The 71,826-nt window shown below is 44.2% G+C and overlaps 5 protein-coding genes across 6 annotated transcripts; 2 read left to right on the top strand and 3 right to left on the bottom strand.

Moving 5' to 3' along the window:
• The first annotated feature begins 191 nt into the window (after positions 1-191).
• Positions 192-7,785, top strand: tespa1 (thymocyte expressed, positive selection associated 1). The gene is made up of 12 exons (XM_083669084.1): positions 192-494; positions 923-1,094; positions 1,584-1,626; positions 2,322-2,362; positions 2,469-2,522; positions 3,394-3,430; positions 3,630-3,686; positions 4,173-4,268; positions 4,510-4,718; positions 5,123-6,303; positions 6,683-6,770; positions 7,472-7,785. Exons 2-12 carry the CDS (start codon positions 947-949, stop codon positions 7,570-7,572), a joined length of 2,055 nt encoding a protein of 684 aa, XP_083525210.1. The 5' UTR covers positions 192-494; positions 923-946; the 3' UTR covers positions 7,573-7,785.
• A 42-nt stretch (positions 7,786-7,827) lies between these two features.
• tarbp2 (TAR (HIV) RNA binding protein 2) lies at positions 7,828-13,589 on the bottom strand. Of its 2 annotated transcripts, none has more exons than XM_083668031.1 (7): positions 13,393-13,589; positions 12,572-12,892; positions 12,161-12,230; positions 11,529-11,646; positions 11,163-11,290; positions 10,530-10,725; positions 7,828-10,159 (listed from the first exon to the last, which is right to left on the bottom strand). In XM_083668031.1, exons 1-7 carry the CDS (start codon positions 13,443-13,445, stop codon positions 10,002-10,004), a joined length of 1,044 nt encoding a protein of 347 aa, XP_083524157.1. In that variant the 5' UTR covers positions 13,446-13,589; the 3' UTR covers positions 7,828-10,001. The 2 variants fall into 2 exon arrangements, with proteins under 2 accessions (XP_083524157.1, XP_083524158.1); XM_083668032.1 differs by having other exon boundaries at positions 11,529-11,643.
• A 7,949-nt stretch (positions 13,590-21,538) lies between these two features.
• sp7 (Sp7 transcription factor) lies at positions 21,539-24,996 on the bottom strand (the record flags this gene model as incomplete). Its single annotated transcript, XM_083669299.1, has 2 exons — positions 21,539-22,864; positions 24,976-24,996. 2 exons carry the CDS (start codon positions 24,994-24,996, stop codon positions 21,539-21,541), a joined length of 1,347 nt encoding a protein of 448 aa, XP_083525425.1.
• Positions 24,997-43,134: 18,138 nt separating this feature from the next.
• Positions 43,135-51,591, top strand: igsf8 (immunoglobulin superfamily, member 8). Its single transcript, XM_083667663.1, has 7 exons — positions 43,135-43,266; positions 43,514-43,622; positions 45,007-45,387; positions 45,971-46,489; positions 47,464-47,895; positions 48,231-48,701; positions 48,927-51,591. The coding sequence occupies exons 2-7, from the start codon at positions 43,565-43,567 to the stop codon at positions 49,052-49,054; spliced, it is 1,989 nt and encodes a 662-aa protein (XP_083523789.1). The 5' UTR covers positions 43,135-43,266; positions 43,514-43,564; the 3' UTR covers positions 49,055-51,591.
• A 6,654-nt stretch (positions 51,592-58,245) lies between these two features.
• Positions 58,246-66,198, bottom strand: soat2 (sterol O-acyltransferase 2; the record flags this gene model as incomplete). Its single annotated transcript, XM_083667662.1, has 16 exons — positions 58,246-58,302; positions 59,096-59,241; positions 59,488-59,623; positions 60,258-60,356; positions 60,499-60,596; positions 61,142-61,271; positions 61,544-61,589; positions 61,910-61,994; positions 62,299-62,374; positions 63,383-63,665; positions 64,144-64,251; positions 64,492-64,545; positions 64,677-64,825; positions 64,964-65,010; positions 65,709-65,907; positions 66,178-66,198. The coding sequence occupies 16 exons, from the start codon at positions 66,196-66,198 to the stop codon at positions 58,246-58,248; spliced, it is 1,734 nt and encodes a 577-aa protein (XP_083523788.1).
• Positions 66,199-71,826: the final 5,628 nt, after the last annotated feature.

The raw sequence follows: 71,826 nt of genomic DNA, 5'->3' as shown, positions 1-71,826 counted from the left end.
GCACATATGTGCTGTTTTCACAAGAATGTGGTCTCTGATCTCCTTATATAACGAGGACCCGTTAAGGGCTGCGCGCACAGCTTGCTTCGATGTCGCGCACTTGCGCTCTCCAACTTATGCAGTCAGAGACGTCATTGACGATGACGAACGACCATATAGAGTTGAACTTGTTCTTTGCGTTGTGTGATAATTCAGGATGTGTTGCAATGGTTTCACACACTCTTTCGTGTCAGTTAAGCGATAATAGTCGACTTCCTATTTTGCCTTCCTTCCTACATTTGCGCGCGTCACTGGGGGCTATAGGCACTGATATAATAGAAGAGAAAATATTTTGTTCCAGGGATGAATAGCCTATTTTCATTTTATTATCTGAATGAAAGAGAAACCTCCAGTAGGCTTAGTAACAATAGGCTACAGTATTCTGATTGCAGGAAACGAGAACACTGCGTAGCCTATCTGGAGTTTAGTCCGAATTGAAACCTGCTTCGGTGAAGGTATGCATCGCATTGTCTTTCTCTTGCTTCTGTCTGGTTTCTCTTAATAAACATTTAGTAGGCAAATTGTTTACATGATGATCCATAACTAGGCTAAATATCATGTTTTAATTACAGTCATGTTTATCAATGAAAGGTTAAAAGCTCTGAATTCATCAGTTGTTGTGTAAATTTTGTTCACTTTCCTCCAGAACAATACAACATGAATATATGAATATAGTGTATGTTCATGACTATCCTGATTTTATTTGTATTTTAGTCATATACAATTAATTGACTCATATAATTTATTTTCAATTACCATGGCAACCATCTAATCCCAATTTCTTGATTAGTATTCAGTCTATATCATGTATTCTTGCCTGAAATGCCATTAATGTTGAATGAATAGACTAGATGGAAACCTATGAAGATGTCTTTTCTCTCAGCAAGTGGTCTCCCTGGCTGGTCTGATGGAGAGCCCTTCTTCAACCGTCAGGCGCCAGGCCTGGGTTCAGGGCAGCCGTCAGTGGCTCACCTTGGAGGAGTCAGAACCGCAAGGATGTACACTTCCCTCTACCCCCCATGGACCTGTTTTAGAAGATGATGTATTTTCAGATGGTCAGTTGAGTATTTTACTATTGAGTATTTTACATATATATGATAAAGTGGCTATATGTTTAGAATTGCAGTCAATAATTTAGGTTGAAGTAAACATTTTGCTTTCAAATCCTATTGATTTAATCTAGTTCTACATTAATTATTATAAGGGCCTGTTTTACTGGACCCTGATTAAGCCTCCTCCTGCTGGACTTGTTACAGAGCAATTTTAATGGAGATTCTCAGGGGTATGCATAATCTGCGTCCATTGACCATTCTAATAGTGTGTGTATCATTAATTAGAAAAAGGGTGAGGCTAAAGACACAAAACAATAATTATCTCTCTGACTCTGATGTATTTATATCTCATATGGGGGCAGTTACTGCATCACTTCTTTGTGAGAAGAAAAATATGACAGAAACAGTATATTATGTCTAGTTAATTCTGTAAATGTTCACACAGCCTGTGTATGTTTGTTTGTGTGGGTCTTGTGTCTATCGTTTCCACAGGATGTGTTGCAGGAAAGATTGAGAGCTGGCTGTTGGGTTGTGGGTGAGTGAGCGTGCAAAGCTGCATAGAATTGAAAAGATGACTTTCAAGAAACACTCAATAGGCAAAGTCGATGCGTCACTCAGTTGGAGGAAACCGGCATATATAAAAACACAACAACAAGTGAATGGAAAATCACCTATGGTTTGGTGGATTGTGACAGATGGGGGAACAGTCAGATGTGTCGTTATTTTGTGTGGGAAAATAGATTTCTAGGATAGGATATGGATGGATACAGGTCAACTGACCCCAAGTGATTCCTGCATCAATGTTCAAAACATCCTAGTTCACTTCCCACAATGAAAGAAACTGTTTTGTTCTATTTATAGGACATTTCTATTTTCAAACGTCCTTTTGTGTTTGTACTAGCCTACAGCTTGCGCCAGACATAGGAAATGAAACACAGTTTGTTCTTCCAGTGACCTGTTTTTGCTCAGTTGTGACTGAGTTGACAACTCAGTTTGTGAGCATTTCCATAGCAGGAAGTTGACAAATGACCATATATCATACTTATTACATACTGTCGCAAGGACTACTGTATATGACATGTGTAACTACACTGTAATTACACTGTAATTACACTGCACCCATTGTACCATGTAAAAACATGAATATTATTTTTCATGAAGTTACTTATTGTAAAGTGGGACCAAAAAATATATTATCATTCAAAGTGAAATGTGTGTATCTTTTATTAGGCCGGAGACAGGCTCAGAGAAGTCTGGTCGCCTGACTGTTGGTAAGTCTGATAACAAGTCAGGCACAGCAATCTGCTATCAGTGTGAAACAATTGTACAATTACCTATTGCCTGCCAGAACAGTGATTGGCTTATTTTCTCTTTCAGAGTCTTTATTGAAAGCAAGCAGTTTTGAAGATGATCTGAGTCTGGGTGCTGAGGGTGAGACAAGAGAGTACACACAATGCCATTGGAGCACGCATGCACACACACACACACACACACACACACACACACACACACACACACACACACACACACACACACACACACACACACACACACACACACATACACACACACACACACACACACTCACTTACTCATGCCATAGGAAACAATCAAAGCAGGAAATTACTTCGTAGGGAAATTAGGAGTGCATCATAGATGTTCTGGGAAGGTTTCTTTTTATCTTTGTTCCAGCCTTTGTTTATATTATTCGTGCTGCCGGGTGTGTGTGTGTTTTTGTTCTTGTGGTCTTGTGTGTGTGTCATACTTGTTTATTCTGCATGTCACACCTGTTTATTCTGCATGGTATACCAGCTTTCAATCTCCCTGTAGATCTGTAGAGCAAGCCTCTGCATGATAACCATCCACCCATCATGGCATAGGGCTGCTCCTCCACAGCTAAGCCAGGAATGTGTAATTACATTAACTACATTAAAACAATAGCCTCTTTGTGGCATCACATAGCCTTCACCTCTTCCTTTAGTGACATCCTGGTGCATGTCAGTCAGCTGCTGACACTCTCCCTAAGATTAGGCAGATGATATACAAAGCAAAGAGAAGGGTGAGAGGGAGTCATCTCTCTCACTGAAGGATCACTGATCACTGTCACTGAGGCAACCTAAAGAAACCCCACTGGAAACAGGCTCATATGCACCAAACTGGTACCCAAGCACACGCACCCACACAGACAACAAACCCGCACACACATGTGTGCATGCACACACGCACACACAGACACACAGTAAAGAAAGACAAAGAAATTAATAATGACACATAACTATTATGTATTCACTTCTTCTTACAGCTACTGAATTCCATGGGTTGGAAGGGTCAGAAGTGGGGTAAGGAAATTGGACATCAGTATTTACAATGGAGTGTATTGCCATTGATAAACTTCCCTCTGAATATCCCTCATATCAAGAGAATATAAGTTATTCTTTATGTGAGGTCACTCACAGTACTATGCAATATAGGTGGTTAACTAGCTTTTTTGTATGTATCTGAAGTGACTGTTTTCTTTCCCCTGTGTGATGACCAAAGGAGCTGCCCACGGCTACTGCCCCCTCCCAAAGCCCGTCATAAAGGACTCACCACAAGGTCAGTGTCCGTCCTCCTCTGCCTGGACTATAGATAGATACAGTAGATGTGGGCGTTGACAGTAGGTTAGACGCTATGCTTGTGGCACTTGCTCTAGAAAGTCTTTCTTGAGATGATTGTGATGTCTAGTACTTAAGGCGAATGCACTTATTGGAAGTTGCTCTGGATGAGAGCGTCTGCTAAAGGACCGACATTTTAAATGTAAAAGTGATGCTGTATTTATACAGTTTTCTTTATTCTACGACCCCTCGTTGTCTAATGTTCAAACTTGATTCAAGACTATAGCCAAATGAATCACTACGTATCAATTCCTATTCAATGAAAGTGTCCCAGCAGGAATCAAATCCACAACCTTAGCACTGCTAGCGCCATGCTCTACCAACTGAGCTAGACAGAACCACAAGTTTGTCTGTATGTTCATGTTGGTCTGTACAGCTGTTTGTCATTGACTCTCCCTCTCTCTCCTTCCGTGTGTGTTTGGTGCAGTACCCCCCGTCAGAAGCTCAGTGTGCCCCTACCTCACCTGGGCTACAGCATGGCCTCCAGTGGCTTCTCTTCCAGCACCAACAAGACTGCATCAAGGTGAAGCTTTAACACAGTGAGGATGTCATTATTGATACCAACCCAATGTGCATGTCTGAACTGAAAGATAACTTCCTCCATTTCTCTCTCTCTCTCTCTCTCTCTCTCTCTCTCTCTCTCTCCCTCTCTTTCTCTTTCTCTTTCTTGCTCTCTATTCCTCTATTCCTCTCTCTCTTTCTCTCTCTCTCTCTCTCTCTCTCTCTCTCTGTCTTGCTCACACACACCCACACACCCACAATAGTGTGTCAGAGATCCTGCAGCTCTGTTCAGAGGATGCGGAGGAGACTCTCTACCAGCTGGGGTTTGGTTGTGATGAACCACAGGTCACCGCTCGCATCCCGACCCGCTTCTTCAACTTCCCCTCGCATCTCCACGGCATCAACTTCCGCCTATTCCTCCAATCACAGCTTCAACGGCTACGCCAGGAGGACCCCAGCCTCTCCCTCGCCAGTAAGACCCTTTTACACGACAGAGCTGAAATCAAGCTGAGCTGTCCTGTTGTACTGCTGACCTGGTTATACATCCACCATAGAAAATATCTGAGCCAGCACAGTAAGGTTCGGGTTGGTTCTGTGGTGTGTAAAGGCCCGAATACCCCCACACTATTGGTGTCATACACCAGAACACCTACTGTACATATCACACTGTTAGTGCTAAACTCTTCATTACCTGAGAGATATTTCATACATTCGTCATTGGGCTATGTGTTGGTTGGACATTCTGTAATTAAATGGTATCTAATGAATGAATGACATTTAATACTGTTTTTTTTTTTAATACACTGTTAGTAGTGTATTATACTATTCTTTAGTTTTCTCTGGTGATTGCCCTAACAACCAGTGTCCTCTCTGCAGGTCGTTTCCGGCAGGTGGAGGTGCTGACCGCCATGGCCAACGCTTTCTACTCCCTCTACTCTCACGTGTCCCGGACCCCTGTCCAGAAGCTAGCCCCGCCCGAGTTCAGCTTCTCCTCTCCTACTGCCGACCGCAAGATCGGACGCTTTCTGAGCAGCGTCCGGAGCGAGCCGCGTTCTCCGGTGGAGCGTCTCAAGGACACGGTCTCCAAGATGTGCCTGTACACGGGCTCCCCCCGCGGTTCTGACTCTACCTCCCCGCACCCCTCTCCCCGGAAGAGAAGCAGTCTGCCCGACCTGGTGGTCAGGAGCCAGGATACCGAGGAGACTCCTGGAAAGACAGCTGTGAAGAGGAATATACTCAGGGACGGTGATGCGGTCTGTGACAAGGAAACGTGGCCTGGAGGCCAGTCAGATAGGGACGGGGCTGAGTGTGGAGCAGTTAGCCCTACAGACAAAGACCTGGCTCACAGCCCCAGGGCTTCACTATCAGGTGAAACAGAGCCCACAGGACAAGAGGACAATCAGTGCAGGTCAAATCAGGCAGAGTTGGACTCTTGTGACGCGGGAGAAAATACAAGGCCCATCACTGACTTGATACCAGTTGGAGTTGGCAAGGTTACCTATGATGTAATCTGCCACCAGATAGTTGAGTGTGTACACCAGGCACCCTTTTATGGTCAACAGATAAACAAGGTGACAGCATCGTCGTTGTCTCCTATCTCCTCTGAGGAAGACAAGAGGCCTGACAGATCTTCTCTTATGTCATCATCCAGACAGCCTAGCTCCAGGGACGAGTTAGCAGACGTAGCTACAAGGTCAGAGGTCATACCTGCCATTCCAGAGTCAGAGGGCCACTACCACCCAAGTACGGGACATGTCTGTTCACAGGAAGCTGCGCTGGTGGTGTCCCCGGCCCTGGCCCCGCCTCTTCCTGTCCCGCACCCCAGTGGCAGGATTTCCCCTTGTCTCATCACAGTGACTGGCTGGGAGGGAGATCATGTGATCTCTAGTTCTACACCAGACATGGCTCCTCCTACTCCCAGTGCTGCAGCTGACCAGAGGCCACGGCGCTCAGAGACACAGGGGAACAGGAGGTATCTGAGTCCTAGGAAACTACAAACCACCACTGGGGTAGACTCCAACAGTCTGCAGCAGGCCAACTCCTTCGAGCTGGAGGAGGTACTGTATGTGTGATGTTTAACAGTAGCCCTGTAGGTTCAACCCATGAGTCATAATACCCCTCACAGCAGTGGAGGCTTGTGGAGAGTAAACGTGTTTGATACCATTCCTCATTCCATTCCATGCATTACAATGAGCCTGTCCTCCGATTTCTATCTCCACCATACTGCCTCACAGTATGCCCAGATTGCCCATTATCGGTCCTCCACGTCATCGTTATAAAACACTGCCCACACATTGCACCACATATATAAATGAATTACAGTATGATTGAGCACTACATATAATATTTAAATGAATTACAGTATGATTGAGCACTACATACAGTATACAAATTAATTACAGTATGTTCAATGGTGTTGTTTCATATTTTCAACAGGTACACAGTGCAGGGGAGGAAGATTTTGGACAATCCGAAACTACGAGATCAATGAATACTTTATTATCTACAGTAAATCAATATAAAGGTGAGTTTAATAAACATTTTCTTCATTTGGTTTGATACATCATTGTCATATTCTGCGTTAGTTTAGATGCAATGGGTAGAACTGCTTGTAAAACTACAATGGTGTTCATAGTTGATATTTCTGGAGATAATCACTGGTGAGTTTAGCCTAATTTCACAGGAACACAATATATGTCACCGTTATTAATGCACACTGCTGTTGTCAAGCAACTGTTGTCAAGCAACTCCGCCTAGAACACTGGTCCTAATTAGTTCACTGGTTGAGTTGCTGAGTATGTGTGATGAGAAGAGTGTGGTCACCACTACTTTCACAAGCAACATGCAGTGGGTCAACTATCTCACACCTATTCACGCAAGTTGCAAGAGAATGTCTGTTGCTCGGAAATGTTGATGAATGAATAAGCAGACTTCTGTCTGACTCAGTACAACGGGCGCCACATTGCCGCAAGCAGTAACAGTATTGTTTCCTTGCACTCAAAGCTCACACGAGTCTCGAACCTGCGTCCTCTGTATGGCCAACGCGTGTAACTGTCACCAAAATACCTGATGTAAACCAGCCACGCCACCGAAATACCGATAGCAATTCTATGGTGCAGGTATTTCAACTGGAGGAGTGAGTTTCACCATCTCACTTCGTCACATCAGCATGTTTCATTCTGGGTGTACAGTTAACATTGTACTTCTGTGTGTGTGTGTGTGTAGGTCTGATGGTGCGGGGGGACAGTCTACAGTCAGACAGCAGTGGCTATGCTGATGAGGATGTGAACCCTTCCTACTCTTCGTCTGGGAGACAGGGAAGGTGACAGTGACACACAAGGCTGTTTGTCGTTCAAGCTATCTAGTGTCATTCAAGTCTCTCAGCGACTCCTCATAATCGTTTAATTGTGAAGGGATTTCAATCTCTCTATGGTGTTGATGTTCATAACATCACCAATTATTGCACATAAGATGTGAAATATGTTACCTTTTTGAAAGTGCTGTCATTATTTATTTAATAAAAGTATTATCTAAACTCATGAAGTGTATAGAATATATGGAACCACCTGCACCGAAATGGCAAAAATATTTTTATTCAAAAAGAAATCAAAAACATACAGTTCATAAAACCTGGAACATTATTATAGGCCATATCTCAGTTCAATTATTGTTCATTATTTGGGTAACATTTTCCTCAACATCAACTTTGGAATATGTCACCCTCAGCTCCAATTCTCTCCTACAGCTTCTGAAGCAACCACCCCTTCAGGCCTACTGTCCACTCAATAGGCACTGTAATTCACCAACAACGTACCAACCTAGCCAGCTACATATTCAGAACATAGCTCCTCATCTACCATCCAACATACAGTATGCAGAGTGAGGGTGAACTGTGTGTTTCTATTCATAAACATTTTTAAAAAACTGTAAAAACTGTAAAACACTGAAAACGAGGCCCAGAACACACCAAATGCATAATACAACAGAGGTAGATGAGGAAATCTTTAGTCAACAGGTCTGGATGATTACACTGTGCAAAACATAGTAACCAGCAAGCATGGACACTTGCGCTTATTTTGATTGCTGAGTGCATCATGACAGCGTACACACACACACACACACACACACGTCATGAGAACCTCTCCCATGAGAAACTAGACATAAGGGCTTGTCACACTGCATGTCCTTAGCCCAGGGCTAGGGGAGCTGTTATCCCTGGGCTAAGCACAGTGTGAAAGGCCCTATACACTATTGTACTGCCAACAGAGTACTGGAAAATCAGCTGATTCTCAACTTGGCTGGCTCTCCAACATCACACAGCAATCACCATGATCACAGCTACAGAACTGGGGCTGATCTACCGTTAATAGATAAGAGATAATGTATTCAAACAAATACATGTCAATGCAATCCAACCATGACAGTTGACACAGTTAAGTTGCATTTCATTTAAATGAGTGCTCTACTTAAAAAACAGTCTGAACAACACAACCATGTTTTTCAGTGTAAGGTAATTGTCAATAACGAACATGATAGATGCACTGTTGACATACGATAAGACATACAACACTACCATCTCATAGACACTGTTAAAGGGGAGGTTTGGAGATCCAGTATATCCTTCTGTCAGTATTGAGCAATGGCTGTCTGTGAACCCCGGCAAAGACGCCCATCAGTCTACTGCAGGAGTATGGAACGCAGATAGGCATGACCCCTGTGTGGCAGTGTATTTCATCAGCACTGTTCAGCCGACAGAGAACTTTCCCCGTGGCGTCCGTAAGAGATACCTAGTCAAAACACAGCACCTGACTCTGTTGCTTTTATGTACTGCATGTAATCCAGCTGGTCTGCAAAAAAAACTGTTGTGAATTATTTTAAAATTTTGACTTCAACCACAAATACCATCTACTGTACTCACAAACATGTCACTGAAATGCATGAGGTCTGAGTGGGAACAACATTGTGAGTACCCAACATAAACTTAAACCCAAATCTAAATATTATCATGGCCATATGAAATTACATTTTGCACTTCAGTTACTACTCACATTTTAAAACATGATTATACCTTCATAATGATTTGTGCAAATTACTACACACTTTTGTAAAATTCAACAAACAAGGTAAAAAAGATAAAGGTTTTTAGGTTTTTAGTTTTGCCAACTTTCAATTTGTTAAATAGCTATCACCTTTAAAACTAATTATTTTTCAATGACCAAATGAACAAAAACATTTCAAACAGTTATTCAGGTCACCATGGAAACAGGTTTTAGGTCAACAACTATGAAGAAATGAAAAGGCAAAAAAGGCCAATTTTTTTCAGTCAAATCATTGGAGGGCTTAACCAACGCTAAAACGGGGGTTCCTTTTAAAAATGTCAATTACAGCCAAGTGCCCATCGCTGTAGAGTCCATGTCTCTCAGCTTGTTACAACGGCAGGACAGGGGACTTGAACCATCCTTCCGTCTGGATAGGGCACCATAGCGAAGCACTTGGGGGGGCGGTTATCTCTCAATAGCATTTAGGAATGAAGAAGACCCACAGAGGGATTCCATGACGGGGAGGAATGAGGGGAAAACAACGTTAAATCTCTTCTGTGTAATTCCAGGGTAAAAACGGAGCATTGGTCACTTCCTTAATCAACAACTATCTGGAGTGCCTCCTCCACCATCAGTGGTGGCTTTCCTGTGTAGAGAGAGAGAGTTCAGGCCAGCAGGGCATGCTGGGAGATGCATCGCCAGCCCAGCACGCCGCATCACTTTCCTCCAGCCATGATTTTGAGGTACTGCAGTGCATTGTGGGCTGCGCTGGCACGGGCGGCGTCCTGGTTGGGGGCGAAGCCATGGCACACTGTGATTGGCTGAGTAGACAGCTCCACCAGACATTGGCACAGGCCACTCAGACTGCGTTCCTCTGTAACACAAACAGTTCCCCCCATGTTAAAGTTCCTAATTTAACCTCTGGGGGAGCTCTTGAGCTAGGTGGATCCAATAGACATAGTCAAGAAATTACCTGATTAGACAGCAGCAAACCTCCCCCCACCCATGAGCAAAAGCTTATTTTGCAAAAATCTATTGGTCTTAAACTAAGTACTGTCTGTGGTCTAATGCCATAAGAAATAGATTAACATAGTATATCAAGAACCATGCAGTCAACACTCGAGCCAAAATTGTATGTCAAAGATATATGGAGGATTGAATTCAGGAGACAATGGCAGACAGACAGACAGGCAGGCAGAGAGACAGACAGACAGGGGGTAGTGTTGAGTGGTACTGGTACTTACCTATGTCAAGGTAGCTGACGTCGAAGCGCTGTTCCTCAGAGAGGTCGTTGAGGAGAGAGCAGAAGTTGGAGTGGTTGGGCATGCCCAGCGGGTGGCTGCGCAGCTGCAGGATCTTCTCCCCAGCGGAGTTCCTCAGGGAGTCCCAGGTACAGCCGAAGCCTTTACACTTGCCTGCCTCCACCCTGCTGCCTATGTGCTGTGGAGGTGAGGGACGGAGTCAGATGCACGACAGACACCCCACCACCCCATTGAGATTACAGACAGTGGTCTTTCATTTGGGTGAGAGAAAAGGGCTCTACTACAAATACGAATTAGTATGACTTCAGAATGTTATTTTTTGGTATTTGGTTAGTATTTCATTATTAGTTTATATAGTGATTAATGTATACACAGAGAGAAGTCCCCTTTTGACCATATTCTAAGAACACCAGTGGAGGCAGAAATCGGAGGACAGGCTCATTGTAATACATGGAATGGAATCAAGCACACATGTTTGACACCGTTCCTCATTCTGTTCTTTGATACAGTACCATTCTATTCAATACAATGAGTCCATCCTCCGATTTCTACCTCCACCGGCCTCCTCTGAAGAACACATACAGCCTATTGCTTGGTGGCGTTGACGTTTCCCACCATGTTGAAGGTGTCCTCCTCAGTGTCAGGCTCGTGGCTGCTCCTCAGATCCACTGGCACATCGTGGATACGGGACAACATCTTAGCTGCCGCGTTCCGCTTGGCGAGCTTCTTAGATGTGCCACTTCCTAGGACAACAACAAGGGAAGATGGTAGGTCTATGAAACTAAATGCCTACAACAAGTTTTTTTTTTTAGGGATAGATTTGTCCCCAATATAGAAATATATTGTATCTACTAGTCACTTTATATTGGCTTTAAACCAATCATTTCACATGACAAATATACAATACTGGGATGTACCTATATGGGAAGAAATGTGTGTTCTTTTGAAATTGACCAAATTCCAAATGTACTATTGGCCTACCAATTTCCACAAATCTCTCCACTCGGCAGGTCATGGTGAACTCCTTGCGGTGGGCGGGGCCAGACTCCTGGGTAACAGTGTACTCTGGCAAGCGCCAGCCTTTCTGAACCACCAGCTCCTTCCAGAGAGAAACAGAGTGAATGAGGGGTATGGAGGGAGACTCAAATGCAACAGGTACGATCCTTCCGCCCAAGGGCGGCTGGAGTCCCTACCGTGTCAAACGATCACAATGTACTCATGAAGCAGCGTCATAATCATTACCCAACCAACACCTAGGCATTGGTTGGGGTGAGGGCGAAACTACTTCTAGGTCTCCGACGTCACTGCCCGATGCTAACCACAACCAACTGCTACTCAAACATGGACCTTAACCCTAACCCATCCACTACTCGAACCCTAAGTCTAACCCATTACTGGTCATGGTGTAATAATGGGTTGATCAAAACAATTCAGTGGGAAGATTCTGTTGACTACTATGTTGCTAAGACCGATCTTGTAATAAATTGTCAGACTGATATTGAAAAGGGCTATAACACTGAGAAAGAGGATGCAAAAAAAATAATACAAAGGTTCCCTCTCAGGTGAGTCACATTACATGCAGTCACAGGATGTCCCCTTGGCTTGCACCTCACCTGCAGAGCCCCCACAGGGTTACATTCAGATTGTTGAGAGGTGCTGGAAGTCTTCATCTCTGACGGAGAGCTAAGAAGGAACAGATCAGATATGTCAGAGTTATGACAAACGGTAACCATGGATAGCAGGCTGATAGTGTTGGAGAAAAGTCATCGATGGTCTATGCTCCATTATGACGGATGGGCCAGTTAGTGATGGCCAAAGCCCCAGAAAATGTCTTGTTGTGTATACCGGTAGTCATTAGGGACAGAGTAATTACAACCCTGGCAGTAGCCAAGAAACTAAGAAGGTACATATTAATGCCGGTAAATATCTTTAAATGTACTAAAACAGTGTAAATACTTACCCTGGCAGAGGATGATCAAATTGATTTCAACATGTACCGGTATTTAAGGAAGGCTTTCACTCACCTATCACCATCCACAGGCACTTCAACCCCGATAAACCCCTCTCCTCCTCCGACCACTCCTCCTCCAATGGGACCCCCTAGACCTGCTTTGAGCATCTTCAGGGCAGCCTCCGCTGCCTTGTGCTTGGCCGCCTTCTTGCTCGGCCCTTGGCCGGTGCAGCTGATCTCTCCGACGGAAACGCGGAACGTAAAGTTGGGCTGGTGGGCCTGGCCCTCGGCCTTCAGAAGGTCGTACACTGGGGTCTTGCCTATCCGCGTTCCATACTCCTGCAGTAGACTGATAGGCGTCTTGCCGGGGTTCACAGCCAGCATTTGCTCAATACTGACAGACAGAGAGAGAGAGAGCAGGAGAGAGTGGAGGAGGGAGATGTCAGTGTGTGTTAATGGTGCCAAGTATCAATGTGCTATGGAAAATATTAGAGTCAATTCTAGCCCAAGTCGCCTCTACAGGTTTTTGTTTCTGACGTGTACATCATGTCTATAGAGATATACAAAAGCCATTTAGGCTAAGATAATTCTAGCTAACTGACTGCCAAGCAGTAAACATAATGAACGGATCAGATGACAGCTACATAGCTAGCTAGCGAGCTAATCAGCTAACTGGCAAATTGGTCTGTACATCGGGTCGTTGAGTGCAATAGCGATGATATAACAAGTTCAAGTTTCAGTGGCTGATGCAATTAAATACACAATCGGCATATACATGTGTGCAAAGGGTAAATAGCTAGCTAGCTTCATCACTTGCAATTGCAGCTGAAGTGCTGGTCCAGTTAGCTAACCACGCTAGCCAAAGTGTGTGCGCTACTACGCATGCTTACCCACCTGGAGCACCCAGAGTTTATCTTGCAGCTGCCCGGTGTTTTCTCGTCGCTCATTCCCTATTGACAAAGATAAAGCTAATCGGTTCCGGATAGCAAACCCCCCCCCCAGCTGAAAGACACACTTGCTTACATTAGCTGATGTTTTCTAAGGTGGATGCAGCGACATGTCAAGAGAAGCTTCTCTCCCAGTCCCACCGAAATGCATCTGTTTGGAGAAGTTATGACGTTTTGAATGCGCACCATGACCTTTTCAAACTCGAGCGTTCATTCGTCCGCCAGAGGCGGCTAGCTTGTTTTGCAAGGCAGCGTGCTCCGTTTCTGTCCTCTGGGCTGTAATTGTTCGACGGCGAACTTGGATGGGTAGAGTCAAAGATATGTTGCTTTTTTCCCCTATGTCTCTGCGCTAAAGCATCGGCGGAGAGAGCAGGTATCTGCCATGTTTTCCGGGTCGGATGCATGGACAACTTTCATGTAGCTAGTTGTCCAGTTACATTTTTGGTAGCATATTTGGATGCTTCTGGTTCACGTTATGCTATGATTAAATTCACCTCAAGAGGGCAGCAGTCTGTTTGTAACGGTCTCGGACTCCACAGCTGCATACTGCAGCTACAGTACTTTTGAGGCCCCAGTCCTTCAGGGCCTCAGGGGCTCATGGTTTTCCTATGTTCCACTCCTAATTCCATAAATGGATGTCATAATCACTGAATCACTGAGTATTACATTCTCCTCAGACATTTCAACTGATATAATGACAACACTGAGATGTATCAGTGTATTCAAGCTGGAGGCTATATCTGTTTCATTATGACTGAACCTAATCTGCCATAATATGTTTGACAAGGTGGATGAAAGATGACACTATTTCAAATTATTTTCACGATGAGGTAATCTCTGGTAGGCTACATATGTATCTCACAAGTTGGCCTAACATGTTCACATGGGTTTGGCTGTGTGGCTGGAAATAGGCAGTAGACAGACTCTTTATGATGTCCTTTTGGTGCTGCAATCAAACACCACAAAGTCAATTTAGTCAGTGGTCTAGATAGCTAAGTTGTTTTCCAATTCCAAGTTCATATCCCCAACCGGCCACATCTAAATGTGCACACTGGGATAATTGTGTCATATGCCAATTGTAACATCGGACCTAAAGCTAATGACCTTGACAACAAATAGGAAACATACATCTCAAACCTACTATCACTGTATGATGATTTATCTTTGACAAGTCCTTTTCACTTCAACACTGGTGGAGATAGAAATTGGAGGACGGGTTCATTGTAATGCATGGAATGGAATTAAGAATGGTGTCAACACATCATTCGTCATACTTTCAGCACTAATTTGCCTTTTTTTTTCCAACCTTTCATTTTTGATCGTTTGGTTTTTAATTTATTAACATTTAATGTGATCATCTTATAGCTCTTATTGAACTATAGTGCTAAATTATGGACTGGGACCTCAAATGTGAAATGGATAGCTGTCTGGGCAATCGTATTTCAACCAAAATGTATACACACATTCACACACACCCTCCTTTTTTTCAGTTTGGCCCAACGCATTAGAATGTGCGGTTCCTTCTTTGCCAAAATCATCAGTAGATTCAAGATATCTTTTTATGCAACTAGTATAGAGTTATAGCGATGAAAATGTTTTCCCCTCCTTTCCCAATATGATGTGTTTCCTTTTTTGTGTGTGTTTTGATCCCTCTCTTGCGGCGAGGCTGCGCTGTGGTGAGGCGCGGGTTCGAGTGGCGCTCCAGTGTTATTTTTGGCGGCAGCAGTGGTTGGTGGCTCTTGAGGAGAGAGGAGAGACAGAGGGGATAGCATGGAGGCCAAAACCAAGGCTGTTTAAGGGATTTCTGTCTGAAGGAATTGCTCTGTAATGATCAGAGTCATTATGTGCACACACACACACACACAGGAGAAAACTTGCATATATATATATATGCATGCTTGCTTGCTCGCTCATTCATAGTGTTCACTCCATAAGCACTGGTTTATACATGGACCCACAGACTCATCACACACTCCAACCCTACTCTTCATCTTGGGCTCAGATTCCATTTCTAGAGTTCCACCTTAATGCTATTCAAAGCTGCATCTCCACATCTCAGTCACTTATGTTTCAAACAAACACACTCCATTAAGACAAATAGGCATCAGGTCGAAAGTACTTTCTGTTAGCTAACTTACATGTAACTGCAAGTGAAGACACATCAATGGTCCCTGGCCTCTGAAGGAGTCAGAGTCAGGCCGCCTTGTGCAGTGCCAGGCCGATCTCCTCATACTACGCTTCTGAAACATTATATAAAAAAAAAAAAGAGAGGTTTTCGCTCTATTCTTGGCCATACATCAAGAGAATATTATTATTCTATTTTATTTATTTTTATTCTGTGGTGGTGATTTGTGTTAGTGTGTGTGTGTGTGTGTGTGTGTGTGTGTGTGTGTGTGTGTGTGTGTGTGTGTGTTAACCCACAAAGATATTTCAATTTCTTGAGGATATTAAATAAACATGCAGCGGCAGCAGCTCCAGCAGCAAGGCGCTGCCTGCCAGTGGGTTTGGATTGGAGGGGGTTGTGAGGGAGGGGGAGGGAGGATGGGGGGGGTTTGTGGCCGTGGCTCTGGGGGGGTGAGGCAGCTCATGGTCAGGGCCCCCGCCGGACACGCTGGCGCCTCGCGCTGGAGGACTTCTGAACCACCACACTCCTCCACCAAAACCCTGCCAACCCAGGCTCCCTCTTCCAACCCAAATCACTCATTTCTTGACTCTTTCTCTTTCTCTCCTGAGCTTCTTCTTCTTCTTCTTCTTCTTCCTCTTCCTCTTCTTCTTCCTCTTCTTCTTTGTCTTCTTCCTCTTCTTCTTCTTCTTCTTCTTCTTCTTCTTCTTCTTCTTCTTTTTCTTCCTCTTCTTTTACATGAACTCCTTCCGAATGCAGATCCATCCGTGTGCTTTTTCCTCTCTTGCCCTCTTTGCCATGTTGTGCTCTTAAAGGGCAGGTTTTTGCTCATTGTGTCCCTTCCACCTTTTCCTGACAGATCCTCCACCAGCCCCCTCCTCTGTCTCACTTGAAATCCCTTCCCTTTAAATGTTCCAAGGAAGTATTTAGTGGCTTTCATTGAAAAAATAAAAACCAAGGATGGTTTGGGCTGTATGTCAGTCAGAATACCATCAGATATATAGTAAGCATTTTCAAAAGGAAAGAACAGTTTATGAGGGCTCCATATATTTGTAAGGATATTAGGCTGTAATGGGAACCGATTTTCTAAGTGTTTTTCCTACTGCTTCCAAACGCTATTTTCTCTGTGCCGAGATGCACTGTACAGTATATGCAGTTCTCCTTGTCTATGAATACTAATAATAATAATTCCAATAATATATGGATGAAGAAAACCAAAATAAACTAAATCAAATGAAATTCAAGACAGAAAATGTATCAAACCATGAGACAAAATCAGCATTTCAAAACGACAGCATGATCTACTCAAAACCAAGGCAAGGTGGCTCTGTGTGCATTCATAGGCCTATGACAGGTTAGCAGACTGCATAATTTCAATTAGTGTCTTTGGAGGGAAAATAATAGTCAGAGGTTGTGACTGTACTGATAATAGTGTGTATGCATAACCGAATTATGAATGTCAAAGACTTAAGTGGAGTGAATATGTCTTTTTAAGTGTCTCGTGTAATTATTTTCATAGCTTCGTTTCCCCCTGGAAGTAATTTGTCATCCGGAGGACATTAAATGGGAAGCATATTATCTTTTTAAAGGGGCACAGAGTCACCCACAACCTCCCCACAGTTCCTATAAACAAAATGGGCTCATTTAGTGGTGCATTTGGAGGATCTTACAGCCAGGGAGAACTCAGTTTAAGGACAGTGCTGTATAAATAGCCATGACGAGAGCCGGTGGAGTGGTCCTGTTGAGAGCAACAGTTGATTTAGAAAGATAGTCAAAAGTGGTTCTTGAGATTTTTCTTTTTCTTTTTCTTTTTTCTGTTCCCTCTGTTGACCTCTCAGTCATGTTGTGGGTCACAGAGGTCAATCTCCTATTCCCCTATCTCTCTGACCTCATCTTGTTTTACCTATTGCCTGGTTGATGAGCCTCTGGGCATGCTGACATTGTCCCCCTTCTCTCCCCTCTCTCCCCTCTCTCCTCCCACAGTGATAGAGTCCAGTCACACCTGTAGACACCTGTGCCTTTGTCCTGACTTTAATACCAGGCCCTCCTAGACCCAAGGGCTTGGGGAAGCCAGCACCTGAGCCTGGCTTTGTCAGTGGCCTCCATTGTCTTCATAGCTATTCACTAAGAACAAGATAATGGCAGGAAAGACAGATTCATTTGCATATGCTCCAACATTCTAAGGTTAGTTTTTCTTTGTTTTGTTTTGTGGAGGATAGTGCCAGAGGGTCGGTTGAAAACCCTGTGAGGTATTTTTAGCTGAAGAAATTCATTATTTTTTCTCTCCGATGTCTGAACTCTAAATATAAACATTCCTTGATTGTATGTTTGTCGGTCTGTGCATGGATTGGGTGGAAAATGGCGTTATGGGTTTAACAGGTTGTTTGGATTTCCCATCTAAGATCGAAAGTTTGTTTTGTATTCCTAGTTGCGTTGTCAAATCATTAAAGCAGTATACTACTGTTGGCTTTAGACCTATACATTAAAGTTTGTGTGTGTGTGTGTGTGTGTGTAAGAGAGAGAGAGAGAGAGAGAGAGAGAGAGAGAGAGAGAGAGAGAGAGAGAGAGAGAGAGACATGTGGAACAGTTTGACCAGATTCTCATTTTCGCCTATGTCACAGAATATATTTATCTTTTTATGACCTTATTTGAAGCCACTCTTAATTCTTCCAGGCTTTTGAAATAAAATAAAAAAAAGTCCAAAATAAATTTAAGGTTACCACGACCACCGCTGGGCCTGGGGTATAAAAGGAGCAAAATAGCAGTAGTACAAGTTAAAAGCCACTGACCCCCCATCCCTATTTGCCTGTCAGTGCCACACCCCACCCATTCCCCAGGCCCCTTTTATGTTGTGGACTCGACCGCGCACCCACTTCAGACCACCATAAACATGTCAGGCCCTGATGACAGAGTTCGGCCTTGGGACGTTTTATATAAATTGACCTCAACTACAACTCATTAGATCCCTTAAACTGGAACCATGCAGCCTGGGAAGTATACATGCAAGAGTTGGGGGGAGGGGGGGGTATTGTGCTGGAATGTCAGTGCATGATGATGTATGCCATAATGTATAAAATGGTCTCAAATGTGCCATCCAAAACCACTAGAAGAACATTGGACACATAGGATTTTCAACTCATTAATTCCTAACGGAGGAATTAATTGTAATTCCTCAAACTGTCACTCTTTGCATTCTGTCCAGATCAGTATTACTCCTCACTTCATTGAAAACAAAACAGCGTTCATGTTATTCAAGCTACTTATATATCAGGTGTTTCACATCATCACCCCTCTTAAATGTCCTCTTAAGACTATAAGTAGATTTCCTTTCCTAATTGTAAAACATGCCTTTGGGCATGCCCTTTCCCTCCATCCTCCACCCTCCACCCTCCTCCCTCCTCCCTCCTCCCTCCTCCCTCCTCCTCCTCCCTCCTCCCTCCTCCCTCCTCCCTCACCTCAGCATTAGCTGCTCCACTTCATGTCTTTCGTCCTGTGTATCTCGCCTTAATTGAAGTCTTTTGTTTGACCACCTCCCTCAATAAACAATGCAATTACTGACCCCCCCCCTCTCTCCCCCACTTTGTTGGAGCATCGCTAGGAGTAATTACCCCTCTCAGTCTGAGGACAGGAGTAATTGTCTTGAGTGTAACTACAGTGGCTATCTGAAAGGGGTCATTGTGCAGACCCAAGACTGCACCTCAGTGGACGGCTTTGTTTGCGCCGCAGAAGATAATGAAGGTATTTTGGTTGGCCATATGAGAGCACGGTAGAAATACAGTAAGATGTGGGTTAGAGAGTGGGGATTGAGGGGTGGAGATGAAGAACGAAAGAATGGAGAGAGCTGAGACTATAAAGACAGAGAACAGGAGAGAGAGGATGAATGTGTTAGATAGAACCATAGAATAAGAAGAACTTAAATGCACATTCATTAACCTCCTATTATCTCCAGCGCCATAGCAGTGACATCAGAGGGGGTCATTTCTCTCTCATCTTTGTTACTACATAATCTAGAAAAACACTGTTTTCACATACGATATGTAGACACTGGTATTCACATACGATATGTAGACACTGGTATTCACATACGATATGTAGACACTGGTATTTACATACGATATGTAGACACTGGTATTTACATACGATATGTAGACACTGGTATTTTGCTGGAAATAATGAATAGGTTAAAACAATTGTGAAGTGTCCCTTCAATGAATTCTATTCAGAACACACTTCAGCTTTTTGCATGTTCTAAGTGCTGAGGTCAAAAGGGCTTCTTTGATGGGATGTGGCAGAAGAGTCTCTGAGTCATTTGTTACCACAACAACCCTAACCCTAACCTCCGAGGGATTATGACGTGGCACACTGTAGGAATATGAGAATGAAAAATAACACCAATGACCAAGGTAAATTGAATTGTTTTTACTTAAAGCACCAACATATGATGAATTCCAAACCAACTCATACATACTCCTTTACCAAGCTCATGCTGAATAACTATAGACACCAATTCATAGGATCAGTCCACATCCTGCAAAAGTTGAAACTGCTCAAATAATCTTTGGGTTCAATCACATAAACAAATCACACAATGTGAAGCATACCGTACCACACCTCTACCCCTGTTAACGTTTAAGTGATGTTGTATTATTGTTATAATAGTCATTTTCATTCAAATTAGGTCCTAGTTGTTGAGAGTTGCAGGTTCATCAACAATCACAGAAAAGGTAGAAAAATATCATACCTGGCAAAACACCTGTAAAACCATCAAAACATAATATGTACAGTCAAGAGGGAGCCTGTATGAACTATCAGGTGTGACACTTCACTACTGAAAGGTTATACTGTGTAGAAATAGTAGTTTTCAGGTAAAACAAACTTCAAGATCTATAAATAAATCTCTGAACACAATAGCACCAAAATTACCTTATATTCAATAAATAAATTAAACAAAAGGTCTTAATTTACTAGATCATTAATGGCCAGCTTCAACTATCTTGACCATTTATTAGACAATATAGTAACACATTACACAAAGTTGTCCCTATACATGTGTAGTAATGTTGTAATTACTAGAGTAATGTTGTTACAGTACAGGTTGGTAATTACAGTGTCGTATTGTATCTGGAGTTGAGCGACGTGTGCTATTATTTAAGTAGAAGAAGAAACAGTGTAATAAGAAACAGTCCTTATTCCACTTGTGTAATGACACAAACTGCTCAACCACATTACTATGCAATTACACAACAGTTTCATATGTAATGTACTGTACTGTCATGTTAATACAATATGTTTTTGAGTTACTACACAAGAAAGGGCAACGTAATGTAAAAAGTGACCGGCAATAAATTGCCTGCATAATGCAGATAATCTCTAATTCTTATAATTTAAGACATAAATTAGATTATTTGTGTAAATATGAAATTAAATAAGACATCGGAGGAAGCATACAAATTTGAAACATAAGAACATTTACATCAAATTCCATTTGGCAACAAAACGTATGCAGTATCAGATTGACCACTGTTTGTCGGTTTCTTACAAAAGTAATGGATATGTATGGTCGTTTTCCCCAAGCAACGCTCCATAAACTCCTTCATACTAACAATGTTCCCTTTTCTGGCTTCCTAGTCCTTTCCCTCTGCTTCTGCAGATTCAGTTTCACCAGTGGTTTGTCTTATTAAAAATGAAGAAAGTGTATGTGTGTGTGTGAGTGTGTGTATGTGTACGTGTACATGTGTACGTGTGCGCGCATGCATGCGTATGTCTGTGGTCCACAGAATGGGTATTTGCGACCTATCCTGCTCGGGTTATCATGAAAGTCATTGCAAACAATGTCACATGCATCTTTAACTTGTGAGCATGTACTGATGTCATAACAAATGTTGTTTGTTTCTTTTATCTAGTGAACTTGGCCCCCACAAGAGTTGATAACCCAATCATGCCTCATATGCCAATGCATAGAATGAAGTCATCAAATCTCCAATAGACCACTGCTTGTCTCCACCCCGTTAGCTGTGCCAGTCTTGTCCTCTCCATTGGTGTTAGGGTCAGGGTTACTGGACACAGCGCTGGTGGGGTCTACAGTCTCCTCGTTCCTGGGGTCAGTGGCCTCTCCCTCCCCAGCCACACCCTTCCCCTGCAGGGCTGACTCTGCGTGGGTCTTCTGGTGCTTGGAGAGGTGGTCGCTACGGGTGAAGCGCTTGTTACACAGCAGACAGGTGAACTTCTTCTCCCGTGTGTGAGTGCGGACGTGCCTCTCCAGCTCGTCCGAGCGGGTGAAGCGCTTCCCGCAGAACAGCCAGTTGCAGACGAAGGGCCGCTCGCCCGTGTGCCAGCGCAGGTGGGCCTTCAGGTGAGAGGCCTTGCCGTACACCTTGCCACACCCGGGGATGTGGCAGCTGTGAACGGGCTTCTTCCGCAGCGACGCGGCCGACGCCCCCAGGCGCTCCAGCTCCTGACAGTTAGGACAGTCACAGGTGGATCTCCCCGTGGTGCTGCCCCCTCCGTAGCCCCCCGACCCGCGCGCTGGCTTCAGGCCCATTGGGCTTTCCATGAGGCCTCCGCTGGGCATGGGCTTGGGCTTATACATGTCCTGGGGCAACATGTGCTGGGAGGACTGCAGCAGGTGTGAGGAGGAACCCAGGCCCACGGAGGGGTACGTGGCTGGGTTCAGGGAGGTGAAGTCTGTGCTGTAGCTGGGCAGCTGGGGGCTGAGGGAAGCCTGGGGGGCCACGGGCTGGAGGGAGGCCTGGAGGCTATCTGCCTGGGGCTGGGCGGCGCTCAGCCAGTTAGTGTTGGGGTGGACATCCCACCAGGAGGAGGTGGCGTTGGCGGGCGCTGCGGTGATGCTAGGGTGGATGCCAGCCTTGTACCAGGAGCCGTAGGGGTGCGTCATGTCCAGGGAGGTGTAGACGCTGGTCAGGCAGTCGGCCGTGGCGTGGGCCTTGGACACCAGCAGGGATGGGTCCTGGGATCCAGAATTCTGGAAGGAGTGAGAGAAGGGGTTGTACTCTGTAGTGTACCCCCCTGCAGAAGGTGGAGGGCTGCCCGTGGGCGTGAGGAGCCCCCCTCCCGTGCTGAAGGAGCCGGTGTAGGCGTCGGTCAGGCCGTCACCACCGCCCCTCCCGTTCTTATGAGCTTGGAGATCGGAGGTCATTCCGTAAGGCTTGTTCTTTCCTGGGGCGTTGCTTCCTGCTTTGCCGGGTGTGGCGGAGTCCCTCACTGGGCTGGTGCTGCCGAACTTGTTGCAGGTAGCGGTTAGCATAGCCAGAGGACTGGAGCCATAGCGAGCTTCTTCCTGGTGGAACACAAAAATAATGAGACTCAGGAGGAAATGGCCGCTGCTTCTGTCACTGTCAACACTCATAAAAAACGTATGCCAGCCAGCCTGGCTGCTGCTTCTTTCGCTTGTTACCCTATAAGTGGAGGCAATTTGTGATCTGTTTACGCATGTGAAGGTTCTGCTATGCACAATATAGGGAGGAGATCTCCTCAGTTTTGTGGAAATACTGTCTAAATATTTGTTTGGTAGAACAGAAAGGATTGAAAAGGTTTGTTTTCATGCGATATTTCTGTCACCCAGTCTGGAGACTCTGATTTCAAGTAGGCAGTACACACCAAACAATGTTTTCCTCAAAACAAGCAATTGTGTGTCGGTTAGAAATCCTGCCAAACATGTTCATCCCCAGTGGTCACCATGGCATCTGAGACGGTTAGGCATATGCTAAGTTTATACCCTGCAACAATGGCACATTGTTTCACAAAAGACTGTGTCACCATTGTCCTGTCTTAATATTACATTCATGACATTTGTCAATCAACATGTCTGTCAAAAACTGTTTGTTTTAGATTAACTCCCAACTGCCATTATTCTTTGAAGAATTTATGCCACTGACAGCTGTATTGTTATTCATGCCCCATTCTACTGGGAATAGACATAAGTCATGTTAACTTATCAACATTCTAATTATTTATATATTATACATTTATGTACATTGTATTTAACCGACAAGTTAAACTTGAAACGTGAAACTTGGCGGTTAAATACAATGTAAATAAATGTGTCCTCTCCAGTTTATCGTGGAATAATCATGAGTCTATTCCAGGAGCTCAACAGCAAACTGCAAACAGTTTCGTGCACATGTTCATACTGTATCATCTGGTGCTTCCAGTCAGTAAGGTGATAAGATTAATATAAGCTTTAAATGGGACATGTATTGTGTTATTTAAGGGTATAATCAATAATTTTGTTTGATAGACTAAAGTGATGAACTGTGGTGCGTATTTTGCGCACGGACGTATTTCCATCTTTTTGTCTACCTGTTGCCTATACAATCACTCGATGTCATTCCACTTGAGACATGGTATTTGACAAGTCGGCCCTCCGTGTAGGCTGCAAAGCTCGAGCCCCTAATCATCGGCACCCGGAGGCGCGGGGGCTATGAGTGGATCCCCCCTCCCTCTCTGCCTATTTAAGCGCCTGCGGTTATATAGCTCCCATTTCCAGGTTAATTACAGCCAATCACAGAGCTAAATATTTTGTACACTGGCGGTAATGCTTGTATTCGACGTTGGTGACCTGTGGAAAGCTGTAGCGTAATTACAGCGGAATCAGCGTGTTCTGTCCATCTCTTCTTATTTGGAAAACAGATTGCTTTACTTGTGTGTTGATTTTGCTGTTGACTGATTTGTTAGACGTATAACATTTCCTCCATGTCAGTTAGCTAATCAGTAAGCTTGACCATACTTTTCAATTAGAATTATATTTGATGTATACCAGGTCCTCCTCTGACTGTTGGCTGAATGTTGCGAGATGTTTTTCCCCCGCATATTACCCTTAATTTGTCCTCACCCAACATGCATATGAAAATAACGTTTATTACAGTATGTCAAACATTATGATCATCTGAGGTGCTCAGATGTAAGCCATCATGGCAATGGAGCTGTAAAAATTAATACCACCATACTAATCCATATAGCAACGATGTACTCATTCACATCCAAAGTAAGTTCCCGACGCCTTATAGTTAACACTTACATGGCTGTGTTTTCTCAATTACACTTGAGCTAAAGTTTGTGACAGAAAGCTAATAGCCATTTAGATGTGGCTGCTGGACAACAATCAAATGACATCAACTCATAATATTTTGTTTTATATCAACAGTAGGCTACAATAGATGACATACCCCGCTCCTTTTGACACCAACATGCCCAACAGAACTTTAAACAGTGGTAACAATTTGACTAGTCCGTCCACGACGTGCATTTGCGCTGTAGTGCGCTGTCAGCCTTTAGTTTACCTCGACACGCAGTGGTTCTCATGGAAATGAGGAACAGTAGCACGAATTATAATGTCAACCGTCAACGTGAAAGATGTATTCAAAAAACATATAACAGTATATTCCATACCTCCAAAATCGATGCGGCCATCCCTGAGAAAAAAAATCCCAAGAGTTCGGAGGGGAGTCGGACAGTCTCAGCTCGCGGTCCCGGGACAGTTTGGAAGAACTTCAGCACGAGCTCAGGGACTTCTTTGGAGAGACAGAGGGCCCGCCCCCTAATTATAGGGTTCGGACTCTTTGAAGATTCGCTAAGAGGCAATAAAGGAGCGAGGGAAGAAAAGGGATGGATGAAGGGCATTGGTGGAGAGAAGAGGACATCCCACCTCTCCGAACTACGACGGATAAATCCTGATTCATCCTCGGAAAATGATTCTATAGAAGGGTTGGTTATTAATCTTATTATAGTCTCCATCTGTCGTCAAGTAGGCCCAAATCACACAGCGTCGAGACCTCTGTGCCCAGGTCCACTAGAATGTCCATTCAAATCCAGCAACAGCATCATCATGAGCCTACTAACGTGCCCTGTCAGGCCTACTGAAAACTAATTGAGACAATAATGTGCAACACAGCAATTACATTTCACTTGGTCAAACTGCAGATTTGTCACAACTTCTCTTTAACAATATCAGTAACATTGGTCTATAGTAGGCAAAACGTGTTAATGCCAGCAACATAAAATGCTAACACTGATTATAGTATGCCCTATAGTGGTGACATGTTAAAGCACTCGCAACTTGAAAACTCAAACTTGCGTTCTTTTTTGTCTCGCCATTTAAACCCAGAGAGCAAAACAGCATACAGGCCTCGAATAAATCAAGAAATTAAGCTGGTACAGTTTGTGGTTTGCATTCGAGATTTTATTGTTTGGGTTTTAACCCTCATTCTGTTTCCAATATTCTAAAACGCAGTAAACTGCTTTTGTGGACATTAGCTGACGGTTGAAAGAGTTGAACTATTGGGAGAGACAAAGAATGAAAAAATACTTCCACGAAATTAAATAAAGAAAAGATTATCACATCAAATAAAATAAATTCCTACCAAGGCTTATAAACGAATGGTTGAGGCGGGAAAACAAGCAAGATTGTTTCCTCTTGTAAGTTTTGCAAGTTTTGCAATAAAAGCAGATGATTCGAACAGTAGACCATTTGGGAATATTTAGGCTACCATACTTTGCACAACAAGGCCTCGTATTTGAACATCTTTTGATCTCTTTTTCTTTTTAGCTGAATTTTGAATCGATTTATGCTAATGGTTTCAGCATTGACATTTTAGCATATTCATTTTAACTGGCATATGTGTAGGCCTACATAATACATTTGGCTAATGCCTTCAAATCACAACATAGTCATCTTATATACACAATATCTGTTGAATTTTATTATAAAACACCTGCTTGAGTCTATAATACGACTGAAGTTGACATGATAGTCGAAATAAATTAATGATTGCACCTTTAAAAAGCAATTTAGTAAATCAATAGATGAATGAACTGTGCAAGGGGCGCAACCTATAAAACACCTTGCTTAAATTGTCCATTAAAGATTAATCGAATACTTCAGGTCTCCGACAGAATTAACGATTTTGATATACATTCAGTCAATCATAAACAAACATATGCCTCTCTAAATTTGATAATTTGATTGACAATGGCGATAACAAATGTGAACCTAAAGCTAAGTTAAAAAATATTCTAAAGAAATATCTTCTAAATATTCTTACCATAGCCTAATCATGTGCTAGAGAGCCTTATCGTTATTCGTTTTAATGTTTGCATACAGTCTCTTGCTATGTAAATCAATGGATTATGTAATTCAAAAATGAATAATGATTAGACCTCAACAGTAAACGTCCATTAAGGATGGAGAAAGAAAGGGCTGATGGCACACATGGGTCACATAGAAAGATAGAATGTTACAGATTGTGTCCCATGAAATAGTGACGGACGTACCATTTCACAACTGCTAAATTATAATGGTGGTAAACATATGAAAATATACTCAAGATCAAAAAGAGATATAAAAAAAACCCCTGAGGGATCTAGATTGTAGCACAGGGGCAAAACAGAGCCATAGATGACTGGATGTTCATAGCTTTACAGTCATCCATGTAGGGCAAAACAGAATGTTGCAATCCATAGAATTGGTCATTCCATAGATTAGAAGGAGTACAACCATCATTCCATAGAATTAGAAGGAGTAGAACAGTCATTCCATAGAATTAGAAGGAGTAGAACAGTCATTCAAACTCTATGATTGCATCATAAGACAGCAGATTCTGAGTCAGTATACTGCAGTACATAATATATTCCTGAACAACTTGACAGTAAAACATTATTCACACCTCTCATATGGTAGATATCTAGTAGATTGACCTACTATAATAGACCTGCTTTAAACCCTGTTTTTGTCAGCCTCCTTAAGACCATATTAACTGAATTGATTGCAGTATTTTTATTGAATAAATAAATTGTTTATATAACTTCTCCAGACTAGTCTTGATTTCTAGCGTCCTCGTGGGCGTCTCTTTTTCTCAACGAGAGGACAGGAGATTAAAATTGTTGTCAAAAATAAACATATAATTTGAGTCCTTATTTTCTCCCCAATTACAAGGCATGGTCAGAGTTGGGCTTGTCTTCGGGAGAGTCTGGCCCTCACATGAACACACAAACTATATTTAGCAGTCTGCTCTCCGACTGACCTTCATCGCTTTATTTTCTTACCAAAAGAGGGGTGAATACAAAGACTAGTAGACACACACAAGTGCACACATACACTTAGATTCACACACACACACACACACACACACACGCACGCATGCATGCACGCACACACACACACACACACACACACACACACACACACACACACACACACACACACACACACACACACACTCCGTCATATTCATACACTAAGCACCCAAGGTTTGCCATACTGTAGAATACTTGCCTTGTGTCATGGCAAGTTTAGGTTGACACATTAAGGCCAGATTTTCCTTTTTGATGTTCAAATATGATGTACACAAGTAAACAAACAATCATCCATGAAGAGAATCAGACAGAGACTGATCCGAGGCATGGGAAAAAGTGAAATGAGTTGCTATGCAAACATGAATCTCCATGGTTTATGTAAGATCATGCATTACCATGTTTCATACGTGGCAAACTTGTCACCACTTCTTGAGGCATTTGTCTCTCCTCTCATTTGGCACTTGGTCTCTGAAGGGTGTTTAAGTCTTAAAGTTAAAGGTTTCCTTTTCTTCTCTCTGTTCATTAATGCTGCATGTTTGACGTTAAAGTAAAATGAGAGGGGAGGTAAAGCATCTATACCCTGTATAAGTGTTGCTAAGTGGCCTCCATGGTCGACTTTCTTCACGTTATACAAGTTTTTCGTTAATCTAAATCTTTGGCGTGTCCTCATTTACAGTTCTCATCAAAAGCGAGGCAGTGAGATCTATAATTAGAGATTGTGTTAAGCACTTAACAGCCCCTTCAAACAGCTCTCTCAGTTCTAGTTTCTATTTTCTGCCTTTTGGGGTTTGGGATTTTGGGGAGGGGTACCACTTGTGGCTGGTAAGGTATAGGAAGTGGGGAGGTGTCGAGGTCGAACATGAAGAATGTCCACTACATGTGAGCAGTTAATGTTAAACAATTCACAACTAATCTAGTTATTCCCTGAGTCAGAGCGAGTTACTGGCCTTACATGTCTTAATAATTACAGGGCTGGATTCTCTGACACAGATTAAGCCTAATCCTAGATTAAAATGCATCTTCAATGGAGATTTACTATTGAAAATGTTATTTAGTCCATGACTACGCTTATTCTGTGTCCAGGAAACCCGCCCCTCAGTGTTACATGTGACATGAAGAGGTAATGACACCTCAGCACCGCTCACATGTTATATAACATGCCGGTAGTTGTGTTTATATCAGAGTTTTGCTCTCTTGCTGATTGCGCACTACGATATGCTAGAGGAAGCCTGACTTCCTCCAGCATATCCAAATCAGGGCTTTATAGATGAAACACTTGTTTTGGCAGCGCCACTCATTTTCATCAATCTACTCTGATTCACAAAACTGAAATGTATCATGGCTGCTGTGGATAGACAGCAGGTCTCAATGTATATCATCGTGGAGTTGGCCTTGTGCATCTTTAATGCAGCGCTGTCTCTCTGTTTTCATCATCGGGTTGAATTGGCCTCTCAGCATCATTACCGCCATCACTACGGTACAGCAGCCAACTGTTTAGAATGGGAATCAATGGAATATCTCTCCGTAATGCATTTCCCTTACATTCCTCCTTGGGTTGCAGAGCCCTCAGAAAATTAACATTGTTAATAATACTGCAATGGAGGGGGAAAATTGAAATGATTAGATGTGTTTTACTGGCCTGGTGATGGAAATGTGGTGAGAGGGAATCAGGGTCAGGGACAGACTTGCCTTGCAGCATGACTCTGTGTAATTTTTCCAGTCTGTGTGGTCAAAGAATCAGTGGCATGTGATGTCGACGGAAAATGAGAGAGAGAGAGAGAGAGAGGAAGAAAAGAAGAGAGGGGGAGAGAGAGAGAGAGAGAGATAGAGATGGAGAGAGAGGGAGCGAGAGAGAGAGAGAGAGAGAGAGAGAGAGAGAGAGAGAGCATCTTTAAACAGTGACAATGTGACAGCACAGTACAGTGCTGTCAATACAGACAATTAGGCTACAGTTACTGATCAGGAACTTGTGCGTCCTCTCGCTGTAAAAATAGATTCGACCTGAAAATGACTAATTGCTTGCAATCAAATGCCATGACTGTCTGAGGGTGTCTGCAGTGTGCCTGTATCTAGTTTGGTGGTTGTCTCTAATGTAACCACCAACAAACTGCATTTCAACGAGCGGACACAACCCTAATCACTCATCAGACATGCTGGTGATCACACAAGGCTACAGAGAGAGAGAGAGAGAGAGAGAGAGAGAGAGAGAGAGAGAGAGAAAGTCATCATCTCTTTCCTGCATGTGTATAGTCTATATGATGGATCATCACTGGGTCATTTCTTCCCATGGAAATATGCTCTCACTGTACTAAATGCATATAGCAGGACTAAACCATAGCAAACTGAATATGTTGCCTATTACTGTATGTAGTCTATGTTGTGTACTACTGTACATGCACATGTACGTTTTACAAACACAGAAGTACTTCAATGATCACACCACCCAAACAAAGTCCACTACTACCGCCTTCTCTCTGTATACAAGACATGGGGTGGCCTGTAATCTGACTGTCTGCCTCGCTAGGAGAGCTGTCGCTGGGTAATGGTACTAACTGTAGGCCTAGACAGAACCACTCAAGGCACCTAGAGTAGACCAATCAGCACGGCTGAGGACAGCCATCAGGACATGTTGAGAAGAACACTCCTGCACATGCGTCTACTGTACCTGAGCGCATGTTGCAGAGTTAAAGCCTGTGTTTGAGAGAATGTGTGTGTGTGTGTGTGTGTGTGTGTGTGTGTGTGTGTGTGTGTGTGTGTGTGTGTGTGTGTGTGTTAGCCAGGCCAAGTCTGAGAAGGTGTTAGTGAGACTCCAGCACTGATGAAACACCCCATAATAATCCCTCTGATTCTGAAACACACTTTGGCAGAGGAGAGGCAATACACATGCATGCAGATGAGATATAGGGGAACACAGCTAAACAGCTGTTGGACTGAGACAGAGACAGAGGTGGTTGAGTCTGGGGGGGGGGCGGGGGGGCGGGGGTGTTGGTGGTGGTGGTGGTGTGTGTGTTTGTATGTGTGTGTGTGTGTGTGTGTGTGTGTGTGTGTGTCTGTGTGTGTGTGTGTGAGAGATTATTTGTGCATGTGTGTGTGTGTGTGTGTGTGTGTGTGTGTGTGTGTGTGTGTGTGCATGCTGTGTGTGTGCGTGCGTGCGTGCGTGCGTGTGTGTGTTTGTGCTGTGCGTGTGTGTGTGTTTGCGCACCAGTGTGTTTGTGTGTGTGTGCCTCTGCATGATTGTGTTTGAAGGAAGCGTAGCGCTGTGTCTTTCATGTGCATGTGTCATTATCACTTCAATCCTTTTGAGCAATTAGCTTCCACTTGATCTTTCATGTTGACTCTTTTATTGGGTCTCCTCCGTATACCTCCAGTCCATTTCAGAGGAGGCAGAGTGGCCTGTGGGGGTAGCCCAATGAACCCACCTTCCTCCCCGCCCTGGCTGGCTGGCTGGCTGGGTGGATGGGTAGGGGTATGGGTTGGGCCGTGGCTGCTGCTGAGGTTTGGGTGGGAGCTCATTACTCCTTGGTGGACGCGTGCCAAACAGAGGGGAAGGGGTTTTGGGGAGGGGGGGCAGTAAGTTCGGGTTTTTCTTTTTTGGTGACTTTATTTGGTATGGTCAGACCTTCGTTTTGATGTGATCTGTTCCATGTGTAGGCTGGGTCTACAACCAGCCATCCCAGTCCTGGATGTGACTTCCGCCATGGTTGATTTCAATATGACTTCCTTACAATGTAACAAAAGTACAAAGTAACCTGAATACATTTTGAATTCGGAGCAGCCTCCTAAAGTATAGTTTAAAAAGCCAATTCCTGATAATCTTGAGAACGATTTTAGAGATTAAATCTGTCAAAGTTCGATATTACAGTACCATGGCATATAAAACCCCCTTAGCATGAAATTGCCCTGCATGCAGTATGCCTTATGGAAGTTATAATATTCAATGGTTCAGTAACTTGTAGGCATTTCTCTTTGTTTGCCAAACTAACACTGATGCCAGACATCTCCACAGTTACTGTATTTTAACTCTCGACTATATATACTGTTTTGTATATTTCTATACTGTACTTGAATATAGTATTTTCCCCTTCGTAAACCACAGCAGTCGTGATAAGTGATTAGATCAATGCTATTTTTCGTGTCTTACTTGCGCCAGCAGTCAAAGTTTGATAAAAGAAAACTCCCGAACACTGGGGACTGTAGCAGAAGTGCCACTGTGGCTGTCTCTGTCTGTGTGTACAATCATTCTCAAGAAGGCCCCGATCTGTGGTCTCCCTCTCACAGGGTGAAAGCCTCCATCTTTCCATCCTTTCTCCCCCGAACAGAGGATTGCTCAGAGCTTTACATTTGATGTTGAGGCCATAACGATGTGGTTTTGTGGAGAGTATAGCAAGTTTATTTATGGTAGACGTATTGCTCGGCAGGAGGGATAATATCTTCAAGCAGGTCAAAAGTGTGTGTTCATCTCTATTTTCTCCATGGCGACCAACGGTATTGAATGTTCTCCCTAGTTGAGTGATTGTGGAACGTGAGTGAAGGATTCTTGACTTGTATTTCCTTCTGTGGAAGAAGATTGATGTGGCGACTTCCTGGAGATAGTGATCAAGAAGAGAGAGAAATCAAGAGCAGGACACCGCTCCAAGATTGTCAAGAGTAATGGTTGATATAATGGATAAAGTAACAGGATTATTAAACGTGTAGTAAGACTGTTCAAGAGGAGGAGGAAGAGAGAGAGTTAGAGAATGAGAGAGAGAGAGAGAGAGAGAGAGAGAGAGCATTTGAGAGAAATTGAGTTGGAGGGTAGGGAATAGAATTCAAAAATAGAGTTACATTATAGGTAGGTAAAATAAGCATGTCGTACCTAAAGAGAACTTTATGACTAAAAACCCCGAAAACAAAACAAAAAGGCCAAGCCGCACCATATGTGTATGGAAGAGGAAGCTGAAGTTTTCACTCCTTCAGACCACCCAGCGCTTCACCCACACACACCCTGCTAGCCGGGAACATACACTAGCACTATAGTCAAACTGAACTTAACTGTAAATGTCTAACAAAAATAAAAAACACTGAGATCAGATCTTGGATCCTAGTGTTGTATTTTCATTTCATCTCGTCCTTTTATAACTGTGAATTACGCAAAACCATAATACCGCTGAAGCAGACAAGTGCCAATTGAATGGATGTGGGGGGTCCTACTGGTCATAGAGGACACGTAACTGATGATGATGTCTTTGGTTCTTTTAATGTTGGATGTCTCATGTTTTATGTGATGCCACAGTGAAGGCAAAGGCATATTTCCACATCACGTGGACAATAAAGTTTTTCTATTCTATTCTATTCCATTCTATTCTATTCTGTCACTAAAATAACATGGAGATGATAAAAATATCAAGTTTCTTTCCCCTTTTTCTACCTCTATTTCAATTTCTTATCAGAATCCCACAACTGCAATTTTTACGGAGTTCTAGAATATACTATAGGAATGCAAACAGAGACATTCTCCTGAAGCAGCCACGCTACTCGCCTGAAAATAAAGAAGAAAATCCCCCCCCCACCCCCCTCCGTTCCGTTTGCCTGAAGCCACAGCATGTGGTCTCTGCTGTGCTGCTCTAAAAATGGCAGACCGCCTCGCCTCGGGAGAGCCCAGAACAGCCTGCACCGCCGTAATGGCGGTGTGGGTGTGGCCCCTCGTAGATGGCTTTTGAGGGGGCCCCTCCCGGACGCCCGCACCCCTTGCCAGCGCCCAAGGGCTCCAGGCTGCCTGACCAGAGACACCACGAGCCGGCCCACGCCACAGCACTGCATCCTGGCCTGCTCCTGTAGCTACTGCCCCCTGCTGTGCATACAGTAGCTAGTTGTTGAGAGAGTATACACACACACACACACACACACACACACACACACACACGCACACACACACACGCACACACACACACACACACACACACACACACACACACACACACACACACACACACACACACACACAAACACACTATCCATCCACCCTGAGACACTCACTAGTTCACTAGAGATCTACCCTCTCCCATTTTCTAGCGGTTCCGTTAACATGAACAAATGTTTGAATAAAGTTTTTCTTGATTGCTAAGACACTTGAAACTGGGGTCCACCTGATCTCCATAATGACCTAATGAGCACCACAGTATTATTCTTTTGAAAAACAGTAAGTGATTCCTCATGGCTTTCACACACCATGCAAATGCTAAGCACATTTTTGCAAAACAGTAAACACAACTCTCTACAGAAGACGAGAAACAACTGACTAGTTGAGTAAATCATGTCAAACCAAATAAAAACATTTGGTCACGGCGGATACAAACTACTCCCTTGAATGTGAACCTCTTCTGCATGTGTGAAAAACATTTTTGCTTAATTGTTTGATCAGCAATCAGTCCTTATTCACCTCTGGGTAGAGGGGTTCATAGAGGTAGAGGGGTCCATAGAGGTAGAGGGGCTCATAGAGGTAGAGGGGTTCATAGAGGTAGAGGGGTTCAGATGCGGGTGGTGGAGTAGTTCAGAGGAGAATACAAAGAGCTAATGTTTAAGATGAAATTCATGCCACAATTATTGACCATGTTGTCAATCATGGCCTTTCCATGAGAGAGGCAGGGCAACAGGTCCAGCCCAATCTCAATAGATCAACTGTAAAATAAAGCCTTTTGTTTCTGGATATTCATGCTCTTGAGTGACATTCTTTCTGCATTGGTCATCTTTGGTAAAAATAATTTTAGGAAAAAAGAATACAGTCCATGCTATGATAACATGTTGCCTTTTATGGTACATATTATAATTATAGTATCAACAAATGGCACAAACATATAAACAGGGATTAACCATGTTAGGGTATACTGATAGTTGTAGTTAGTATTTATTGGGCCAATAACGATTGATTGAAATAACTTTTCATCAGCTAACAAGTTGTATTTTTTAATGCAGGTAGTTGCTTTTGTGTCATGTATTTCATGTTTTGAGAGTCTGCATTTTGCAAATGAAATTTGACATTTTAGCCAATGTGTTTCAGTTTTGTGTGTAAATTCTGTTTGGACAAATGTGCTCAAGCAATTGAGAAAAACTGTGAACTGACACCACCTGTTGTCGTGTTTGCTCAGTTTCAGAAGCTATGCTGGTAGGCGTACACCAGGGAAACGCTTCAAAGTTTTTTGATATAAACTCAAATGGTTAAGTATGTTGCTAAGAGCCATACAAATCATGACAATAAGTGCTGCCTGAACAACTGAAGGTAATGGGTAATGTAATGTGTATTGAATGTGGAAACGGGGGAGTCATTGGCCCGGCTAAAGGCAGGCAGGCAGGCAGGCAGGCAGGCAGGCAGGCAGGCAGGCAGGCAGGCAGGCAGGCAGGCAGGCAGGCAGTCACCTCCTGGTTTGAATCATTGGAGGGGGGCCTCTCGGTAGGTTGGCTTTTATTGCTTCTCCCCTTTGGTTTTAAACAGATCTGCCTGTTTGTGGAAGTGCGGCTGGCGGTCGGCTCCTCAGCTGGCAGGGCAGCGGCGTTTAATTGGTCTTTGTTGTGGTGGGTTGGGGGAAGGAGGTCCTGTGGTTGCTGCTGCACAATGATGCCTTGCACTGCCAACACAGACACACACACACATGCGCACACACATGCACGCGCACGCACACACACGCATGTACACACGCATGTACGCACACGTAACGTATGCACACACGCACACACGAAAGCACAAACACACACACATACACACACACACACACACACACACACACACACACACACACACACACACACACACACATACACATATAAGCATACAAACAACATAGTGACACAAAATATTGCAGACACATACTATACATACTCACTTTAAATAGTGTACATGCAGGGGTGCTGTGTAAGTACTATTTTATATGCATGGTCACATTCTTGTTTGTACAATCAACACAAGAGGGGATATTACTGAAAGATATATTTAAAGAATTAGCATGGGAAAATGTGGTCGTGAATTGTCGTTAGGGTGAGAGGAAGCAATGTTAGAATGGCTTAATGGAATAACAATGTGTTAAAAGACGTTCAAGCTGAATCAGAGGAGAATAAACTGTAGCTGGGTTTGTATATCCCCTGTTCTGTGACTAGGGAAGCGTATAATTATCACATTTACAGGGAAGAACTGCCGAATAATGGGCTGGAGAGGGCGTATGACTGTGTCTCCCTCTCTCAGCTCCACCCAGTGTGTGTGTGTGTGTGTGTGTGTGTGTGTGTGTTTGTGTGTGAGAGAGAGAGAGGGAGAGAGAAAGAGAGAGAGAGAGAGAGATGGATTGACTGATTGATTGACTGACTGACTGACTGATTGATTGACTGACTCACTGACTGACCTACTGGCTGACTGACTGACTGATTGACTGACTCACTGACTGATTGACTGACTGCCTAACTAACTGCCTGACTGACTGGCTGACTGACCGATTGAGTGTTTGAGCACAGTTGGCTACGGACCTACTTGCCTCAGATAACCTGTCTGTTTTTCCTGCTCTCTTTCTGAAAGGTTTCACACGGTGTTAATTGTTTATCATCTTGGGAAGTAATTACAAGGTAGCCTTACTTGATTGACACAGCAATGTTTTTCGACCATGACCTAAGACTTGTGCTTCTAACAGATCCGTTATAACAATATACCAAATGTCAAACCCATTCAAAACAACCCATTCATAACAACAGTTTAGTGACTGCATTGTTCGCACTATTACAGTGTAATAACATCTGGCAATGTGTTATAACATGTCTCACATGTCCGCCCCCCCCCCCGTCCCCCCCCCACACACACACACACTCCCCTCTCTGTGTATGCTTCTGTGGATAATTCCTTTCTTTTGTTTACGCTAGCTTCAGGCCTGCACGTGTGTTTATCCTCCTCCATCATAGTGGCTTTTGTGCTCTTTGCGGTGAGTTTGTGTATTTTTGTGCAATTTACTCCTACATGAAGAGTGATGTGTTGCTCCCTGCATCCCCCTCGCCCTTCCCAAAAGTTTTTTTCCACTGATACACTTACAGTAAGTGTTCTCTGACTCTATGCTCCTCACCACAACAGCTTGGGAAATGAAACATGAGTCATCATACACAAAAATAAAAAAGCATAAACATATTCATCATGATCATGCAAATGCATAAAGTTATGCATGCAAGCATTATTGTCTCTATCTCTCTGCTGCTGTCTCTCTCTCTCTCTCTCTGTCTCTCTCTCTCTATCACACATGCACACACACACAACCGCACACACACACACACACACACACACACACACACACACACACACACACACACACACACACACACAGACACACAAAGAGCATAGATACGTGGTAGAGTACACACAAAAGCTAATCCGCTGTAATTATTTTTGGAAATAAAAATGGAAACTGGCACCAATTAAGGAAACCAATAAAGTAACCTCAAAGCAACATATCTGCCAAGAACTGAGAAGGATTCAACTGAGGATATAAGATTACATCCAGCCTTTAGGTTGTCATCTAGATAAGGGCATCATTTCATGCAGTAGTTTCAGATACTCTTTTTAATCAAGAGGCCTTCAGAAATGTATCCAATAAAGACTTTGATTGTGCTCTTATTTGGGATATGATCTGTGTTAGTGCTGGATGACTTCAGTAGAAAAACCCTTTGACTGACAAGGCTAACATAAAATAACTACGGCGACTCGAGACAAACAGCTAATACCAGTTAAATGAGAACGGGAGATGTTTTGATTGAGTTAAATGCTTACTAATTATGCCCTTAACGAGAGAAGCAAGAACAGTAACTTTTAAAAAAGGGAAGGGGGAGAGGTGGTGGTGAGACTTGTGTGTGTGTGTGTGTGTGTGTGTGTGTGTGTGTGTGTGTGTGTGTGTGTGTGTGTGTGTCTGTGTGTGTGTGTGTGTGTGTGTGTGTGTGTGTGTGTGTGTGTGTGTGTGTGTGTGTGTGTGTGTGTGTGTGTGTGTAATGGGGTAATGATATTATGGACCTCTGGCGCTGCTGTCGTCTTGCCAGTGGGGCGCAGAGGCCCTGCAAGAACTAAGAGCTGTGAGCTTCAGGAGAACCACTAATAGCTGCCACATTCACCCAGCACCATGACGCCATGCCACACGCCTGTCTCACCATCAGCCACACACACACACACACACTCACACACACACACACACACACACACACACACACACACACACACACACACACACACGCACGCACACACAGACGCACGGATGCACACACATGCACGGATGCACAGACACACTCTCACACACACACACACACACACACACACACACACACACACACACACACACACACACACACACACACACACACACACACACACACACACAGTACAGTTATACCTGCACACAGACATGCAAACATATGCATAGTCACACACACACACACACACACTCACAGATTCAGCGACACCCTTCACCATTATACTCGTAGTTATACAAACTGCCAAATATTTGGAATCATACAAACAGTCTTGTAGACTACTTTGTTTACTGTTCTGAGAGGGACAGTCTCACAGTAGAGCCCCCAAACCAGCTCTTTGTGTAAATGAGCTGGTGATATTCTGAATTATGCTTCTTTCCTTTATTACTCTTTCCTTGCCTCAGGGCTGTCGTTCCTTCTCATCCACCACTCTGTCTCTACTACCACTCCTTCTCCATTGATCTTATCCCGTCCTCTCCATTCAATTCCACTCTATTCCTCTCCTGTCTGCGACCACGCCCCCCCCACCACCACCACCCCCCTTCTCTCTCTTTCTCTCACACTCCCCTCTCTCTCTCTCTCTCTCTCTCTCTCTCTCTGTGTGTCTCTGTTTCTCTCCCCCCTCTCCTCTCCCCACCCTCTCCCAACCTCTCTCTCCTTCCCCTCTCTCTACCCTCCTCTCTTCCTCCCCTCCCCTCTCTCTCCCCCCACCTCCATCCTTCTCTCCCTCGAGTTGGATTCATGTGGGACTGATTGAGCTTGAGGATTCAACCCTCATCAAAGGCTGAATGCGGTTGAATGCAGGCAAGCCACTGGGACTCCAATCTCGCACTGGTTAATGAGCCCCCCCTCCTCCCCTCCCCCCCCTCCACCCCCCACCCCCCCACCCCCACCCCTCCACACTCCGTCAGCCACAGTCCCTCCACAGAATGTGTTCCAAACCCAGCCTGGCGTCTGTCTCCCTGTGTAGGACCCCCTCCTTCCGACCACCACCATCACCACACTGATGATACATACACTCCCTCACTTTACGCACATACACACATGCAGCCACACACACTCGTGCAGACACACAGACACGCAGAGACAGACACACACTGACACGCGCACGCACGCACACACACGCGCACACACACACACGCACACACACACACACACACACACACACACACACACACACACACACACACACACACACAGACAGACACACACACACACACACAGACAGACAGACAGACGCACGCACGCACGCACAGACACACACACGCACACACTTCAGACACACAAGTACACAAATATTAAAGTCCACACTGTGTGTTTAATATGAAAATGGGAAAAGGCTCTATTTTGTTTTGAATATTTATGGGTATTTGTTTTTGTGTTTTCTTGAGTCTAAATGGCTGCTTAGTGCCTATTCTGACGTTTTCTGTCCCTGTGTGTCTGGGTGTTGGAGTAACCAGAGGGGGCGAGTTGGAGGGGGATAAGACAGGACAGGACAGGACAACCCCCAGACCCCTCCATGTGTTTCTTATTTCCCCCAGTGTAGCACAGCGGATCCCCCCATCTGTCTGTCTGTCTGTCTGTCTGTCTGCCTGCCTGCCTGCCTGCCTGCCTGCCTGTCTGCCTGTCTGCCTGTCTGCCTGCCTGCCTGTCTGCCTGTCTGTTTGTCTTTATCTCTATCTGTCTGTCTGTCTGTCTGTCTGTCTGCCTGCCTGCCTGCCTGCCTGTCTGCCTGTCTGTTTGTCTGTATCTCTATCTGTCTGTCTGTCTGTCTGTCTGTCTGTCTGTCTGTCTGTCTGTCAGTCTGTCTGCCCGCTTGCCTGTCTGTCTGTCTGCCTGCCTGTCTGCCTGTCTGTTTGTCTGTATCTCTATCTGTCTGTCTGTCTGTCTGTCTGTCTGTCTGTCTGTCTGTCTGTCTGTGGCAGTTGCCTGGGACCATCCTCAGACCTATTTCACCTACGAGCTGAGACTACGAGCAAGCTTTACCAATGAACGCAGTGAACTAAAATGTATGATTTCACAAAGGCCATGGTTTAAATCTCATGAAATAAATAAAATTCCACTGTTTTTCTTTTTTTCTGTCATCAAAGGTCACTTTTTAAACACATGTATCTAAGGGACAGTTTTTGCGCATTTTTTGACAAATCAATCTCTCACGTAAAGGAACAAAAATATGCTGTAGGTCTAGTGTGGTGTGGTTAACAACTTAGTTCCAAATTGCTGACAAATGCAGTAATGTATGAGAAAAGGATCAAAACCTCAATCCTGAAAAAGAGAATGTTATTAATATCCTGTCAGTACTAAGCATCAGTGGATTGGAGATATGTGGATCTGCTGAAATCCCTGGTCTTGTTTCTCTATTTTCAATAGCAGTGATCCCTCCCTCCCTCCCTCCCTCCCTCCCTCCCTCCCTCTGTTTCTCCCTCCTCCTCCTCCACCTCCTCCTCCTCCTACACCTTCTGCTACTGCTCTCCTCCTCCTCCATCTTCTCCTTCTCCTCCTCCTCCCTCCCTCCTCCTCCCTCCCTCGTCCCCCTCCTCCTCCACTTCCTCCACCTCCTCCTCCTCCTCCTGTTCTACGGTTCTACGGCTCCCCTGAGGCAAAGAGTCCAGCCCAGGATAGTCTGCTCCGGTCGGGTGATAAAACCTTCCATGGTTGAGGGTATACCCAGGAATGAGACCCAGGAATGAGGTGGTCTGGTGGAAAGATGATCTGATTTGAGTGGGGCAAATCAGGGAAGCAGAGAAGAGGGCTGCATTGTATATCAAAACCATGGAAACATGACCTACTGTATCGAAGAATGTCAGAATCAAAGGCTCTTTTTAGAAAGTAAGTCGTTTAATTTGGCAACAAAATCACAGACATGGACTGGTGGTGTCTGCGTCTCACATGGATCTCATGTCACCGTTGAATGTTCAAAAGCTTTGCTTGATTGAAAATGGAAATTCATATTCAGCGTCCATGGCTTATAGCAGACACAGCGACACTCATCACACACGAAATCCCAAACCAAATCATTAAAAGTGTGCATTATGAAGTGCACCATTCCATGTCCTTGGAGAATATTGGGCCAAGGCGTCTAGCCTCTCCCACTCTCCCCTACATCCACACTGAGGTGATGACAGGGGGAGTAGACCTCTATGAGGTGATTAGAGACCAATCCTGTTAGCAGAGCTGTGTTTAGTCTATCAATCTGTCTGCAGAGAGTGGGAGGGAGTGGACGAGGAGAGAGAGAAGACATGTGTGACAACATGTCAATACAATCTTATTACTACCATAATGACTGTGTCATTATACAGGTATAAGCACAACCCCTTAAAGGGATAGTTCCCGATTTTACACCTGATAGCGAGTTGTAAGAAAAAAGAAAAAAAAAGAAGAAAAGTGAACCACCCCTTTCGTTTTAAGTAGACAACTTGTTTTGACAAGTTTAGAATCAAGCTTGGTGACTGTCTTTACTCTATCTGCACATAAATCAGATCCGTTTCTTTGGATCCAAAAAATGCACAATTGGTATCTGACTCCACCGCAGATTATATCACACATGAACTAGGCTCCAGCTACAGCCAAGGAGGAAGGCTTCCTGCTAGAGAGCCCATCCAGCTACTGCTGCACACTCCTGCTGAAGTCTGCATATCCTATAGCCAACCCCTTGTTAACCCAGAATACCCCTAATGACTTCCTTTCTCTCTCTCTCTCTCTCTCTCTCTCTCTCTCTCTCTCTCTCTCTCTCTCTCTCTCTCTCTCTCTCTCTCTACGGAGCCACATGGTGAAGTCATAGGCCTCATGTTTCCATACAGGAGGACAGGGGGCATTGGGCATGCTTAATTGGGTGTGCTCTGATGATTTTAGCTCTGCATTGACAGAGGAGAGAGATTGGGGGGGGGGGGGAACTGTGTTCCCTCTAGGGGAATAGACAATCTGAATGTAGGAGATGGGTTGGAGTGCATGTTCAGTTCAGTTCAGTCAGACAGACAGACAGACAGACAGACAGACAGACAGACAGGCAGGCAGGCAGGCAGGCAGGCAGGCAGGCAGACTGACTAAACTTACATCACACTTTTATGGAAAAGCTTTCCCCTCACAGATTTTTTTCCCAAGAACCTATTATATTGAAATGCTATCCTTTCACACTTATTTCAAGTTTGGCCCTGCAAGAGTATATTTTAGTATGTCAAATTGTAAATCGTTTCCTCTCCCAGTCATTCATCTCTAACTGTTCTGGCCAAACAAATTAAAATGCTCTTTAATCTGTTTTATCTAAAATGTCAGCAACACAGTGTAGAGTTCATTGATTTCCTTTCAGAAGCTAATGTCGCCATCTTGTGGTCATGTCATTTAGATGAGCTGTCTGTCTCAATCGAGTAATACTGAAAATTAACTTTTGTATATATCAGCACGCGCGCACGCACGCACGCACGCACGCACACACGCACACACACACACACACACACACACACACACACACACACACACACACACTCACAAATAATTTACTGGACAGATGCATGAAAATGCAGTGCAGTAGACCTACAGTATGATGTAGTGCAGTAGATATGAATAAAGAGACAACTTCGTCTGACCTCTTATCATTTCTCATGGCCGTAAATACTCCAAATGAGCATCCCTTCCCTGCTGTTGTGCATGTATCAAATCTGGGCCTTGAGCAATGGAGAAAAGCACAGTGGAAACTCAGTGGATGATAACACTGTCTCATTGTATTCCTCTCTTCTCCAAAGCAAGAATATAATATAATCAAATAGAATAGAATAAAATAGACAAGTCAGGGTGAATATATGTTGCTCAGTAGTGCTATAGTGGTGTGATAATTATGATGACAATCTTATTATGATAAAGTAGCCTACTAATTATTAAGATTAATGTATTTCTATTCTTAGACCAGTCTAGGTCTTGCCTTTTTCCCACACAGGAACAAAGGCGTTTTTCTTATGGAAATCATGAATTAGGCAGAGGTACAGAATACAAAACAGCGGAGGCGGGGCTGGACTGGCCTACATTCTGGCGCCGATTCGGGGATTGATGGACGAGTTCGTTGACTCAACCGCTTTCAGCGCATTCAATTGTAATTGGTGTAGAGTACACCATACCGTTTCTTGACCAATGATTCCCATTCTTTGTCTTTTTTCTATCGGTTTCGTATGCAAACCCCTCCCATAGTCACTGACCCCCCTCCCACCCCCCGTGATGCCAACCACAATCCACTGGACAGCGTGTTTGCATCGAGACTAGTAAAAGGGGAGGATTTTGAAGAAGAAGAAAAATGAATAGATACACGAATAAAATTATGGATTAATTGATTAACCGGGGAAAGTCATACTAGACACAACAACACGGTGATGCAAGAGGAAGGTAAAGATTGAAGCTGTAGCCAGCTCATATCACATTATTATATGCTTGAGTGCTTGCTAGTTCACCATCATCGATAGTGGGACCGATTATCAACCTACTACTGTAACATTAATTTGGATATTGCAATTGTATGTAATTTCGAGTCTACGTATGGTTACATATTGAAATTACATGAATGTTACATTCATTGAACGCTACGTACTAGACTACGTGCAATCGCTGAATGATGTGCACCGAAAAACTACAGGAACAGGCTGTAGAGAGATCTGAATCGGCATAATCCATCTGGGAGATCGGGATGATGATGATGATGATGGCTTCGTGGAGGACAGTGGCAGCTATCTGTTTACAATGTGGTGAGTAGTAGTACCTGCTAATGTTTCTCATTAATGTACTCGTCTAAACCGCGTCCCATCTGTCACTCTGCGGTTTTGCAACATTTCTGTTCTACATAGGCTACCGCCTGGCATATGGTCTGATTAATTCTGTTCTCTTGTGTGGGATTGCTTTGATATCATCATTTGGATTGGTATCATTATGGCCATCTTTTTACCATTCGTTCCAAGCCTATGTCATCTTGTTTCTGGTCGGTGCATAACAATCTACTTTCAGACGGTATGGGAATTACCTCGACTTCTCAATGAAAAGTAATCATCAGACGTAAGGGCCCGCAATAAATAATTGTTTATGATATCGTCGTTACATTATAATACCCAGACACAACAGTGCTCATTGTAACTGTTGCATCGCCCGGCCCTATAAGTCCAGGCCACATGTTAATTAGAGCTTTATCCGCTTAAACCTTCAGACTAGTCCTCCATGTCATTATCTATGGGCGTGTTATTAATCCACGCCTTTGACGTGATGTTGGTGCTGCTGCTCCAATTATGTTGCCAAACACACCTGTCTTGTATTTCAGGTTCTGGTCATTTTAATCAGGGATAAAAGGGTGTGTTGCGTTGACTCAGCCCCAACGTTCATTCGGTTAGAGTTACAGGGGTTCTGGTGCTTACAGTGTGCGTCACAATACCATTTTGGAAACCCTCAGGGAAGTTTCTATCTCAAGAATCCCCAGAGTGTTATGTTTGTAAGTGTTTTAGAGAAGTGGAAGTGTCTATATGTAGTTTTCTAGGGCCTTCTAATCTTAAAGAGAAGTTGGGTGAAACTAGTATAGTTCAGTGTCTACATATCTCTGATTTTGGAAGAGTTCAGAGGAAGTATGTTGCCAGCAGCAACATATAAACCTCCAAATGTTCTGATCACTTTTGTTTCTCTAAAAGTTATGATGTTTATGACAAGAATACATTAGTTATTCCTTGAAATAGGGGTGGCACTTACTCAATCGTTCAATTGTATTTATCTCAATTCAGTCATGATATGTGTTCCTGATATGTCCAATGAATAATTTGTCCCAGTAAGAGAATCTAGCCTGTGAGCCTGCTGACAGACTGAAAGCAGGCCTCCAGAGTTAACATATTGATCCTCTTCATAGAATACAGGGTGGGTTCAGTTCACTGTATTGACTGGTTCTCTGAACATGTTGTGAGACCAGATTGTGAACCACCGAGCCTGACATGTTTCCATTTGCCTCCCCCCCTCTCATTCTATCTCTCCCCCTCTCTCTCTATCTCTCTCTCTACCCCCCCACCCTCTCTCTCTCTCTCTATTTCTCTCTCTCTCTACCCCACCACCATTTCTCTCTGCTACCCCTCCTCCCTTCTCTCTGTCTCTCTCTCCCAGTGTTCCAGTACGCCATGTGTCGCGAGGTCACTCTTCCCTCTGGTCCTCTGTACCGTGTGGCAGGGTTCCCCCTGACCCTCCCCTGTGCTGTGACAGGCTACGAGGGCTCTCGTACCCAGGACTTTGAGTGGTTCCTCTACAGGGAGGATTCAGGAGGGCGTCAGATGGGGGTGATCTCCACCAGGGACCAGGGGTTCCCCTATGCTCCCTTCCAGCCACGGGTGCGTGGCGGCGAGGTGCGGGTGGAGAGGGATTCTGGGGACAAGTGCAGACTGGTGATCCAGAGGCTCCGCCCGGAGGACCAGGGGCGCTATGAGTGCTACACACCCAGCACAGATTTGAAATACCAGGGGAACTACAGCGCCTCGGTCATAGTGAAAGGTACGATGCTTCCTGGTTCCCTTGTGTCTTTATCTGTCATTTTATCTGCCTGCGGCGGTGTGTGCACGTGTCTGGCCTTGCCTTATAACAGTCACTTGATTGTGAAGAATATTTGTTCACCCACACCATTACACCCTCTTTATTAATCCACAGTGTGTTCCTAGTGTGTTTATCCTACAATGTTTAGAACCACAACAACACGTCTGCATGTCCCATCTCCCCAGTCCAAAGCACAATGTCCATTCGAAAGACTTTGGGTTCGTTCCCACATGTCCCATTACATTGCTCTACTGTATATCCCGGTTTAAACATAGAACAGGCCTGCAAAGCAAAGGCAATACACATTCTATTTTGTGCGTTCTCATATCACATTTAGTTCGTGTTGTCCAGGGGAGGCTATTGGAGGTAGAAATCAGAGGACAGGCTCATTGTCATGCGTGGAATGGAATGTTTGATACTATTCCATGAGCCCATCCTCTGATTTCTACCTCCTTCAGCCTCCTCTGGTGTTGTATCTCTCTCTCTCTCTCTCTAATATGATCTCCCCTCTCCTCCTCCTCCTCCTCCTCTTATCTCTATGCAGTGATCCCAGACACACTCCAGATCAGCTACACCCGCTCTCTGAGTGGCAAGCCCGTGCCCGAGGGGACGGAGCTAAAACTCACCTGCTCGGCTGCCGTCCAATCAAAGCAGCACACTCACCTGTCAATCACCTTCGGGATGCGTGGTGGCGGTGGCGGTGGTGGTGGTGGTGGTGGAGGCGGCGGGGGCGGGGCTGGGATGTCTCCGGGGTCTGTGACTGGTGAACAGGGCCAGGTCAACAACCTGAGGGAGATCATCGCTATCGACCGGGAGCTGGGCGTGGCATCTGGACGCGGTAGCACCTACCAGAAGAGGTACGCTGACGGAGAGATCACCCTGGAGAAGAGGAACGGAGAGGCGGGGAGGGATGTGTACGTGATGAGGATGAGTGCGGTCGCTCCGGAGGATTCGGGGGCCTACTTTTGTGAAGCCTCTCAGTGGATCCTGGACCCCGAGGGGGGATGGATGAAGATCGCTCAGAGGACCCTGGACATCGGCAACCTGACCGTCCAACCATTAGGTAGGTCACTGGCTGGTTGTGTCAGTATATAAACATCCTATTCTACATGTTTTCTTCTCTCTCGGTCTCAAGGGAAGAGTGTACTAAGGCTTGGTCTTACATTGTCGTGGTGACGCATGTGTTTGAATTTGGTTTGATATCAAGCTAAAATGTCAACAAGCACACTTGTATCTTCATGTCGTCGTTTTTTTCTGGAGGTTTTTCTACCGGAAATGATTTACTGTACAGTTTGAACCCATCCCATTAGGTACTCAGTCGAAAGTGAATCCATTAGAACTGCCCAGAGGATGATGATGATCTGTGTTCTATCACTCGCTTGGCCACTGATGCCATCTCTACCGTTCACTGCTCTATGAGTGCTGCTCTATCCTGTGTATGATGTCATCATCACTTAGCCCAGCTGACCCGCAGACCGATGTGGTACACAGTGGGCGCTGCAGGGACTTCCAGCCGCTTCAGCCAGGCCAATCATCGATCTCATGGATCGAACAATGGTGGTAGCAGAAGTTGAACTAGAATAGGGGTAGTTCGGCCGTGCACCAACTGTTGTCTTATCAGCCAGACACGGCTCGACTTCATTCTATTATTGTCTCTTTAGGCTGTCTCAAACAATGGCCTGGTGATGAGGCTTCTTTTGTGCTGTTTTGTTTTTGGGGAACAATGGATTCATTGTCTGTGATGAAAATATTCATGTCAGGAATAGATGTTCAGTAAGCTGAAGCGTTGCTTTTTTGTTGTTGAGTGTACGGGAAGAGAACTTGAATCTGATTCTGCGGCTAAACCGTTTTCTCACGTGGTCTAGTTTAAGCCTTTTACAAACCAGGTTGAGTTCAAGTTGAGTTTGCAGAGAAAATGCATTTAATCCCATGAATTGAAGCATGCCATTCTCAGCCTTATGTCCTCTCTTCTCTGTGTGTCTCTCTCTCCCCTCCCTCCTCTTCTCTCTCTTTTTTTCTCTCTCTATCCCTCTCCAGCGGATTCTCTGATCGTCACCTCCACCCCCAAGGGTAAGGTGACCCTCCAGGCTGGCTCGCCCCTCAGTCTGACCTGTGAGGTGTCTGGGCTGGCTGCAGGGGGCCGCTCGGCCGTACTGGTCCAGTGGATGAAGAGGGGGTCGGTGAGCAGTGATGGGCCGGTGGCTGGGGGGGTGGAGGTGGAGGTGGCCCGCATCAGCCCAGACGGGGTGGTCAGCTGGGGGGACGACGTCAGTCGGGGAGGAGGGGGGTCCATGGAGAAAGAGGCGGAGGGGAGGTACTCTCTGCGGCTGTTCTCTGCCCACCCGGCCGACTCGGGGGTCTACCGGTGCGCTGTGAGCGTTTATGCTGGGCGCAGTAACCCAGGACCCTCTAGTCCTGCCACCATCACCCAGAGATCTGAGGGTGTGACGGTCAACCTCAAGACCAAAGGTAAGAGAGAGAGAGACAGAGCGAGGGACGGAGGGAGGGAGGGAGAGAGAGTGAAGTACAGCATTTGTGCCGGTCCAATTGTTGATGCACTTTAATTAATTAAAATGTATTAATTTAATTATTTATTTATGGAGGAGGATGTTCTTTTTGATGACTTTGCAATGCCTTTTTGAATTGCTTCTGAGGGGATTAATAAAGTTGTATTGAATTGAACTGACACACAATAGCTCTCTCTCTGTAGATGTTGGACATCAGCCCAGTACAGCTAATCCTTCTCTGTGTGCCTGTGTGCCTGTGTGTCTGTGTGCCTGTGTGTCTGTGTGCGCCGTCCTCAGAGGTGAGTGTGTCAGCGGTGGCTGAGCTTGCGCACGGCCCCCTGCTGAAGAGAGGAAGCACTGTCACGGTCATCTGTAACGTCTCTGTGGTCACCACGGGCCCAGCCCAGGTGGAGGTCCAGTGGCTGCAGAAGCTGACCTCGTCCCAGGAGGGGAACACCGTCCCTGGGGAGAAGCAGCAGCAACAGCCACAGCAGCCCCCTCCCCCAGCGCTGGTGGAGGACACAGGCAGGCTTTTGGCAGCCCTGACGTACGATGGCCTGACACGGGTCTACAGTAACGGTAGCGAGCTCAGCATCGACCGGGTGTCTGCTGGCTCCTACAGGCTGAGGATCCACTCTGCCGAGCCCCAGGACCAGGGCCAGTACGTGTGCCAGGCGGAGGTGTGGGGGCAGGACCCCCATGGAGGATGGTACAACACGGGGGCCAAGGCAGAGTCTGGAAGCGTCACAGTGTACCTGTACGCCAGAGGTGAGTACTACGCTGTCCAATCTGTCCTACTGTCGTGAGCTGTCATTGGCCTACTGCTGTTGGGTCTTATGATGTCTGTGTGTCTTGTTTACAGTCTGAACATTTTAATGATTATGTTCCGAAGATCTGATCGTCATACATACATTACTATTCCTCTCCCTTTTCCTCCCCCCCCCCTCTCTCTCTCTCCCTCCCTCCCTCCCTCTTTCCCTCCCTCTCTCTCAGCTGCTGACCTCCTCCTTATCCCCCTGGTGATCGGAGTTTCCTCTGCCCTGTTTGTGGGGGTGGTCATCATCGCCACGGTAACCTGTTGCTTCATGAGCCGATTGGCAAGGCAACGCGCCCAGAAATAGGAGGCCCTATCTGGGCCTGTCTGCAATGTCGTGAAAGTTACTGAAGGCACATCGAAGAGAGGGGGGGTCACTTCAAAGAAGTGATCGAGGACAATGAGAAAATGGACTTGTGGAACCTGCAGGTCGACTTGAAGATCTATAGATAGAGAAGATTAGACTAGACTAGAGTTGAATCCATCTGTACAACCTCAGCAGATATGTGAAAAAGAGTATATTGGTCCGATGGAACGACCAAGAAAACCAACTACTCTCTCAGAGATCATATAGACGCTTGATTGTTCGATATGGTACCAAACTGTTTTCATTCATTCAGTCATTCACATGTTTTACATCTATCCTGTTTCTGTTCCATTAACCCACATAGATATACATTTGTCTATGAACTGTTGGAATAGTCATTCTGACAAATAGTTATAGCTGGAAACCGCTTCCCTTTCTCCGATCTTCATTTTACTTGTCAACCACCCTCTCACAAAGTAGGCTACAGTATATTTTGTTTCATACAATGTTGTTCAAGTTGTTTCTGTGATCTGTTATACGGTTTACTGTATATAGCATGGTGTTCTATGATTATGAGCAAAGTTTTAAATACAACGCATGTTTTAGTTCCCACCTGCACTGCCACAACCAGTCTCTCTAGTCTACTAGTGATGTGCAGTTCACAAACAAGTCGTTCTGTTGTTTTAGTGATTTCTAGTGAGTCGATTTGCCTTTCTGAGTGAACCGATTCAGTAAAAAGAGCCAAACTTCTGATCACTCGAGTCTCCATGCACACAGATCTAAGTAATCCAGATCTAGACAGCCAAATGAAGAACAGAGACCTGGCTCTCACTGCCTGTAACACTCTTCTAACTGGGCTACGCATGCAGTACGACCAGGGGACATCCCCATGCTGAGAACAGTTCCAAAATGTTCAAGACTAAAAAAAGCATTCCTGTTGTTGATGATGTTTCTTGTATATATTTGTATACACAAAGAGAGGTAATGGAAGCAGCCATGCACTGACAGAGCTGAAGTATTTATACTGCAGAGAGCTATTTTATTTTACTCTGAAAACTAATCTTAGACCCTACTTGAAATGCTGTGTTGGTCCCTGAGCAGACCAGCCAGTTTAACATTCAGCAGCAGCCTGTTCTGCTCAACTAAAGCACTTGGACCAAAATGAACCTGGGGCTAGCTGAGAAACCATTGAAACCCTCGGGTTTTAAGTTTGATTTGAACTTACTTAACCCTCAACTTGGTTATTGAGTGTTTGTTTCAGTTTAAAGTCATGTGGCTGTATGTACGTAGTGCTGTGTAGTATCTTTTAAAAAGGTTTTGATTCATGATTCCTTTGCTTGTTTGTTTGTGTCTGGTGGTCAAATATAGAAGAAGTTCCAATTATGCCATGATACATAAACAGGCCAACTGTTCATGTGTTGTCCTAGAATCTGTTCCCTGGGGTAGAACACGGCCTCAGCCAATTGGTCAGATGACTTGCATGAGTTGAGTGAGGTCACACTATCACCACATGTGTTTTTTTTTTTTCTTCTAGTGCCATGACTGTGATTGGCTCCACTGTATACATCTGTCTGATGGAGAGTGTGTGTGAGATATGCAGATCCGGGCAGATTATAGCATCATTATAGCAAATTGATATGTTAAACGCTTCTCCAGGCTTTGTGAAAATCTGCGCAGAATCTGTGCACCTCAAACACACACACACACACACACGCACACACACAGACACACACACACACACACACACACACAGACACACACACACACGTTGACCTAAATAATGAAGATACCGAGTTCCTCGGCCCGCTGTGCTCTGAATAAAACATGCATCCCAGTCTTTTTTGGGTAAATATTCCAGAGGGATTCCTTAAATCTTCCTAACCTCTCAACCTGCCTTCCTAGCCACTGATTATGAATGCTGTTCATGCATTTAGGATATAAAAAAAAACCAAGCCAAGCTCTCTCTCTCGCTCCCTGAGCTACTTTAGTTACAGAGATCAACCAGTGAAAGCTGGTTTATCCTCCAGCCCCGACGTCCCCACGTGATCCCACTGCAGCACTGAATGACAGTTGTGAGTGAGAGTAACAGACAGAGAGAGAGAGTACATGTTCACTAAGGTCTTTAATCCCTGTGTTTATGGTTGCAGTGTACAGTACCCCTCCCCCAACTCTGTCACTACCGTGGTGGCATTTTACTTTCATTTTTTTTTTTTTTTTTACTCTCTCTGTCCCTGTGAAAATGGTGGCCACTTCTCTAAATTGTATTCCGTGTTGCACTGTTACAAGAGAACAAATGCATTCAGAATTTGGCTCCTGTTGTGTTTGTTTTGAAGATGTATCTTACCACTGTTACAAAGATGCTGTTTGTATGAGTTGTATACTGCTTTATGACCACTCTCCTTTAAGTTTTTTTTTTTGCATTTTGCAACCATTGAAATATACAGATTTATTTAATGTTCAGTTTTTTTTTGTTTATGGTGCTTTGGCAATGCTGCCATTTGATAAATCAATAAACCACTCCTGATTGTGTCATCTGATCTGTCATTTCATTTAGTTGTGTTACTTATGCCTGCACAAAAACATCCTTTCAGAGTTGGAGAAACAGTGCCATTTTCCTATAGGCCTACATGTCAAGGACAGACTTAGTAAGAGCAACAACTGTATGTTATAGGTAACCTTTATTTGGAATGTCCCAAATAAATGGTTTGTAGATGTTCAGTAGATGTTAAACTAACTATCAACAACATTTCAACTAACTATCCACAACTCCTAAACCTAACCTCATGTTCCGCTCTGTGCTTTACATTTCCATCTGCAAGGTTGTGAACATTCCTCCTCACTGATTGGAACAAACCCCTACACTTACCTATCAATGGTGAAAGGGCTGCCTTATGCCGTCATAAGTGCGCGGTTTAGTGAATCGTCAATTACGCACCTGTATTTAGTAGATTATCAAATAATTTCTGAATTGTATCTTTGTGAACAGAGGTAAGGATTTTTCGTAAATCATGTTTTTGTTATCTTCCACCACGGGTTTTATCTGAGCAGTTTATTTTTATTTTTTTTACCTGGCAGTGAAGTCATGATACGTAGAATTGGATTCAATTTCATTCTACAGGATTGCATTTTAATCTATTGGTGCGCACGTGACATTCTATGAAAGACACGCTCATGACGTGATTTTTTGTATCCGATTGCATCAAAAACGCATATGAATAAAAAGCCCTCCCGTAGTCTATGTATTGACCCTGTGCCCAGCACTGCCTGGTATGAAATGGTTAAACAACTTTATACCAAATTTTGGCGCCAGATGGACATGTGGAAAGTTTTGTAGATTGCCTAAACTCATTCAAAAAAGTGTTATAGTTAATGTGTGTAGGCTCTTAATAACTCCTTCTCAGCTGGTCTTTGTAATCACTCAAATTCAAATTAGCTACATGATGTTATAATCCCATTCTTGAAATGCTTATTAGCATTAAAACATGATTGTCTTTATGTAGACCAATAGGTCTATGAGTCTAGTGTGTAGGCTAAGTCTGCTTCTCTTTAAAAAAAAATTTTTTTTAACAATCCTTTGGCTTTAGCTCAACAGGATAGTATTGAGATAATTTCACTCGGTCGAGTGGTCCCGGAGCAGGTTTAGGCTAGCTGCCCGCTGCGGAGATGTCTGTGTACCGCGCACCCCTGTATGCCGGCCTACAGGAGAACTCTGACGAGGATGTGGATGAGTTGCCCAGCTTCCTGATGAATCTGGAAGAGAGGCGATGGCGCGGGGAGCAGATCAACCGTATCAAGGCCTTCCTTGAGTCTGCTGCCGAGCGTGAGACTGACCTCACCTACATCTTGGACTGGCTCACTGAAGCACGTGAGTGACATCCATTGATAATACATACAGGTGACATCATTGGAAAGATAGGCCGATTTATGCAAAGGCCTGCATTTTGAATGAGTGTATGTGTTTCTCATTTCCATAGTCAAAACCTCTGGTTGGTCTTTTTGCCAAGATAAAGCACAGACAAGCCTATTGAACTTTTTTTTTAAATGTTATGTTTACCTTATGCTCATTGCAATAGCCCTGTTTAGTCTTTCCAAACATATTTATTTGACTAGTTTGCACTGTTTTTCTACAAACATGTGTTATCAATTTGTGATTGTTATACCCACAGAACATCCAAATATAAACACACACAGCATCCAAATGTAATATATTAATATAATCCTAGTCACAGCTAATAAACTCAGCTAAAAGTGAGAATGCTGGCATCATGAAGGACCTTAAACTGTCACTTATCTAACCACACAAGCTGTTCCCATACCCCGCCACAGAGGAGTCTCTGCAGGAGTTTGAGGAGAAGAAGGAGAGGCAGGAAGGTGATGACCCGGAAGTGACATCAGAGTGGATAGTGGACATGGAGAGAAAGCTGGATATGTCCATGTCCAATATGGATGGCTGCATTCACCGTCTGCGTCACCTCTGCCGAAACCTCTTTGACATTGACGTTAAAAAGACCAAGAAGAAGGAAGCAAGTAAGACAGTGTGTGAGAGGAAAAACAGAGTTTTTCTCAGCTCAGCTCAAATACATGAGTCAGGTCACACTTTACATTAGCTAGCAGTAGTAATGGAGATGAGAGATGTGTGTTATTACACAAGTGGAATAAGGAACAATCCATATTCCACTGGTGTAATAACACAAACTGCTCACCATCTCCACTGCTATGCAATAACAAGACAGTTACTAATGTTCTGTGTAACAGCATATTAATACAATATAGTCACATATTCAGTCACCGACTAGAGTTATTGCATGATGTAAAGTATTGTACCTGATGTAAAGTATAGCTGTAAACATTTCCTAATCTGACATTTCTCTGCAGTGAGCCTTTTCTGATAAAAAGAGAGATTGAAAGATGTTATTGTCATGTCGTGAAGAGTTGAGGTTATGTGTTTAGCGGAGGTGATTTGGAATCACACTCTTGTGATGCGACTTCTCAACCTAGATATAGCCCTTAATGTACATGAGGATGTCCTCTTGGTATATGTCTGCGGCATCCATGCAAGAGGTCCCAGGTTCATACCCTGTCTGTTACATTTGTTTGCAGCTCTGAATAAGGGTGGTGTTTGGCGTTGGTGGAGAGAGCAGAAGGTAGACGCTCGCATCATCAAACGTATACAAGAGCTCCAGCCGCCCACTGCAGACGTTTTCCTGGTGGACGTCAACCTGGCCACCAAGTCTTCCACCGAACTCTCCTTCATGCTCCTAGACATAGCCAAGTCCCTGGCCTTGAACAAAGCCTTGAACATGGCCTTCAAGTTTGTAACGATGGGCCTACAGAACCTCAACCAAGCCTTTCAGGAGCGCACCAAGGAGGCCCAGAAACACATTGCGCAGGTGGAGGAACTGATGTTGACCGATGGACGCTTTGAACTGGCCCAGATGAAGATCCAGCTGGGGGACAGTCAGGTGAAGGTATCCAAGTTGCAGAAGGAGTTGATGTCTGTCAAGGAGCAGAATGAAGCTCTTCTTTTCCAAATTCGTCAGATGCAAGAGGCTCCCAAACCTCCGAAGCCACCAGTGCCAAAACAGGAGAGAATGTTTGTTGCCCCTCAAAAACCAGAGGAACCAACTCCAACTGATCTAACTGATCAGCCTGCCAATAAACCTGCCACTAAGTTGAGGTTACCCAGGAGGAGAACCAAGCCAAAGGAGGGCCAGCCTATAGAACACGTCCCTGATGCTCCTGATGATTATGACAACTCCCTTGAAGACATGTCTACTATTCCAGAGGACATTATAGAACAGGTGGAGAAAAAGAGCATAGATCTGCTGGAGGATTTTCAGGACTCTGTGTTTAAGATCATAGAGAGGTGTGTGACATCTCTCCCAGGGAAACAGGATGAAGAGGGGGAGGACGCAGCGAGCAGGAAAGACAAGGCCAGTGATATCATCAAGCTCTACTGCGTCCTGCAGAGGACTATCAGAGACTCCTTCGACGGGATGATTAAACAGCTACAAGGTAAGTTCACCAATGACATCATCGACCTGCCACCCATGGATGACCAGCTTGCAGAGTCAGAATTCTGGGACAGCTCCCAAAAGTCCCCGGGAGACATGCTGAAAGAGATCAGCAAGGAAATCAAGCAACACGACCGGACAGTGAAAGATGTCGGGGCCAGCATGCGGGCGATATTTGGGGTGGAGAGCAACAAGAAGACATCCGTCAGGGGGGGCCAAAGCCGCCGTCATTCCGTAGCCTTTCTCATGGACCAGTTTAAGAGCATCAACGATATGGGCAAGAAGCAGGTGTGTAAGATGCGTCTGACCCTTGAGAGCTTGGTGGAGATGCATGGGAAGATGTCTGGGACAGATAAACCTGAGGTGGCTTCAGAGGAAGGACCTTCTGCCCCCAAAATCAACATCTATATTCCCTCCCCAGAGGATTCCTCTGAGGAACCAGAGATGGAGGAGATTGAAGTGGTCAAGGAGCAAGTGGGGAACAGAACCAGGAGGCGCTCCATCCTAGTCCACCATCCCCAGAAACTGATCCCCTTGAACATGGCCAAGTCTGGAGCCGAGATGGATCACGTAGACCGCTATACTGAGGAGATGGAAGAGGAGGAGCAGAGGCTGATGCACACACATATGGGCACCAGACACGTCATTGACGTGGAATCTCAGAGGACCAACCTGACGCTTCTCCAACAAGCCGTGGTGAACAGACACATCTCTCCAGAGCTGTACAGCATGGTCAAAGACCTCATCATAGAGACACTCAGCAGTATAGAGCTGAGGCTTGCCTGCCTGTTCCAGAGGTTCATCAAACTCAGAGCACTGCAGCACGCCAGGTAGGCAGTGCAGCCACCACAGAGGTGTTGGCTGATTTGTATGAATAGAAATTAATCAAATTAATAAAGAATGTATATAGCTTTTAGGTGAGGTGCTGCTGACTAACAGAGCATATAGTGTAACTCAGAAGATAAAGTCTCACATTTTTCTCTCTTTGCAGGGAACCTTTTGGTTCCACAAATACCAAGTAGAATGCCTTCATTAATGATGATGATGATGATGATGATGATGATGATGATGATGATGACGAAAGACTCTAGTTGTATAGAGCTGTAATGTTTGTTTTATATTTTTCACCTCTAAGCTGAGTACTAACACAACAAGTGGTCTTTATTGCAATACAGAAACGAACTGAACGCAAGACTGCTCTTTGCCCGTGACATGGGTGATGGACAGTCAATCAAGGACCTGTCCACATACCTGCAGAAACTGAGTGTGCATGAATCAAGAATCCTGAGACAGTGGTCTGCCAAGCAAGCCAACATTGATGTGACACGGAACACATGCATCGCACGCATGCTCTACTTATTCAGTCAGGTTAGAGGAAGTTAGTGTTATTATGACACATCTAGGAATGTGTAAAAAAAAACCAACTTCATTTCAGTTACTGTTACACAGTAACAATGTAAAGCTGTGCCATGTATAACAGTGTATGTAATGCAAAAACATTTATAATTCAAATGTAGTAGACTTTTACAGAATGAATATTACTTATGTATATAAAGTGTGATTTTTTTCACAGCAACAATGACAGTTCTACGTGTATCTCTGCAGCTCAGAGTAGACTACAACCTGCACCTGGCTTCTGCGTTCACCTGCCACACCCAAGAACTGCCCCACCCTGTCCTGACTGTGGTGTCCAGGAAGCTGCAGTGGTCCCTGAGACCTCGCTACAGCTGCAGTCTGAAGCCTCCGCCTACACTGGCCATATCTCTCCCTCCCCAGCCATCAGCACTAGCACACCTGCCCACACCTGTACCCCCGCATCCATCAACAGTGGCACAGCTGTCCACACCTTTACCTTTGCAGCCATACCCTCGCAACAACAGAGTCAGGTAGGCTACACAGCAGTGTGTGTGTGTGTCATATGGCAAGAAAATGGGCAATGCACAAATGCACTGTATTGCACAATCACACCTTTCATCACAGCTTACAGACATGACAGCAGCGTGTAACCCTCTGCTTCCTGTATGACCTCATAGAGAGATAGCACTAGGCCAAAGTCCGACACTGTGGCAGGCAGATAAGACCCTGCGGTGTATGTGGCTGGCCAGGAAGCTTCCTGCTCAGCCCTCGTTCATGTGCAACATCCCACGGCTGCTGGAGCTGGACACCAACAAGGGCAGAATTAACGCACTGCGCACCCTGCAGGCCAGGTAGGCACACTGCAGCAAGCACACTGAGCAACTACTCTACGTTTGGAGATCTTATGGTCATTCATGTCATCTTGGAAACTCTGAACTTTGGAATTCACGCAAGTTATTTGCGTAGAGGTTCCTATTGGTTGATTCTGATAGTCTCCGAGTGGGATACTCAAGTATCATGTTTCCAAATCGGACATTTCAGAGATTCCTAGTTCTGAGCTGGCATGATGACATGAGCTCCTTCAGAAAAGCCATGACACCTTAGTTTAAACTTTAATCTGTCATATCAAATTTATGCTCTGGACAAATGTGGGAGGAATTAAGAATACAAGTCCAGGCTTGTGGGTTGACTCATGATCATGTTTTCCCTAGGATGGATGGAGTACTAGATCAGATGTTGCTGGGCAGAGGAGATGATGAGAGAGACCAGGAGTAGAGGTCCTACTTGTCAATAAATCACACTTCCACTTCCTCACGTCATAGTGTCTTGTTTGATTGTCACTGTTAGGCCAGGACCAGGTGTGTTTAATTCTGTTTCTTTAGTTACCTTTAATGCTATATTTACAGTATAACCTAGTTTCATTCCTAGTGACATTCAACCTTTACACATTTACAAACACTATTTGGATTTTAGAGCATGAATTTACAAACATTAAACATGCAGTGGCACTGGAGACAGGCTGAGGGATCAGAATCTAAGCATGAACATAATAATGCAGGACAACTCTTGATCCAGGAGCGTCTTGACACCTACAAAATGGAGAATGTGTCCATGTCGCTTATTCTATTACTGTTCCACACACGGCATCTGTTTACTGTGTTTGAAAACTCTTCCTTCCAGCAAGGCGGAAAAGAAGGTTTAGGTTTGGGTTTCAGTTTCACCCTGAGTCTATAGTGTACAGTGGAGGATTCAGCAGCTGAGGCGCCATCTTGGCTCCATGGCTCCATCCCTGGACACAGGCATCATCTGTCAATCACAGCATCACGCCTGATGGCTGCATGACCAGGATCTGGGTGTGACCAGCTCCCAGAAGCCCTCCTGTTTGGGAAGATAATCATAGTTTAGAAATCTGTGTTTTTTGTTTTCCCCTCTACGCCACTTTAACCGTAATCTAATTTACTTGATACTTCTGCGATGTTTCATCAGATGTAATCTTTTTTGTGTGTCATTTCTATTTTGGGATGTATCTATGTAAAGCATTGTGTGAGTCAATGACGCACTGGGCTCTGGATGCCTTAGGGTTGCACTGAGCTGAGCCTTAGCTGGGTGAAATGGTGTAAGTACGTCTCTGCCCATCTGTCCACCCAATCCAACCCAAGACCACACACATCTGGGGTAATACCAAATGCTTAGGGGGTCAGAACCTAATCCCTGGATCCGATCTTCACACACTTTCTAAAGAATACATCCAACATGCGTAACTTGACCTGTTATGTACATTGGATTGTGTGTGTGGGCAAGTGTCTCTGTGTGTCTCTGTGTGTGTGTGTGTGTGTGTGTGTGTGTGTGTGTGTGTGTGTGTGTGTGTGTCTGTCTGTCTGTCTGTCTGTCTGTCTGTCTGTCTGTCTGTGTGTGTGTGTGTGTGTGTGTCTGTCTGTCTGTCTGTCTGTCTGTCTGTCTGTCTGTGTGCATGTGTGCGTGTGTGCGTGTGCGTGTGTGTGTGTGTGTGTGTGTGTGTGTGTGTGTGTGTGAGGGAGAGGGGGAGAAAGCGAGAGCAGAGATAATGAAACAGAGAAAGACTACTTTGGGTATTTGTGTGGGTATTAATCTAGTTACTAAGGCTGACATCCAGTAGGCCTGGTGCATATTGTGGACAGTGCAGTATACTTACCCCTGTACGAGGACAGTGTATCTGGGCGTACCACTCCTGGCTGTAGAGGCACACCTGGACCCCCTGGCCAATGAACAGACAGGTCCACATGATAATGTTCCAGAAAGGACTTTTGCGCTTGTCGTTCATAGTGAAGTTGAACACCACTGGGACAGGGACAGGGCAGGAGAGAACATGTGATAAGTGCCAACAAAAGGGAATATCTGTATTAGATGACTGACCCAGATCTCGACCCAGGGAAAAAACATCAACATTCACACTATGAGCATCAGAGACATTCTGCTTTCAAAACAACCTGTTTTTAGTTATATAGGACAGTAGAGCTATTCTTGAAGGGCCAGCACACAGTATAAAATAGAGTATTCTTCAGGTCGTAATTGGCTATCACTCACCCCCGATCACAGCAAAGAGGCAGAACATGACTGGGTAGAAGAAGCCAAAGCCCATGGTGAAGGCGTACTCATGGACCAAGGCTGACACGATGAATACAGACAACATGGCCGCTGTGCGGAATCTCCTCCTCGACAGCTGGAGAAAGCCAGGCAGAGGTCACAGGCGTGAGTTTAGAATGTTGGAATTAGTTTCTCTATCAGTGTATGTGTGTGTGTATCTGTCGATGTACTATGTACATGTACATCTGTGTGCTGTATATCAGTTTATGGTCACATTTAGATGTTTATAGAATGTTGTTATAGTTATTGCAGTGTTACTCTAATGATAAAGGGGCAACTTAATGTAAAGTGTTACCCTTTTTCTGTATCTGTTGGTGTATCAGTTGTATCCCCAAAGCAGTACAGACCTGAAAGGTCTGGCAGGGGATGACATTGGGAGATACTACCTACTCCACAGCTCATTTAAGCTCCTACCTTCACGCCATTGGTTCAAGGACCCACTGGCAAGGAAAAGCTGCTAATTTATCCCAAGTGCAATAGCTATTTTAGACTCATCAAGACTCATCTGGTACTAATGGACTCTCAACTGCCTGGACTATGCCCATCGTAGTTTTAAGCAATAATGCACTTTACAATGCATACTTCTAATTATGTTGCTGTATTTTGTGTGTGATGTGTGTTGTAAGCCATGGAAGCTGATAATGAATTTCCATTTTTACCCTCAAAATGGACAATAGAGCTTTTGAACTTTGAACTTGAACTATATTTACCCAGAGGAAGTCTCTGTAACCATAGTAATAGAGCCAGTCATGGACCACCACGTTCCATGTGCGGTAGTAGTTGGTGAAGGATGTCGAGTTCCACCAGTCCTGATCATTAACACAGAGAGTTGATGATGAAAATAGGATTTCAGTTTCTATGTTTTAGAAACCTTTCCTTCTAATGGACATCAGTGTGTTATTACAGAGGTATGACAGACATGGACTGTTTGTTGTAAACAGGAAGTTTTACCTTGTAGAACATCCTGTCAGCGAAGCGCAGCATCTCTGCGAAGGCGTTGAGCCAACAGTGGAGGAACGCAAAGAAGGTCAGGAGCAGAATCATCATGCCTGGGGGGAAGAGAGAGAGAGAAAGAGAGAGAGAAAGAGAGAGAGAGAAAGAGAGAGAGAGAGGGAGAGAGAGAGGGGTCAGACAGAGAGGCACCACCCCTTATGAGCATAATGCTCATTTCAAAACTTACCACAGCACTTATCCACTTAGCGTGTACTGTACTACCGCAACATGAAAACATACTAACACTGAGGGTTCATAGGTCACATAGAGCCATAAGCTACAGAGGCTGATCGCTGGTGACTACACAGTCTTATCTCACAGTGTAATTGGATAATTCTTATCAGAGACCGGAGATATCCACAACTGTCTCTCATAGTAGAACACTGGGAAAAATATTAACTTCGCTCAGTTATGTCAGTACATAGCGTGAATTAGGGTTAGCTGTCAGGTAGCCTGGCGTAGTGCAGGGCTAGGAGCCGCGTGCTGAGGGGCTGGTTCACCGTGTTCATAACTACGGTGGATGTATAACCAGGTAGCCCAGTACAGCTCAGCTCAGATTGTCACAGTAGTGTGAATACGGGTTAGCTGGTACAGTAGGTACCTGGTAGTGTGGCGTGGAACATGGCTAGGACCAGCGTCCGCATGCTGAAGGGCTGGTTCACCTTGTTCATAAACACAGGGATGCAGAGTCGCACCAGGATGAAGTAGCCGTAGAACAGACAGCCCAGAATCTGCAGGAGGAACAAGGAGACAGATCATTACAATTGTATACTCTATGGGCTGGTTTCCCAGACACAGATTAAGCCTATGGAGGTTTTCCATTGAAAGTGTGATTTAATCCAGGACTAGGCTTAATCTGTGTCCAGGAAACCAAATTGCTATGTTAATTTATTACACTCTAAAAGATGCATCCACAGTGCTATATTTATGCTTAGATTGATCATAATCCATCATGCAGATAATCCATCATTGTAGTATATGGTTAAAAACATGTGTACAGTACCATGGCAAAGGTGACGCCAACATAGTTCCACCTAATGTAGGGATTCCTGTCAGGGAAGGAAGGGATGGTGGTTTTATAGTTGAGTATACTTCATAGAACTGCTGAATATCATATATTGAACTTGAATTCTTTATTCTCATTCATTAATGCACAACTTTATTTGACACCTTTTAAAATACATATAGAGTCAAAATGATCAAGGATTAAAAACACAATAAAGTCTACTGAATTATTTGTATAACCCTTGTTACAATCTAGTGTGCAGCAAGATTGGACAGCGGCTGTAGCACGGTTAGACAGCTTGGGCAAGACTGGCCGTGCATTTTGTTGTAACTTGTTGTTATACCATGTAGGTGTCTCTCTTACCTGGGATAGGACTCTCTGTAGATCAGAGTGGGACAGAACAGGAAGTATAAATAGCTGGAGAATGATGGAAACCTGGAAGCCTCTCCTGCAAACCAGAGCAATGTGGTCAGTTAGTCAGCATTACCTCACCTGGATAGACTTCTCTATAGGTGAAGTGCACTGTTGTGTGCATCATCTGACAGTTATATAATGATACCAAAACTATGAGCAATAAAGCAGTATGTTTTCTACTTCATTTCATTACCTTACCTGAACTCAATCTAGGCAAGACTCTAAAGTGCACTGTGGTGCGGTACACTGCTCCTACTCCTGCATGTGTCTCTGATACTATAATCATACTCCAACTGAGAACGGTAAAGCAGTAAAACAGACATTTTAAGAGTCATTACCATCTTTCGGTTTGTTTTTCAGGATAACTGGAACATTCTCTCTGATGAAGGAGTAGCTTTTCATCACAAAGCGGATCTGAAAGCGGGAAACACAACACGTCAACATATTTTATCTGCCTCATGAAGGGAATTTAAATGAGCTGTTCAGGTAGATAAATAACAGCAGGAAACAACTATAAACTAGCAGTTCTATCAGCAACATCTCATATGATGGGGATGATGAACAGCTGTAGGCCTTCAGAGCACTGCTTCAGGCTCTATGAGCTAATCTCTAATGTGTCTCATACTTTATACTCCAATAATTAGTATGTTGGTTTGTCTCCAGCTGGAAGCCTCTCATCTCTAGCCTGCTTTCCTTATCACACTACCCTCAAAGTCATCAAAAGGTTGCATTTATAATTCAGGTGGATTACTAGATTGACCATCGTTATCTTGGCTGCACACCACTTAGTGATTCATCAGCAGTGTGGTTTTTTTAGAATTGGCAGGAGGGTTGAAGAGACTTTACACAGTCACCTGATTTATTTTGCAGTGTGGCGGTCAATATGACATTTATTGCCCTCTCCTTGGTTTTGGTTGTGTATATTTAACTGTGTATAATTCCTACCTGTTTGCCTCTATGCCTACTGCACTTCCTGGCTATATCTTCCTTATGATCTGACTCTCTTTCCCCAACAGTACAAGTACATACTGTATAGACATAGTAACATTTTGTCTATGCTCATATACCCACTGTTGCCCCCACAAGTACATACATACTGTATAACCAGGGTTTGGCACGCAAAAGGCCGAAGTGACATTTTGGGACAAAATGAGTTTTATATAGAAATCGAAAGCTCTTGATGAGATCCATAAAGTGGTAAAAGGAGCTGACTGAGATTCTTAACTGCATTGAAATAGAGTGTTTAAACAAAGACTCATCACAGTACAATCGGCTCAGAATCAGTGTTTTGTTGTGGCTCTGTCAAATTTGGAATATGTCACTTTGCACGCCAAGCCCTTGTAAGTACTATACATACTAATAATAGTACTACATACTACATGTAGTGTACCAGATTGACTAGTAAAGATGTAGTGTTCATACCTGCTCCAGTATGATGATGAAGCGGGAGGCCGGGGGGAGTTGGTAGTGGAGCACCACGTAGACAGGGAACACCCCCAGGACACAGGTCTGCAGGGCGGAGAGCACCAGGACTGCCCCCAGGGACAGGGCCACCTTGGAGGGGAAGTTGTGGTAGAGCGCCCCCCAGAACCTCAGGGAGTAGAAGGGAACTGCCAGGGTGTAACCAAACATGAACAGCCAGGCCCAGAGCACCGTGGACAACTTCCCGAAGGCGTAGAATAACAGATCAAACTCCAGCACCAGCCTGTCAGAACACACAAACATCACAGAACTCTGGTGTTACCCATGGCAACGCCTACGGAATCATTAGGCTGGGATTGCTGTATCTATCTCTGGCAGACTTGAGCCAGACAGGCTGACACGGTGGCAGTGCGAGGCAGGGGATGAGGAGGGAGGGAGGGAGGGAGGGAGGGAGGGAGGGAGAGAGGGAAGGAAGGAGATACTGGATGAAGTTAAGTCTAAACTTTGTGGACTTTAGAGTAATTGAGCTGTCAATCATAAGTTGTGTGAGCCTCCCACTCCCAGAGACAGGCTGAGCCAGAGTAGCTTGAAGTTGGCACAAGACCCTGGTACAGGATCAGCTTACCCACCCCAAATCTGCACGCACGCACGCACGCACGCACGCACGCACGCACGCACGCACGCACGCACGCACGCACGCACGCACGCACGCACGCACGCACCCCAAATACGCACGCACGCACTCATGCACAAACACACACCTGCCCTGGTCGATGTAGTCCACTGCCAGTGTGCTAATAATGAAGAGGAATAGGGCTGCTATGAACATGTGATAGATGGTCCTGATGTGGTTGATCTCAAACAGCTCACTGGGGAGAAGGAACACAGGAAACTCATTATGAAATGATAGTTTGTTATTTGTCTTGTACACATTACTTTTGTAAGTTATCACATAATCTATGACACTAGTGCTGTAATAAATAAACAGTATGTAATGTACAAAAATTGTCTTGATCTAGTTTAACCAATAGGGTAGTTCAAGCCTTTCCCTTGTTCAGGTGTCTCACACACACACACACACACACACACACACACACACACACACTTACTCTAGAATCGACCGTCTGTCCATAAACACTTTCCCATCCTCCATTTTGTGCGTTCTGAAAAGAATGGACAAATCTCTCACAACTCAGTGAAGAGTCAGAGAGCTGACTTCCACACCTCATCAGGCATCCAAACAGCTTCTAGTGTTATCAGACCCGAGGCCCAGTGAGTGAGTGGAGGTCCTCACCTGGATGAGTGATTGTTGGTTACCTTCCCCTCTGTGGCTACAGGGTGACCGTTATTCTGTGTGAGGGACTGGACAGACTCTGTCAGAGCTCTGTCTAGGAGGTCACTGAGCTGGCCCTGGACGTGCTCCAGAACCTCAGTCTTCACTTGCTGCAGGGAGGGAAGAATAGAGTAGAATAGAACAGAATAGAAAATAGATATAGGATGGGATAGTATATATTTAATCAAAGTAGAATACAATAGAACAGAACAGAATGATAGAGAATATATTGGCTTAGGTTTATTTACCTCTACATGCTTCTTCCACTTTGTCAGATCATCAGCGTGGTTCTCACCTGCACACACAAACACACACTCACATCATCTCACCTGCACACACACACACACACACACACACACACACACACACACACACACACACACACACACACACACACACACACACTATGCAAACCTAAACTATTATGGCCAAGCCTTAATTAAAGAAGACTAATTCATGCATGACATTTTTCATTTTATATACATTAATGTACTGTATACAGTAGCTTGCATAGCATGGTGTGCTGTACTCTACTGTATGAATACCTCACAAGGTTTACTCACATTGATTTGTAATTGACAACACCAAAATACATCAACACAAGATTTGCTAACTTGATTTGATTTGATCACTTGAACGGAGTGAACGTACGACTTCTCTTACTCTGCTCCCGTTAAGTAGTCAGATCTGGTTTAGCGAGGGAAAGCCTAAGCCTAGACTGCAGATTGCTCTGAGAGTGGCAGTGTTTGAAATGCCAACAGAAGCTCTCACTCATATTATCACCCACTCACATTATCTCACCCATGCAAACATACGAACACACAAAGTCCCCCTCATATGAATTTCCAAAGGATTGCACATCAAAATCAATAAGTACTTTACTCCCTCACAGAGGGATGAGATCAATATGAAATGAAATCATTGTCTATTGTATGCCAACACCTGTAATCAGTTATGGAGGTCATCTCTTTTGTCCTGTCTGTATTGACTCACTGTGATTCATGGTCTCTGTGTGAGAGAGAGGGGGGTTGGTCTGACTGGTAGACTCTGGCGTGGAGACAGACGGGTTGGTCTGGGCACTCTTGATGTTATTTCTGTGCCTCACACTCTTCTCAGTGTCGGTGGCCGCCATGGTATCTCCGGGTACGAGGACCTTCTGTACCGGACGCTGGAGATCTGGCGGTGGAGGAGCCTAGAGGAGGACATGGGTTAGAGTCAGAGAGCTGTAGGGTTGAACAGTGGAACCCCCTATTGAAAGTTACAGGCCAAATGCATTGGTTGTAAATAAGAATTTTGATCAAGTTCCATTTGTCCTCCCAAAAGTTGCTGAATTTGCTCTTCACTTCTGTTGAACTGTGGTTACCTGCTACCAGAGACCCAGGGAGGATTCTCTAAGCAGGACCTTGGTGGAAGGACCTTATAGGGACCATAGGTTAGAGCTGTGTGGTTGAACTGTGGTTACCTGGGACCAAACTGGGACCATAGGTTAGAGCTGTTGAACTGTGGGTTGAACTGCGGTAACCTGCAATGCTTTTCCTGTCAATGGACTTTTATGACCTCATGCTACACAATGTAAACAAAGATAAAACCTTGTCTGCTCTGTGCCTTGCGGAAGTTGACACGATACAGATAAGGTGGTATAGATGAGAGGGAGAGAGAGAGAGAGTTATGGGAGTTCAGTGAGCAGAGAGAGAGGGGGGTTGATGACCCAGATTGACTGCATTCCATATCCCCCTGCTCCTAGGAGCTTCTTGGGAGATTTGTACCAGCCAGATGAGTTCTGGAGAGATATGCTGATTACAGCAGTCTCATCTGCAGATGATGTGAATAGCTTGTTGATGATGATGAAAAACATGTTAGGAATTTCTGTGGGTCACTGCTGGACAAAAACAGCATGCTGTGTACGTCGTAGTGTGTTAGTAGTGTAAAGGTTTGTTTATCTTGAGTGTTTGCTCATTGTAAGGGATTATAAAAGTCCACTATTTCGCTATTCCCCTAGATTTTTCAATCATTTCTAATCCAATCCTCTATTCTAATCTGTGACTCAGACTACATGTTTTATTGTCATTTGGGTAATTGGAGAGAATTAGAGCCTGTTTTAATCAAATTACATTTTATATGAAGGAAATGAAGGAAACATTTTACTGTCTGGCACTTCACATACATATAGTCATTTCAACTCTATAGGCGGTAGATAAGCCTATCACATCACTACTATCTGCATTTGAAAGATGGAGTGGTTCAAACCAGAGATTATGATTTGATTTGCACCAATGTAGATTAGGCTATCTGAGCTCTTTCATGTACTGTATAGAAGACACACTCCCTCCCTCCCTCTCTAAGTGTTGTGCTGATAGAGAACAAGTGCTGACCCACATCTCTCCTCTCACTGTTTACATCTGAGAGAGAGAAGGAGAGAGAGTGAGCTCAGCCCAAACTGCCCGAAAGGACTGCATTTGCAGGATTCTGGTTGGTCAGTCCGGGAAGACCAGGAGGCCAATGATCTGCTAGATATTCATGTCGTTCATATTCATGTTCAATTCACTGCGTCTCAAGGAGACCATACTGTAGAAGGTGTGATGATGTAATAGGTTGCTCCACCAATGAAGGTTATTTAAATTATATTACATGATGTTAGTGATGCAGCATGAGTACATGCTGGGTTCTTTGTAATCTGTCTTCCTGCTGATTCAACAGTTTATTACATTACATAAAAATACAGTGCTAATAAAAACACCATGCATTCACTACAGGTATTAATGAAACATGCTCATTGGCATGTCCCAAAATAGTTTGTGTGAAATCCATGAACAGCAGATCAATAATGAATGAACAATGTTTATGTACCTTTCTCTCTGTTTGTAACCCTGGTGGTTGAACTGTCAGAGGTTGTAGGTCAGTTGAACAACAGTGCTAGTCACAGAGCAAGACAGTACACATTTGATTGTCACTGTCCTCAGGTGGAATTGATTATTCCGCAAATTTGACACATCGAAAAGACAGACTTTTCTTGGAAATATAATATGATATGATGTTTAAATGGCAGCGAACCTAACAAAGATCTCAACTATTCTATCCAATCTGAATGTTTTAGATATGAATGTGACAGTTTCATTTCCAGTCCTCCCTGGTACAGGTGATTGCCTAACTATATGACACATCCCTGGTTTATTTACATCGAGCAGCTACCAGAGAACAAAATGTAATATATGTAATAATGTCATTTGTATCAGCATCTTTGGCATTGTATGTCTAAAGAACAGTAGATAGCATTTGGCTAGCTCAGCTCTATCATGAAGCTAAAACAAAAGCATGGTTCAGTATATCATTCTTTACTCTATAGTCAAACTGAAACTATAGAAACCATAGTCTCAATGCTGATCATACTCACAGTCTAGTGGACTCTTCTGGTTCTGGTTCTGGTCTGACCCAATATCAGAACTAGGTAGTGTTCTGTGATGCCCAGGTGTTGGTTGGTGAGTCCTGCTGAGAGTATGTTGTTGTTGTGTAAGTACTATATGAGTGTGTGAGTGTGCTTGTGAACTGTGTCCCTTTTACCTTAGTTCATAGGTTGATCTTTGTCCTGTTTGGCTCCTGGCTTTGGTCATAGCCCTTCCCTGGCCCTCCCCCATTCACCCAGCTGTAAGAGGCTTTACTAGGGCTATACTGATACTACCTACACTCTTAGGATAAAGGGTTCAGAAAGGGTTCTTCATTCTTCATCCCTGTAGGGGAAGCCTTTGAAGACCCCTTTTGGGTTCTTTGTAGAACCCTTTTTTGGCACTAACTAGGTGACCCCTTCCCTCAGGTCCATGTTCGTCTAGCTCCTCCCTGTGTTCCTCTGGCCATCGATCTGTTTAGACCAGACATCACTCACTGGTCTCTGGCTTCTCTGGCTGTTAAAACAGTTTCCCTGAACAGGTCTGTGACCTCATTATCAGGATCCACTGGTCAGCAGTTGTTGTGTGGGGCACAGTATTGTAATAGTAGATAGAAAAGTGCATTTGGAAAATAGAGACTTACAATAAGTACTTTCTGTTAAAGTAAGTGAAACAACAATACATCACAATCATGAATAATAATTGAAATCGAAATTCCATATTGGTGAATAATCATTAGTCGTTGACTTTTGTGCCGTGGTGTCATTAACTCTGTTTTTATGGCTCCTTATCTCTTATCTCTCCTTCCCTCCCCTCGGTGATCATAGAGAGTTCTAGCATTGTACTGCTACTACGTAGTGGCTTCCAATCCTGTTTACACTTGTCATCACCAGAGAAAAAACTAGGATATGGGAATACAATGGACATGGTTTATTGACGATGTGTGTGTGTTTCTGCATCTCCTGCCTTTCTCAGGAGAATGGAGGTTCTGCATCGTCGACGATAAACCGTCTCCATTGTCTCCCCGTGCCTTAATTATTTTGTTCCACCGTGAGGCTCTTTTTATGATCCCCTTTACATTACAAAAGCAGCTACAGGATGTCAATTCAAAGCACATTTGACAAATAACGAGGTGTCAGTCTGAAGATAGGTAGACAGGATCATCTTTATTGAAAGAGTTTCATTAGATAACATTTGTTTTTCAGCAGCTACTTAGGCGTGTACTGCATGCACTATTCCACACACTTTACAAACATACAAACAAATCAACAAACAAAGGCGGTTCCACTTGCCCATTGGTACATTGTTTCTTTTTTTTCTTCTTCTATCCTGTCATTTGCCATTCCTTTATTCGTCATGTGATGCATCTACTTATGCATATAGGCGACTACAGTATCAGAAACGTGGCCAGGATATTTTCAGATTGGTTAACAAGTCAGACAAGAGACATGGACATGGACTCACACTTGATTCTATCATCGACGGCAAACATTTCACTTTCCACACATCTGTTCCCGTCCGTAGTGCAGACGTCGGCAGAAACCTCATAACCCACTATCTGAGAGTTCCCTGATGATCTAGATTACGTAACAAAGGGGAGTAACCACCCTTCAGGACACTCTTCTCTCTATTCCTATGACATGTAAACACATCAGTTTCACTTCAAAGTCTATCTAATGTGGTGCTCTTTCATAAAAGTCCTTTTGACTCTGGGAATCAAGCTCTACAGTAGCTCAGCAACTACTATCTATCGATCAGGAAAGGACTTTTTTCAAAATATACAAAATAGGGAAGCTTTTAAAAAAATAAGGTGTAAAAGTGCTTAATGCATTTCTGCCCAGTCGCACTGCACTATAAGGGGTAGAGTTGGTTTGGTGTTAAGGGATCATATAACACTAATGGAGCAGAGGAAGAGGAAGGCCCTGGTAGTTACAACCATATAATGATCCCCCTTAACACACCAATAATTGCACACAGACACAGACACAGACACAGACACAGACACACACACACACACACACACACACACACACACACACACACACACACACACACACACACACATAGTCCCTCCCCAGCCTACCGCCAGACCCTCTCCTCCTCCTGAGTGGTTGGTCAGGAGGTCAACAGAGAGAGAGTGTGTCAGGGGGGCTAGGAGGCCATCCATCCATCTGTCTGTCTGTCTGTCTATCTGTCTGTCTGTCTGTCTGTCTGTCTGTTTGTCTGTGTCAAAGGTCACACACCTCACTTATGGGTGAGGCTGTATCTCTTGATAGGTCAGATATCATACATGTGTGTGTGTGTGTGTGTGTGTGTGTGTGTGTGTGTGTGTGTGTGTGTGTGTGTGTGTGTGTGTGTGTGTGTGTGTGCGCGCGTGTGCGCACACAAGGGATCAGATAGGGCTGTGTCCAACACTACCAGAGTCTAGCCTCACCAAACGCCCAGGTTCTGGACAGAACATCAGATCCACTTGACTCCCTTGGACTGGTTGCACATGGACTTTAGTTACAATCAGGGAGGGCTTACAGTAGTTTCTAGTTTTGGAATGACAGCTTCACACACACACATATTCTTAACGTCTCATATTCATACCATTCTCTTCTTGATGACCTTTCCATAACCAAAGTGTACTTGATGTCCGGTATATTTGTAAGCATTCAGCAGTAATAATTAATGAATATACATGTTAACATAAATCTAAATAAACATAATGCATACATTACATTCAATAATAATAACAACAACTAATATAACTGCAACAAATAAATAAATTCTCAAATAGGCCTATGACAAATCATAAATAGCATAAATAATATTTTGAAATGAAACAAACAGTATAAAAATAGTTGCTACACAATTACTAAAATGTTATTTTTTTTTATGTTATTGTTATTTTTTCCTTCCATTTCCATTCAGTGTTCATGAATGATTTCAGACCACTGGAAAGCTCACGACTAAGATGCTGAGGAGACAGTTCATCTGTACAGCATGTCTGAACCCTGACAATAGTATGGTACAGTTCAAATCTCTCTCTATCTATGTCAGTGGAGGTTGGTGGAGGTAGAAATCGGAGGACAGGCGCATTGGAATGCATGGAATGGAATGAGGAAAGGTATCAAACACACATTCCATTCCATGCATTTCAATGAGCCTGTCCAATCTCTACCTCCACTAACCTCCACTGCTATCAATGTATAGCTGCATTGAAAAACCCTAAAAAGGAACATATGTTTGATGGTTTGCCAGACTTTTCATTTGCTCTCACAGCAGATACAGTAACTTGATGAAATCATGGGTTATGTAGCTGCATTAGTAAACACACACTCTTAAAGCAAGCCTTGAGTGCTTGGTGGTAGCATCAGTACAGTAGCCTATAAGATAGCATCTGTCAGTAGTCTGGTTGCTGCTATTCTGTAGTCAGGGATTATATTTGCACATCCAAGTACATCACAGCTATGATCGTGACCTCCTGTAGCCTAGACAGTGAGCTTCTGTAGGCATTTTAAACACTGCCACTCTCAGAGCAATCTGCCCTCTAGGTTTAGGCTTTCCCTGGCTAAACCAGATCTGACTACTTAACGGGACCAGACAGAGTACAGGAACAGGTAACAAGAAGTCTTACGTTCACTCTGATCAAGTGATCAAATCAAATCAAGTTACCAAACAGTACCATCATTTTGATGTATCTTGTGTTGATGTATTTTGGTGTTGTCAATTACAAATTGATGTGA

Source organism: Argentina silus, assembly GCF_951799395.1.
Source record: "Argentina silus genome assembly, chromosome: 4".
Classification (NCBI taxonomy): Eukaryota; Metazoa; Chordata; class Actinopteri; order Argentiniformes; family Argentinidae; genus Argentina; species Argentina silus.
This window is presented reverse-complemented; position numbering and strand designations above follow the sequence as displayed.

Bases quoted from the DNA above. Each gene is read 5' to 3' on its own strand.
- tespa1 (XM_083669084.1), top strand. From the start codon at position 947: ATGGAGAGCCCTTCTTCAACCGTCAGGCGCCAGGCCTGGGTTCAGGGC. The intron at 3,431-3,629 runs GTAAGGAAATTG...TGATGACCAAAG, and splicing joins TTGGAAGGGTCAGAAGTGGG to GAGCTGCCCACGGCTACTGC. The intron at 6,771-7,471 runs GTGAGTTTAATA...GTGTGTGTGTAG, and splicing joins TACAGTAAATCAATATAAAG to GTCTGATGGTGCGGGGGGAC.
- igsf8 (XM_083667663.1), top strand. From the start codon at position 43,565: ATGATGATGATGATGATGGCTTCGTGGAGGACAGTGGCAGCTATCTGT. The intron at 46,490-47,463 runs GTAGGTCACTGG...ATCCCTCTCCAG, and splicing joins CCTGACCGTCCAACCATTAG to CGGATTCTCTGATCGTCACC. The intron at 48,702-48,926 runs GTGAGTACTACG...CCTCTCTCTCAG, and splicing joins AGTGTACCTGTACGCCAGAG to CTGCTGACCTCCTCCTTATC.
- tarbp2 (XM_083668031.1), bottom strand. From the start codon at position 13,445: ATGAGCGACGAGAAAACACCGGGCAGCTGCAAGATAAACTCTGGGTGC. The intron at 12,231-12,571 runs GTGAGTGAAAGC...GTTCCTTCTTAG, and splicing joins GTGCCTGTGGATGGTGATAG to CTCTCCGTCAGAGATGAAGA. The intron at 10,160-10,529 runs GTAAGTACCAGT...TTTGTGTTACAG, and splicing joins CGTCAGCTACCTTGACATAG to AGGAACGCAGTCTGAGTGGC.